The sequence below is a fragment of the Gordionus sp. m RMFG-2023 genome, chromosome 1 (assembly GCF_954871325.1).
Source record: "Gordionus sp. m RMFG-2023 chromosome 1, tfGorSpeb1-WG-v2, whole genome shotgun sequence".
Lineage (NCBI taxonomy): Eukaryota > Metazoa > Nematomorpha > Gordioida > Chordodea > Parachordodidae > Gordionus > Gordionus sp. m RMFG-2023.
The window spans coordinates 76,365,953-76,429,520 of record NC_088775.1 but is presented as its reverse complement, the minus strand read 5'-3'; the positions used below and the strand labels follow the sequence as shown (position 1 = coordinate 76,429,520).

Genomic DNA, 63,568 nt, shown 5'->3' with positions numbered 1-63,568 from the left:
AAAAATATAGCTTAGATACAAATATAAATATCTTATTAAGAATATCATAAAGAGATAACACATAATATACTTGTATATTTTACTAATTTAGTATTTTGTTTACAATGCACTTCGTTAATTATAGATTTTAGTTAAAGATAAATAGGAAAGAAAACCAACGAAACTAAATGTAAGAATCTAAGGTTAAAAGTGACTTTTGAAACTTCATAATAAAAATATCTATCTTTTTGTCTAGGAAAAGATGCAATATTCTTTAGATAATAAAGTCTCTTTGACATGGATATAACTATATTTTATAGAAAAGGATATTGTTCTTAGATAAAGGTATTTGCGGTACTACCCTACTCTGATTAGTAATAATATCCATATTTCATTATTTAAATAAAATATTTCCATTGATATTATAGTTAAACTATTTAAAATAGATCTTATATTTCACTACACCATTTTGATTTTATTAATTTCTTTTGCTCATCATCACCTGATATATGAAGTCGTAGAAATAATAATGAATATTTATACAAAATCAGAATATTGAAAAAAGTCGCTGATTTTAAGTAATTTAATTAGTATAATAATATTATTCTAAATCTTGTTGCTATCTTCCTAATTTAACATAGTAGTGAGTTTATTGTATCCTAATCAGGGCATTGAGCCCAAAAAATATCACCTGGTTTGGATTCTGTTCAACTTCCAACTCTAAATTTTGAACCTAGTATGCTTTAGGCTGGTTCAGACACTTCAATCAAATTTTTAGACTAAGTTTTTGTCTAAAAAATTGTCTCAATCTTCAAGTATACCTACAAAAATACGAATAATAAAATGATTATTCGATTCAATTCGAAAATTTTATTTAACCATAAATTAAAAAAGATAGAATATTAAATTTATTTTGTAAAATTTAACTATGGATAAAAGACAAACAATTTTTATTAGTAAGATAATATAGAAGCATATATATATATATATAGTATTTTTATATATAATGTAGTAAAATCAATATAATATTCATAACATGTAGAAGACAAATATACCAAAAACAAATTTTTTAAACAAAAAGTTTTTGCAAAAAGTAAAATTTATGATTTTTCCATCATCAAACGACGGAGAAATATCTGGTTCGCCCGCCATTCTTGTCGGGATGGCCAATAGTTTATTATGATTGTATATGTGTTATAAATTGCATATAAAAAAAAATACTTTCTTCGTCCATCATAAAACAATTTTCGGAAGTTAATTTTATATTATGAAGTTATTCGAATAAAAACAGCCGTTAACAATAATTTTTGAAATATAAAATGTTTCTTCATTATTCCACTTGAAAATTTTATTAAATAGGAATAATTGCATATAATTCCTATTAATAATATATGATTATTTTTCAATATTATTATTTTAATCGAATAATTCGATCCAATAATAGATAAAAAATTATTCGACGAATAATATATTATTCGAATTTTCGAATCGAATAATTGTGTATCGAATCGAGTCGAATAACAAATAATTCGTTTTAGGTATATCTTCAAGTCGAGACTTAATTTTTTTGGGCTAAAAGTTTAGATAAGCCATATTAGAGTTGGCTAAAGTTGAGTGATTTAACAAGACTAAATACAACTTTTCAAATTCCCATGTTTGTAACATGCTTATATGTTTATCATAATAAGCAGAGTGTTTAAAAATACTTTAAAAATGGATATAGATACAGATACAATTTTTATTATATTTATATACAGGGTTCGCCGTTGTTCTCAAATAGAAACTTTTATTATGAGAGGACAAAATACGTAAACACATTTTTATATTTTGAAAAAATGTCAATACAACTATTTTTATCGTTCTTTCGAGCAGATTTTTATTTAAAACGAGCAAAAAAATTTATTTATTAATAGCGGAATATCTATAATATTATTTTAAAAAATTCTAAATAAATTTATTTGCTAAAAGAATTTTGTGCATCAATGGTATTGTTTTTATTAATTAATAGGCGTCAAGGCTAAGCAAGGATTTATATATTCCTCTACATGATAAAAATATCCTTCACAATCTTGAAATTATGTCCATTGTTTTAAATGGGGAAAAAAATTATATATATATTTATTATATTAGTCATTTCAATAAATATTTATTTAAATTATGTACTCATGAGATAAAATGAATTTTATATTGAAATATTTTTATTTTTTAGATAAAAAGCTTTAAATAAAAGTATATCAAAATGTATCTAAAAACAGATATAGATATATCTACGATAGTATCTGGATATAGATGCCTTTTATAAAAGTGTGTCTAGATATAGAAACAGATACGACATTTTTGTATCTAGATATTTTAACAACTTTAGGGATTGATTAGTTTAAATAAGTAAAGCTCTAGACTGACATGAGGAAATAATGTAACTGAATAATTTCTTTGCTGCTATGAAATACTTAGAAAAATATAAACTCTTTAAATTGAATGTAGGATTTCATTCTGAATACATGCGCTAAGTTATGTACTTAATGCGATACAATTTTAAATTAAACTGGAAATTTTGCTTAAATTTAATTTGTTAATATATTTCTGAATAGTTTTTATAATATACAAGACTAAACTGATAGAGAATAGGAATATTTATATTTATTATTTAAATTTAATATATCAAATTAATTATACAAAAAAGATTTGCTAGTATAGAAACAACGGGACTTGGCTTATCTTACATAATGCCAAGGATGATTAGTCGAGCTCCTTAGCCAATGTCTAATTAGTTTAAGCAAATTTTTGGATTAAGCCTAATTAGGTTTAGCTACGCAAACTAACTATAAACGGTTAATTTCTCCGATTTGAGAATTGTGGAGGATCAATTACGTTACTACATAATGGTCTAAATTTAAGAATTTAATCCTTACTTTTTTCAAGTCATTCCGCCAACCTCACACTTTTACATTCGCTATAACTACGGTTAGTGCTGCTAATATTCGGTTTAGAGAATATATAAGCACAAATAAAGAACTAAATAAGGACATGTTTTAGAATCTGCTGTTATTTTTGATATTGGTAATTTGCCAATTTTTCTTCTGGTATCCGATTTGAAGATTAATTAATGGGCTACTCAATGGCATAAGTTAATTTGATCCTCATGTCGTTCTGCGAGTTTAAAATTTTACACTTTATTATTTTGCTTATAACTCACTACCTTTAATTCCGGTGATGTCTGGTTCGAATATCATTTAGGCACAAAATATTGGCATTTTCGGAATTTATCAAGTCGTTCTGCCAACATCACGGACCTTTTCCAAGGGGATATAATTATTGCTATATAGTCTAGCTAAAGAGTAGCCTTTATAAGCATATAAATATTACGTGTACGTGAATCAATGACAAGCATAAATGAAAACCACTTGGACCGTAATATAAAAACATTACTTGCATTCATAACTATTTTAAAATACTTGAGCCACTTTAAAAGAATGTTCCATAGTTAATGGCTCTAAGATTATAAAATTTTATTACAAAATATAGGATTAAGTTCTATGACATTTAAACGTATCTGATTTCTGCCCAGCTCTAGAAATTACTAGACTTTTGCTGAAAATCTAGTTAGTAAAAAGTTGTTTTACATTGACTGGTTAAAAAGAAACCAAATAGACGGATAAGAAACGGGTTTTAAAAATTAGTTGCCATAAAAAAAATTAATTTATGACGGTGGATTAGCCGATGCTTAATATTATACTAATTAGTAATAGCCGATTTTTAGGCTATGCCTAATTAGGATTAATCGATTTTTAGGCTATATTTAATTGGGCTTAGGCTAGATTTTTAGCCGATTGTGCAACATTTTATAGTTATGAGCAAAATATAAAGGTATTGGCACCCCAAACCTCAAAATTAATGAAATCATTTCCCCATTTTAACAAATACTTAGAATTTTATCCCTGTTTACCCTTTTTCGACCTTAAAGCTCTTCCCTATTTCTATCTCCGATACTTGACACTAAGAATTCAACGATCAGACCAAAAAACTCATTTTTATGCAACTATACATTTCAACAGTTGGTTTAAATTTTATAAGATTTTTTACTCGTCATATTTAATCCCAACAATCTTATCAATAGTTTTTAGAGAATTCGCACTCAACATTTTGGCCTTTTTTCTTTTCTCATTATTTTCATATAGATTTAAATTTAGTAATATTTGTTATTATATTTAAAAATTTTATTTTTTTTCACTAAAACCGATTATGTCTCCTATATTTCTCTCCCTTTCTCATTCTTTACTCCACTATCTGCCGCTACCACTAATACTCGGCAGTTATATTAAAATACATATAGTCATCTATTCCTTTCCAAACCAACCCATCCATTAAAACCCTATTTACATCTACCACTACCCATTTTTTTCAATGCTCGGTATTCACGTTCACATGCATCCGATCACTTAGATCTCTCCGTTGAGCATTTATCTTTTTTACAAGTTACCTCACAGAAAAGCCACCTTAGCCTTATTTTTTAATGATTCCCATATTAGCATAAAGTTTGTTTATAAATAAAATACCATATATTTATGCTCATTTTGTCCTATTATCTATAATTTTTAAGGCTTGATAGTGTGGGGGGGGGATAAGGCCACCTTCATAGCGCAATTATAGGGCGCCTCATACCCCTATCGAAATTAGGACAAATCCATAGTTTTGATAAAAAAATTTATATTTATAAAAAATATTATTATAATAATAGTGAGCTTTCAGTCTATCGAAATACTCTCTGGAAGACTCAAGTGTGTCCGGTTTTGTATTGAACAACTCCAAAATACGCGTGATGTTTACATCATTACTATCCTCCACCATATTGAACTGGGAGTAAGGTTCAATTTAGAATAATTTTGATTTAGAATAATTTTGAATATATTATTGAGCAATGGTGGAAAAGTTCAAATTAGAATAATTAAATATATCTTTTATTTATATAATTTACAAAAAAGGAATTACTAGTTATTTTTATACAAGCAAAAAAAATAAGTTATTTTAAATAAATATATATATATATTCTGTTGCCTTAAGATATATAACTTAACATTTAAATATAATTATTTAAATATAACTGACATTTTAAATATAAGTAATAAAATAATAGCGTACAATAGAGCACCTGCAACACTATGTAATTTAAGATTATTATTACAGCTGCTGAGAGCATATGATTGCATATTTTATAAGCAATAGTGGTCAACTGTGTAGTTGTTTATATGTCATTAAAAATGGAAGATAATCTTTTAGAAATTTAATATCTCACAATTTTTTTCTCAATTACTTATCAAGTTTCCATCGTGTCATTTAAGAGGAAGCTCTAACCACCATACAGTTTTATGATTTGGATTGGTCGTTTATTTTCTCTTCTCTAAGAATTGTTGATTTGGTTAGGCCTATAAATTTTTCCTTATTAGTCCATTCTATAAAACTTGTCAAAAATGGTAACAGAGTGTTATATTAGTTTCTTGACCTTTTGTCAATGTAAGTCGCTAATTTTATAATATGTAGTTTTTAAAAACCATTATCAATTGAGGCATATGTATGAATTAATTAACTTTTTTTATCATTAGTAATTCTTTAGACGCAAAATTTTTTTATATTTTATACTGTAATAAATAGATTTTGTATTAAAAATAATATTTTTAGAAATGTCTTATATTGTTTTAATTATTTATATGCTAGTTTATTTTGTATGCATAATATAATAAATGACAAAATATGAAATTCAGAATAATTATTCAGAGTTAGCAAATTTTAAAAAAGTATAATATATTAATATAAAACCCGACCTTGCAAATGGGGGTATGGGGGGCAAAGCCCCCATTAAATATTTTCAGTTGAGCCCCCTGAGATTGTAAAGGCTAGCGACGCCCCTGAACAATGACTTCATCTTCCATTTTTCATCTATCAAGTGGCAGGTCAACCAAAAATGGTACATTAGTAGGGCTTGACCACATGTCGGTGGTATAGTTGAATTGGCATTTTAAATTATTTATAATTATTTTAACTATTGAATTCACTCGTATATAGTTTAATTGTGGGTATTTAACAAATTTTTACGTTAGGATTTAAAGCACTAACAAATGATTATAATTCATTGTGGCAAGAATTTTAAATGGTATATTCGACTTGAGCAAAAATTTTAATAAATAATGTTTAATGTCATCAATATTTGTTGGTTAAATCATTTAAATAGTTTTCTATTGTATTATTATTTTGAATCTTTTATTATGATTAATTAGTGCAGAGGTGGTTATTTTCTTACACATTATTTCTACCTTGCATATTTTACATTTGGCAGTTTCTGCTTTAGAATCATAAAGATAATGATTCCATATTAAGGAATTTTTCCGCCTTGCATTAATGGGTCCAGCTTGATCAGATATTGATTGGATAGATGTAGAACTAGTTGAGGATTGGCTTTATCCATCACCACCTCCTTCTCCATCAAGATTTTCAAATTGATCTTTGAATATATTCAAAATTATATAAAAACTAAGTTTACCATCCTTCCTGTCCAGATCAATGATACATTAGCAGCTGAAAGAAAAAATATTTAAAACAACTTAAGAAACATAAATCAGTTAATCCTTCATAACAATAGTAATATTTTTAACCCTTCATTACACAGGTGGGGTAAATACAACATAATCTTTGTAATACAAAACCTAGTAGATATTCTGACCTGGTAGTTTAATATTTGTAACAAGGAATACAACTTCCAAATTTCATGATTATTGATTTGACGAGATATATGTAATTTGTCGAACTTGTGTTAAAATTCCCTACCTGTGTAATTACATTTTTTGTTACTAATTATGATTATATATGGCAGGTTAATATATAAATTTATTTCTATATTTTGATTGATTATGATTTAAATTGAACATATGATTTATAATTTAAATTATTCTAATGAGAGTAATTCTATAACAATTATATAGGTAATAGATTTTGAATCAAGTGATGATGATTTTTATTAGATAGCAATCACAATTCAGAGATTGAGGATTCATAGATATGTTTGATAATTTTAATGAAAACTGTCTTATAGTGTTGGACAATATGTTGCAATCGATGAAATGCTTCCATCTTTCATCCTTTCTTATTTTGACAATTTTATTTTAATTTTGTATTTGTCCATTTTGAAATTTATACCCAAAAAATCATAACTTAAAATTTTAGCTCTTAGAAAATTATATTTCTTTTTCACAAATATATAAATAAAATATAATTAAATAATTTAATTTATTGGGGCATCAAACAAAATATAACATATGATTTATAAGAGGAAAAAAATAAAGTAAAATAAAATGAAATCCACTAGGAAAATTTAATTTTATTTATTATTTACTTACGATTTACGAATATTAACGAAAAATGATGAATATTAACGAATATTTATAAATAATTTTGAATATTTACGAATAACTTCGAATCGAATAATAAAAATTTACTATTCGTCGAATACTTTTTCTAAATATTCATATTCGATTCAAATCAAATAATTGTGATATTCGTATTAGTGAAATACGAATCGAATCAAATAATTCGTTTTAGGCGTAATTGGGATAACCATATCATTAATGGAGAAAAGTTCGCCCATCCTTAAAAATCGTATATAGAAATTGTCCGCCCTACGACTAATTTTATTATGTATAATAAGCAAATTATATTGATATTTTATGCTTTAATATAAATGAAAATGTTAAATTAAATATTGCCTAAAGCTTCTTATCATCAGTTATTAGTTTTATTTAGTGCTGTAAAGTAACGTCAAAAAAGGTAAAAAGTAACTACATTCGTTACCTTTTTCTAGAGGTAACGAGTAACGGTAACGCGTTTCTTTCTTTTGAGTAACGGTAACACAAAACTTTAAATTTTTTCTTAAAAAATATTAAAAAGAAAAACATATTTATTGTACAATAGAATTACATTAATATAAAAAATTTAAACCGAGTTTTTAATGCATATCAACCTGATTTAAAAAAACTTTGTTTAAATAAATATATATTATGAATAAAACTATGAAGCTATTGTTTTAGAGAACTTAACGTAGATATTTTTCCTGATTCCTTTTAAAATGATAATTCTGAAAAAGATATGAAATTGAAAAATTATCTTTGGCAATCATAATTTCAATTTTTAATGTTTTCCTTGACAATATGCTTAGCTAGTGATTAAAAAATGTAAATAAATTTTTAAAAGATTTATCTGCAATTATTGAAAAAGCTAAGTTATTTTTTAATAAAAAATTCAGGAATTTATATTTTTATTAAAAATTATACTGTATATTCTTCAAAAATGAAAGAGATTATTGAACATTTGAATAGTAATAAAAAATATTGAAGCCAATCATCTACATCAAAGATAAAATAGCACAATCAGCCTGTTGATATATAAATTTTTAAAATTAAAAAATAAATTAGTTGGAAAATCAAATAATGTAATGTATTTATTCCTCATATTTCATTTCCTTTTGAAACAACTTGCAAAATTATTCAAAATAATGAAATTTTAAAAATATCGCTTTGATCCAAAAAATAATCGAAAATTAAAATCTCGGAATGGTCTTTTAATTTTTTTTTTAAACCTGGGTCGGGTTCAAATCCTGGCCTAAAATTTTGACCATCTGCCGATCATCTTTTTTTATATAGTGTCATACAAAAGAATCACTGGCTCTTTAATGTAGGGCTAAAAGTTGAGTTTATTTAGGTAAGTATTCATTTTTACAATACATATTTTTTTTCGCCATCTATTTGTTTTTGGTAAATTTTTATTTATTTCTGTTGACATTTAAATAATATTAGAATCATTTATTCTTAGTTGATGAAAAAATGCACCTTAGCATGCGTTGAGCCCTAAAATTTGCGTTATATGTATCATCATGAATTGGCGATAAGAAGCGCCCGATTTCAAAATTTAGGGCGTCCTACAATAGGCCTCCACACTGAAAAAATCCGTTTTAAAACAGTCCGTTTGACAGAATGCGTTCGTCTAAAATAATTAATATATCAAGACAAATTGACGTTCCTATTCATTAAACCTAAATTTATAATAAAAAATTGTAATTTTTTTCCTCAATATAAAAAAATTAGAATTTTTTAAACACCAAAATATTACCTCATAAATATTTTTTTTAAATACTTCTTTAAAATTTTTATTTTAAATTATAAAAAAGATACCAATAAGCGATTCCTTTATATTAGAATATAAATATACTATAGTATATATATATATATAAATAAAACTATATAAATTAATGATTTTTCTCACATTTATACAGAAAATGGTTAAAAATAATCATATAAAATATTACAATATTATAATAAAATATACATAACATTCCAAAGACTTATTAGAAGTCTAAAAAAGATGCAATTAAGACTAAACTTTGATAAATAATTGCAATTTAAAAGTTCCTAGTCAAATATCATGTATTTTGAAACATCGTGACTTGATGATAAAAACTGTATAAAATTAATTTTTGTAATATGGTATTTAAGGTAAATGGGTTAGGGGAAAACCTTTGCTGATAGGATTTTGATACTGAACATGACTAAAATTGAAGGTAGAATCCCATATCGCGCGATAAACTTAATTTACAAGAAAATTATTGATATTTTTTTAAATTGTTAAAAGTCATATTAAGTTTTGGGATAAATTTTTAACAATTTTTTAAAATATAAAATAATATTTTAAATTGAAATTTTAGAGATAATCGCATAAAAATTTGAAAAATGATATTTCGAAATGTTTGCAAGAGTCATAATTTCTTAATCCATGTCTTTCATTAGGATAAATCTGGACAAAAATAAGTTTATAAATAAACATTTAATAAAAATATAATAATAAAAAAATTGTTGATATTTCTTTTCTCTATTTTTAATTTAAAAAAACAAATTCTACATTGGATAAATATCAGGGTTCTAAACTCAGCAAAAATTTCTGCTTAATTCGGTATAGAAATTTTTAAAAAATGGGATTCGTTTAAATTACCTTACCATGGCCAACTAAAATTCGGCCTTAGCCAAGATTTTAGCCTTAAATGTTGAGTTACCTCTAAGTTGAGCCTTAACTTAAAGATTAAGCAAATTTGGAATTGGCTATATGATTTAAAAACACTACAGGGTATAAACAGGTCGAAAGGTCCGGTTCTGACAATTTTAAGAAAGAGTGATAATTTATTTTAGTAGATCGTTTAAAATATGTCTATTAAAAAAACTTAAGAAGAATGCAGTAAATTTAGGGCTTAAATCAATATTATTCATGGTTTTTTTAGTCACTCAAATATTTATTAAAATTATTTAGTAATATATAAAGATTCGCAAAAACAATGTGATTTATTAAATAAAAAGAAAATGAATTAATATTTATTTAAATTTTGGATTAAATGCCCCTTTTCCTATATTTGGTAGATTTCTTACAAAAAATCTAATTATGGATATCAATATAATTTATATAAAACAAAAATATAATTGGCATATTTAATATAACTAGTGTTTCTTTAGAATATTTTTGTTTTAATAATATTTTTTGATAATTCAATTACATATTTTTTTTATAAGTTCATTTCTTTTATATAAAAATCATCGTCAGCATTATTGGATCGTAGTTATTTATAAATAGTTTGTTTATAGCATATTTTTTATGTGTTTATATAGAAAAAAGATAATTTTTTTTTATAGAAGACACTTTGATTTTTTAAATTTAAAAAGAGATATTTTTTTGTTGGTTTTGAAATTAAATTTATTTTTATAATCGAATTTATTAAGAAAAAATTATATATTTCAAAGAGATATAAATGTTTTTTAGGGCTGTGCCGATCCACATATTTTTCACCGATCAGATCCAATATTGGTCCAAACCCAATCCGATATTTATATTGATTTTTCACCACCCCCCTTTGAACCAATGTAATTAAGAAATCAATATTTTTTATGCAAAAAATAGAATTATGCATTTAATTTTTTTTTTTATTGGTAGTATTAAATGAATTTTTCATTATTCCTCCCAGTTAAATTCGAATTCCGCGATAACGCATATTGCATAATTATCTTTGTCTTTTGTAAAATATTTCCATAATTCAGATACCATATTTAAAAAAATTCTATTATTTAAAGTATAAATAATAAAATTGGCGTTATTATTAAAAAGATTTAAAATAAATAAAACTTTGAGTGTTCCTTTCTATGTTTATAAAAAAACTTTTAAAATACTATAAATCTATTTAAAAAAATAATTAAAATTTAAAAGGTGTTGTGCATTTGCATTGTTTAAAAAAAAATTATGTAGAAAATTTAATTAAATATAAAATAAATATACATAAAATAACAAAAAAAAAGAAAAGTAAAAAGATCGGATCGATTTTTTTTCAAGTGGCCCGATTCGATACTTAATATGGGCACAGCCCTAGTTTTTTTTTCAAATTAATAAAATGTTTTTGTAAATATGTTTTAAAAGTATAATAAAAATTAAAAATATAAATCACGAACGCTTAGAAGTTTAGAATAAGAATCTGAAAGGACCCCAAATATTTGATTAATTTTTAAAAATAACCTTTTAATTTTCTTTCAAATAATTTGGTAGAATTTGAAATGCAAAAAAAAAAAAATTTTTAGACGTGCCCAGGAAAATCAAAATAATTATTTAGTTTTGTTTAACTTTTATATTTTACATAATATTTCCTGAACCAGGGGTTGAAGAAATAATCGGGTTTGGATTCATAGTGATTTCGGGTGCAGGTCCGAGAAAAAAGAGCTGTAAATATGGGTTCGGTCCACTTCTATATATTTTACTTTTCTACAGTTAAAAGAACATTAGGTCAAATATTTTTAATTTTGTCAAAAAGGAAAACCTTAATTGTAATTTCAGTCTCAATTAAAAATTTTTAAAAAAATTCTACACTCTTTGCGTTCGTTAGTGAAATTATTTTAAAATAACTTAGTAAACTTTAAAAAATTTAAATATTAAGTGCGAAAAAAGTCCAGGGCAGATTGGCAGAAATAACTATTAGGATAAAAATATAATTGTCTTGTTTTTCTTATACATTTTTTAATTTTCCAGAAGTTTATAGATTTGTAATTTTTACGGGTTGGTAATGGATTAGAAGTCAAGATCATAGTTGGGTAATGACTAAATGCCGACTAATTCGGCGTAAACTTCAAGCGCTTGTCGGAGAAAATTCGCTAACATGAAGTTCTAATTTATATTAGTTTTTCCAAATTTGAGCTGCTATCTTTTTAAGAAAAACTCCAAGGCCAAAATGATAATTTTCGACTAACAACTTAGCCGATGCCGGCTAAAAATTGGCTTAAACGGCTAAAATTATAGTAATTACCCAACAATAGTCAAGACAAGCAAGCGAAGTTTCAAATAATAAATTTCTGTGATGACCTAGGAAAAAATAAATCGTGATGGCCCATGCTATACTCTGGTGATAGATAGGTTTGTTCGAGAATATATATTATAATTTCCAAAAAAAATACTATAGCGAATTTAATCTTCCATCAATCCAAAAATTATTATTTAAACAATATTTAGAGTTATTTTTTATAACCAATAGTCTGTAAGGTTTGTTGTGCTTTATCAATTCCTGGATCAATAGTGCGGTATTGTGGAAATGAACATTTTCATCCATCAGTCCGTGGATTAACAACAATCTGTTTTCTCTATTTAAATTTTAAAATTATATATATTAGTAAAAAAATATAAGAATATCCTGCTCAAAATTTAGATGATAAACAATTTTGTTAAAATATTTTAATCTCGTCCCTAACTTTCCTTCAAAATTTATTTAAATTTAATTTTTTTTTAAATACCTTTTTTAAAAAAACTTTTGTTATTTTTCTTTTTTTAATGATTAATTTTTTAAATTTTATATTAATATATGTATGCTTTTAATGTAATTTAAAAGAAAGAATAATATTTTTCATGAATCCCCAAAGCCAAGAAATTGAAGATTAGTTTTAAATTATAATACGTTTTAGCCAGTATAACGGGGGATTTTTTTTCAAGATTCTGGAGCTAAAAAATTCTTTTCTTAAATACTTTTTGATATCAAGAAATAACAAAAATTTAATGAAAAATCAAGAAATATAAATAAAATTCAACTCGTCCGGAAATAAATGAGCCTTTTCAACGATGTTCGAATTAGGAAATCTTCCAGTCAAAACTCCCATGTATCTCTCCGTGTAACCAGTATCGTATTGAGACCAGGTAGTAACCGGAGCTCCTGATATAGCCATTTTGAAGGAATGGAGTTTGGTTATTAGGCCCATAAGAGATAAGTATCCGCCTATAAAGTTTTTAAAAAAAAACTTAGAATCCTTAAAAAATATATATACCGGAAAATTCAATGAAGATTTTAATGGCTAATATTTGTTAAATTTAGAAGGGGGTACATTACGTAACAATTATTAAGGAAACTTCTATCTTTTATGTTGTAGCTAATACTCTTTAAATTAATTACCTTTTGCTGCTTACAAAGATAGTCATTCGTCTAAAATAGAAAAATGAATTAGAAAGTATAAACAGATTTTTTTTGAAGCTGGAACTAGAACCCCATCTCTTACAATTTATTATGAACAGGAGCCCTAATAGAAACCAGATCTAACAAAAGTGCAAATAATTGATATAACTATATATATATATATATAGTTTAAATTGTTGCGATTCCTTTTAGAAGGGTTTATTTATTGTTTAAATATTTTTTATCTATTGCCTTTAAACCACGGATTAAATTGTTAAAATAAAATCTTTATAGAAAAACAAGTTAACGTAAAATTCATAAAAAAATAAGGGTTATTTAAATTTTTTTTAAAGTTTCTACCGTAAGACCAGCCATGTATGGCTACTCGATCCATATCAATCAAACCAGTTTTTTCGGAGATGTATTTGAGGCCCTCTATTTGGTCGTCTAATTCTATAGTACCCTTAAATACAAGTTTTTAATAAAGTAATATTTAAAAAAAAACTTGATATTGTAAAATATCGATATTAAAAACTTGAATTTTTCTCAAAATCGTTAAAAATAAGTTTGTTAAAACCTCTTTTTTCTTTATTTTCTTATATCCTACTAAAGCTTTTTGATAAATTTTTATATGATTTTGTTAAGTTACAAGTGGGGTATATAAAAAAGATATATTAAATTACCATTTTATGTTTGATGAATCCTTCGAAAGCTATACCCCTATTAAAACTTCCCCTATTGTCAATAACCACGCAAGTAAAACCCAAGGCGTTGAGATTGTACAATCTGAGATAACTTTAAAAATATAATTATCTTTATGAATTAGGTCTCAAATACACTGAGGAAATAGTTTAATTTCAATTAGGGTATTTAGAGATTACATTGAGTAATTTTCATCATTCATTCTAAATCTTTAAAAAGCTAATTTAATAATTCTAAAGTGCTAATAATAAATATGGAGGAGTCGTATAATATTCAGTCATTTTATAATCACTCCAGATTAAATGTTAAAGCATCATACAATCCAATTTTTAGGATATTTTGGAAGTTCTCACCATTACAGTTTTTTTTCTCACTCCGTTACTCTAGAATATAGCTATATCATTTTAACGACTAGCTTGGTGCTGATAACTTGGATCTAGTTTACTCATTTAGAGCCAATTATTATTTTTCTACTGGAACAAAACACATCTTAACATTCTCTCATATTATTTTCATTTTAAAACAAAAAAATCTAGTATCATATCTAAAAGGGCCAATTTACTCACCAAAATATCTAACCTTCGATTCCTATATTTTCTACCACTTCTTTCTCTGCGCAATATTAACAAAAATATGCATACCGAAAAATTCTTAAATAACAAAAGATTTCCTAGTAATAAAAATTCTCAGTAGTCCGTTGCCTAAATATAGTTTATTATAAATTTTGATTTCAGAATAGTAAAATATATAAAAGTAAGTCCTAAAAACACTCACAAATTTCCTTTGTAAGTATTGGTGACTTGTTGAACGTGAGGTCCGCCATATAGGTATAACAGAGTGGGTTTCTTTTTAGTCTTTTCGTTAACTTTTTCCATCGGTAAACTTTCTTGCGGATCAATAAAATGACCATTAGTGTTAAAGACCGTTTTAATAGGACTTATGGCGCGAGGTTCTAACCGACCGTTTTTGGACCGACCCGAGCCGTCATTTTTAATGGTGTCTGTAAGCGAATCGCTGCCTAACCCGTTAGTTTCGCTCATTTGAGGATCCAAATGACCCATTTCACAACCAGGTCCATCATTATAGGCCAAGCCGTGATCCGCATTTCGGATATTGTGGCCTAGATTCTCTTCGTCATCATAGCAATATTCGTGACGCAGTTCCTTTTCGAAGTTGGCTATATCAGTTGCCATGCTTGCCAAATTACTCAAATTAGGTTCTATTTCAATTCGAAAAGGCTTGAATATCATGCCATGCAACATCGTAGTTTTTTTACTATCAGCATCATCATCATCGTTTCTAGTTTTGGTGATCACGTTGTTTAATGATAAGCCCAAATTTTGGTAATTTATGATATCATGTTTGACCGGGAAGGTAAAGAATTGAGGAGGAGGAAGGGCGTACCTTTTAATATCTTGTATATTTTTTTTAGTGTGCATTCGTGAAATAAATATTCAGGTAAAAGAAAGGATCAAAATTTGAATTGTTTTTAAATCTCTCCAACTTGAAGATTATTTATTTCCGAAAGACGATAACAATAATAGATTCTTATAAGACAAGTTTCTATGAGAAAACTAACATTTAAAAAATTGAATTAATTTACTAAAATAAATACGATCTTTTGTTCAAAGGGCCTCTTATTTGGAGGTCTATATTCAAATTTAAAATTGATGAAAGCTTAGATAAATAGCAGAATATCAATGGTAGTATTTATAGTACATGAAAATTCATACATACATTTGATGGCTGATTATGGGTGACTTGACCAAAGCAAAAATCTAACGCCCCAAAAAGAATGTATTAATAATAATTGCTCTATCATTAGAATAATAATAAAATTTCTTGGTTATTTTCTAACCCTTTATTATATACTAATATATATATACCACTTAAAAACTACAAAAAATATGGATTCAAAAAGATTTATTAAAAAAATAGAAGCTTAATTCTACTCAATTATAGTTGATGGTTCTAAATCAGAAGCAATCGCGTTGATCATAAGATATATGGAAAAATGGTGAAAAAATTAGTTCAAAGGTTATTTATGTTGAACTGGTAACACAACTGGTGCTCATATAAAAAAAATATAATTTACAAAAATTCAATAAATCCACTCCTAGAATTCTTAGTCGGACAAAGTTATGATAATGCGTCTAAAGGATCATATAGGGAGTTCAGGCTTTTGATTAGAGCGGAGGTCTCAAAGGCGACTTTTATTTGGTGCCATTGTCATCGATTAATTTAATAATTGCTCAATTATATCATTATGCAAAGAAACTAAGAAATATTTTATATATCTTATAGGCGATTCATGTTTATTTCAATGGGATTAAAAAGAAGGCAGTGCTCCTAAACAAGCCAGAGTGAGGCATTGATAGTGTGGTTAAATAGTTAGACCCTGATTTTTAGTCGAAAAAATGAACCAGAACCAACCCAATATAAATAGGAAAAGCAATAATAAGATTTGGACATTAGCCCTAAATTAAGTTTAAAAAATTTCCTCCCTTTTTTCCAAGACTTTTAAAAATATATCTCAAAATAAATGTGCTTTTACCCAATATTCTTCTTTTGTCGAGATATTTTGGTATGATTGTTTTATATTTTTTTTAAAAACCGGACCTAAGGAAATCTATGTCCGGGATTCTTTAAGTAATTTGAAAGAAGATTAGTGGTAAAATCCATAAATAAAATTATATAAATTCGAAGCGTTATAGCAATTCGTTCTAACCCTGAGTGGGGCCACGAAACTCAAACGGTAAGGGAAGTAAAAAGATATTCATAAAAAAATCCTTTAAATTTTAGAATTTTTTTTTCAAACTAGCAAATCAAAATAAATAAATAATTTTAATGAGAAATGAGTTAATTAATTTACTATAATCATCGGGGCGATGTAGGACGGCTATGAGGGAAACTTCTAGCCGGTCCAAACTCCCGGTTTCAGCGTCGTGGATATCATAAACGTTTATATGTGTGGGAGTCTCCGCGTTGCTAAAACAATCCACAAATATTTTGCAATTCTTTTTAAAAATATCAAAAAACATTTTTTTTTAAATAAAGGGAATATCTAATAAGAAGATATATACTCTTTGATAAATACAACTAGTTCTAATTATTCTATTCGATGAATTAAGTAATATTTCGCTAATATGAGTATATCATGTTTGGACAGATACTCGCGAAATATCAAGGTTTTGCAATGTTTAATTTTAGTAAACATTAAAAGAAAATCAGAGAATAAACTATTTTTTTTAAAAAATTATTATTATGCTTCTTACCCTTCGTGAAATAAAATTTTTTATGTTTATCATGATGATAAAATCTTGATAATTAAAGGCATGTTTAAAAACAAATACGAATTATAAAATATATACTATTCCTTTTCGATTCAAATTATTAGAATAATTCGCATTTTAAAAATATTATAAAATAATTCATACAAAAATATATTGACAGAATATTTTATTTAAAATTCTCATCAATAAAATAAGGGAAACCATATTAAATATCGGTTGGAAAATTTATCCGACTAATATTTTTGGATAATTATTTTTTTGCCTACTATATCTAATGCAATTTAAGAATGTTGGAGTATATGACTTTAAATCATTATCATTTCATTTTAAAATTCTCGAATTTAACCGTTTTAAAATTATACATATTAATATTTATAAAAATGAATAATTTAATATTCCTATTCGTTTTTATTTGAATTATCCAAAACGAATAGAAAGGTTTAATTAAGAGAGAGAGAGCAAAATGACATTAATACACGATTAAAAAAATATCATTTAAGTTCCTATTTAAATTTCACGGTTCAAACTATTTGTTAATAAAAAATAGGAACTAATCAAACATTTTAGAAATTGATAAAAATAAGCTATAAGCTATCCAAAATAAAAGAAACAGAAAAAGAATAATCATTCTTAGGTGCTTTAAAAATAATAATGCCACAGAGATACCAACTTCCGATATAGTAAATAGTCTCGACTCACAAAAATATTTATCAAGAAAAGAAAATAATAATGAAGTTTATAGAATGATAATGAGGACACTCGAAAGGTATCTAAATACAAAGTATCAATATTTCTTAGGAAACATTTTAAATTTTGGAGAAATCACAATACATTTCCACATCTACTAGGAAGTATCGTGATTTTAGATGATTTTCATAAAATTCTAAGATGATCCTAAAGTCATGAATAAGTAGTCTTCTATATGGGCGTGATTTTTTTTAAATTAAAATTTTGACAAGGAAAAATTCCCAGATAATTTTGATAGTCTCTCTCTTCGATGTGAATATGTAAAAAAATGTGGAAATTAAATATGAGTGATTAACGTATTGATTTTGATTTTAACTTCATAATTTGAACACCTTATAAACTTTTCCATTCATAAATGTATAAACAGGCCTCGAAAGTATTGGACAAGTAGAATCAAACTGTATTATAATTGTACATAAACAAACCCTATTACAAATAATATCACTTTTTATGTCCTTTAAGGGATGAAAACACGTCTCTTTTCTTTTTTTCATTCATTCTATATACATATATGTAATGCAAACTTTATCCATGTGAATATTATGGGAACAACCAAGCTTGGTGAGTCTGTACGATTCTGTTGGACATGAGTAAGATGTAACGTACCTGTTTTAATCATTTATAAATTTAGACATTTTATAGATTGAAAAGGAAAAGTTAATTTTATATTTAAAAAAAATTATTTATATAAATATTCCAAAAGTTAAAGTTAACTACTATTGCCATAAGTGGGATCGCTGACTCTTATCAATTAGGTCACATTTATAATAAGCGTGATGCAACGCCATGTAGCAGCTGATCAAATTTATAGAAAAAATTTAATGAGATCAATTTTTCTTGAAGGAAAGAAAGTAAAATCTTAATAAAAAAAATTATAATTAAATATTAATAAAGGAAAATTAATCTCATTTTTTAAAAACATTATCAGCTGTTACATTGCAAAGCCCAAAAATAGATTTACAGCAAGAACTAAAATAGAAACGATATCGCTTTTCATAGCGATGTATCTGCTTTGGCATTTCTCCTCTCATCGATATGGGGAGAGAGATCGTGCTAATTTTAGCATTTGCTATAAATGCGGACTTAGGAACGTTAAACAATTCATCTTTCGTTTCGTTCATATAAAATTTAGACGACGTCACTGACTACTATTAAAATATAAGGTCTAACCACTTATTTATAGTTAGAACGAATTCGTAGCGAAGTACTGTATTTTTATATACTTCGCCGCGAATTTGCGGTAACTATGAATGCAGGGTAACGTTTTTAAAAAATAAATGATTAATTGTGGAAAAAAATTCCAAGCGATTATAAAGAATGTTTGTTTTTCAAAATTCAGTAAAATCTATGGGGTCGAAAAAAATGTTTAGTTTCTTTTTTTTCCTGAACAAAATAATAATTTATAGATAATGGGGAGGAAGTATTATTTATTACAAGTGTTTTTCCAAAGGACCATCCTTATTCGCCATAAAATGTAGCAATCCTTTCTTCTCGTTCACCCAAATCTATGCAATCAAATATTTTTTATATAAAAAATATAAATTCAAATTCAACAAATTCGCATGTTCATTAAATATTTTGGAAAGTATACTATCTGATCTAAATCTATCTACTTTTTTCTAGAGAAAAAAACGGGATTCAAAAAATCAATCATAAAAGTGTTGGTGGGATTTTAGACCTTTGATTGGCCTTTGTTATGGTTACTAGGCCTATTCAAAAACTATTCTAAATATACTATTCGTATTCATATGAATGATAATATATATTTTTATTCGAACATTATTCGATTTGTTCAAAAAAAATTCAGTACGAATAATTCACTATTCGACTCCCTAATAGTAATAGTCAGGGTTGGGCAAATTTTTTAGAAAAATAAATTCGAGCATAAATATAACTAGAGTACAAAAAAAGTATTGGAATATAAATATTTGAAGAACACTTTTTAGAAAAAGATATTTTTTTTTTACTTGGAGATATTTTATTTGATTCTATATAATCTTCTTCAAAAATTTATTGCATTAGTTTAATTTTATTTCTAGGAATGAATGAATGTTGCAGCTTTCAATAAAATAGGAAAGATGGGATCATGATTATTTTCTCCAACTTGGATCATAAAATTAATATTAAATAAATAAATTGTGAAATTTTATATTTATATTCAATTTGTAAAATATAATTTTTAAAAAAAAATTAAAAGTTCTTTGTAAAATACGAGATACCTTTTGAATATGATACAAATAATCGCTAAATTATTACAAATAAATACTAAATATAAATGTACCCAACCGGTAGCTCAATTCAGATTAATAAATAACTACTGAATTCAAATTTATTAATCAATATCCCCTAAAGTGGGAACTTAGCTAGTATTATAAAATAAAATTCAACTAAAATAATAATTTTTTCATTGATTTTCCACTTCATTTTTATCATTTTACATTTATGTTTCCTATCATCATCCGAAATGATAAAAACTTAAAAAAAATATATACTACTCTAGCTTGTTTATTAATATAAAAGATAAATTTATATTCTCCTTTTTTCCTACCTTTGTGCTTCCTTAACTCTTTCCTTTCTTGTCCGTTCTTGCATAGTATTATTTTAAAATAATTGCCTGCCATTCTTAAAATCAAAATTAGTTCTCATGTAAAATAATAAAAAAAGAAGAGAAAGAACAATATAATAATAAACAGGAAATGATATGTTTATATAGATGAAACGAGCGAATTTTCTAAGGTTTAATCTTTACTTTATCGCCACCTACACTCCATTCTCCGTGAGTTAATTGAATTTTTGACGCGATTTCGGGAGCGAAAACTAAAAATAGTAATAGGTGCCGGTTTATAAAGAGAAGTGGGATGAGGTGGGGGTCGGGTTAATATAAAAAGTATAATGCAGTATTGGCATCATTTTATCAAATAGATTTAAATCGTGACTAAAGTCAATGATTTTCTTAAAATAATAAATATTTTACCAGAACCATAAAACATTTACAATTATAAAATTTGCTTGTCAAAATTTATTTCAAATTTCATAATTAAGTTTAACTCCATAAAGTATGTATAGGATTATGAGAATTATGGTTCACCATGCCCGCTGGTATTAAAAGCGTTCGTGACGTGAGCTTCGATTCTATAAAGATGCCTAAAGCCCGATTCCTCGCTTAGAATCAAAAATGAGATGATTGGGTCGGAAATATTAGGAGAATCGCCCTGGTCCAAGAAATGCAGTATATTGCTCACCTAAGAAAAGTGATAGTCATTATATTTTTTTTAAAAACCACTTTATTTTTTTATCCATATTATATTCCATTATTTCCACTACTCATTCATATAATATTAAACAAACGGATGGTTCATGGCTTTTATCCAGGTTAGCACATGGGCAAGCCATAAATTCACATCGCATAAATATAGCTTACGTTGATCCAATATTGACTAGTTTCGAGATATAGCGGGTAAACGCAAATATTATCCTTGTTTAAACCGCTCAAATTCTGCCGAGAATCACCGGTTTTGACAAATGAATCGGTTGATATTACGAAGGTTTTCAAAGTACTTTGTTCCCTATTGAGTCCCTGTAACCATATCCTTTCATTTCAAATGTATTGAAATCCCACTTTAAAAATAATTATTTTGCTTCATTTGTCTTCTTTCTTTTTTTTCTTTTTTTTTAAAACCTTCTTTCCTTATTCATTTTAATATATAAGAATAATTGTATTAGAAATTTTTTTTAAAATTACATATTGGTATCCAGAACCCAACCGAATCTAACCAAGTACTCAAGATCCAGAACTTCTCTAAAATGATCGTCATACTGGAAAGACGGCATCGAGTTTATTACAAAATTTTGATCGACATTTTCATGTTCGAGATTCACACTGTGTCCAGAATACATATATTTTATTTAATGTTATAATATTGTTTAATAATAATTTTTTCTTCTAATAATGAGTAAAACGGTTAGTGTAATGTAAAGCTTTGTCCCTGCAAGGCCGGAGATCCCAGAAGAGTACAGGGGAATTAGGTAAGGAGCACCATACCATTTGTATCATGGGAGGGGGCCTAAACTTCTAAGATAACAGGTAATTATCACTTTATATAGGAAGTCAGTGGAGATAATATTGTTATACCTCTTGATAAACCCTCTAAACATAACACTTCAATTAGAGGTTAGAGATTAGTAGTACAACATCTCGACACTAAGTGTTTGTATATATAATTTTTGTTAAAATCGTATATTAACTTTTCTGTTCCTTTGTTATATAATTTTATTTTAATTCATTAATTCGTGTAAATATTTAATTAATTGATTATTGTAAAATTTAATTCTAAGCTATGGAAAGATAAATAAAAAAATAATAAGTATAACGGATAGAAATGTAGCTCAATGAAGGATTTCTAATTGGAATACATTTAAAATTAAACAAATACCTGAATGTGTAAGATTAAAGATTAAGTCTTGAACAACAACTAAATTTTATTCATTTACTACTCAATATGCAATAAACAATTTTCATTTTAAAAAACAAAACTAAATTGATATTTTTGAATACGATGGTAGGATAAATTAAAGGTTTGAGAGATATGGGCTAGGGTTCAAGATTAAAATGAATTTTAATAAAATTTAATCATTTTTATTAATAAGTTGTTAAATCTGACAATGTCCTGTGATTATAAACAGACGAATACAATTTTTGATAAATCAGCTGTCGTGACCACAATTTAGCTAGTGTTGAATAAGCAAAGGTTAGTATATTATTAATTAAAGGCAAAATAGGGGTAACACCATCATTATATTCTTGAAAGGATGTTATATCAGTTGTCAAAAATCCTCTGAACTGAAATGTTCTAATTATAATTCTAATAATGACAATCGTAATAAATTAGATATCTCATAAACCAAATGTGATATTTAAATATTTGTGAAAATATGTTTATTTCCATTTTTTCAGGACAAGAAAAGATTGAAGATGCGATTTTTTAAAAAAAATGAATCGCTAGATAAAATCAGCGTTAATATAAAGGTCTAATTAGAGCAATAAAGGAATTCTAAAAACAATTGATTTACGTTGGAAAGGGCAAAAATTTGAAGCTATAGGAATCGTGAATAAATTCTACCATCTTGACGACGGATTTAGAATTGATTGAACCTTGAATGAGGTATTTTTGTAAAAATTAATTATTTTTAAAAGGCATCGTAATTATTTCTTTCTTTCCTCTCTTTATTTTCCTTATTTCCTTCCATTCTTCATCCTTTTTTCCTAATTTTAGGGCATAAAAGAAAGAAAATTGATGACAAGTGACATGTAAATTATGTGTGTATACTAAGAATAGGCTAAGAATATAATGAACTTAAAAAAACGAATAGAATATGTACCGGGTCTAGGGAATTTTTGTTCCTCCATTTTGACAAGATTTTCGCATAAATCAGTAGGAATTTTGAGAGTATCCACGAGTCTTTCGTCATTTTCTTCGTATAAAATCGTATACTTGAAAATTCTATTTTCGGAATTTTGATTGGAGTCTAAAAATTAATTTCAAAAAAGTTGTAAAAATATTTAAAAAAATGAATTATGAAAATTAATTTAGTAATTTTTTAAATTCTTTTTATGAAAAAGTTATATGGTAAATTATAATCATAATTTATCATAAAGATATAATTTTATTTTTAATATAGATTCTCTACTTTCACATAAAATTAATAGCTCTATAAATAACTTAAATGGAAAATCATCCCCAATTATTACAAGAAATATAATTTATTCTTTATATTGCATATATGAGAATGAGATTCAAAATTATCCATCTATTTTAAATTATTTCAACAATAATTATTCTTCCAAGACCTAAAAGAAAATATAATTGTTGGAATAAAGAGGATTAACATGGTAATAATTTATGTCAGAGAAAGAACAAATAAAAATTAAGGACATCGCAAAATATGTTAATATGTAGAAAGCGTCTATCCGACGAGATATAGTAACATAAATTTTAGCGACCACTAAAAGAATTTAATTATGAAACAAAGGGGGGAAAAGTTCAAAAATACATCAAATATAGAACGGCAAAATATGAACCTGGTCAATAATACATTTACACTCAAAGGATAAGCGGAAAAAATTTCCCCAGAAAAAAAATCCCCAATAATAACTCTTAGAAAATAATTCCCCGGAATTGATTTTATAATTTGAGAATTTTTATTTCGTGGATATATTTATAGGGAATTATTTCTCATATTTTATTAATTTTGTAATTTTTAATATCTTAAAAAACGGGGATTATTTTCCGGGGAATTGTTTTCCAAGATTTGTACATTATCCAGTTGGACAAAAAAAATATAGAAACCATCAAAAAAAATATCAAAAATCTTTGGCAAGTCTGAAAAAAAGAACTGGTAACAGGTTGTCAGGAATATCCTAGGAGTTATCAATATTTTACAGGTGTATTGCCCAAGACTAGTAAACATTCCCAAAGAAAAATTATATTTTCTAGACGAAACAGGTATCAATTTACATGTTGAATGGTTAAGCAGAAAATAATTCCCCGGAAAATAAATACACAATAATATTTCTTAGAAAATAATTCACCAGAATTTATTTTATTTGAGAATTTCTATTTCGTGGATATATTTATAGGGAATTTTTTCTACACTTTTATTAATTTTGTAATTTTTAATTACTTTATAAAATTGGGATTTTTTTCCGGTGAATTATTTTCCTAGATTCCATTCAATTGTGAGGTCAACAATAACTATTTCACCATCGAGTAGTTTGCACTATAGGAATTGGTGGTGCTATTCATTATAAAATCAAAGGATCATATAATGGACTATTAATTCGTGATTCAATAAAAGATTATTAGTATTTTATAGGGTATTATAGTAATGGATAGTGCATCAATGACAAAAGTCATCTTATTGATGCACATAAAGGGAGGATTGAGTATTTTTTACAAAATTCATCGAAATTTACAATTGTTTCGGCGTTTTCAAAAATAAATAGAAGTCAATAATTCCATATCATATGGGAGCATATTGGCACATAATATAATACAAATAATGCATCAATTTATTCCATATAATTTTACCAATTCTTAATAATCATAGATATTATAATTTGAAAATGGGCTATCGTGGACGATAAAATCATCTAAAAGAAACTTTCCTTCTTTTTTAGTAATCTCATTTATATAAAATGAAGATTAACTTTTCATTTTTAATTAAACAGGTGTCACTCACATTATGCATTAACAATGTAATATTAACTGCAATAATTTTAAAATATTTATACGTAATATTTTATATATGTTGTATTCCATATTAAATCAACCAAAAAAAGTCGATTCTCAACCCGACCTCCTTCGATTTTTTTAAAAATTTCTATGTTGGTAGTATATACACTAACTAATAAAAATGTAAAATTTTACTTTTCAAATCGGCTTACTTCATGAGATATGGCCATCTTTAGAAACGTGAAAATTCCAAAATACAGTATATTTAATTTTAAATATCTCAAAAAGTAATTAAGCTGAAGGCATGATTTAAATTTTATTAAATAGCTCTAGAATAGCCCTTTAATATGATATAAAAATTATTTTATTAATAAAAAGTCTATTACCAAAAACCGGAAATAGCTATAAAATAAAAATTGCTCTTTTTTTTCTTTCAAATTTTTTTTTACAAATAGACATTATACATCTTAATATTTGTACAAAATTTTAGATTGGGACCATTACTCAGCCAATAGTTATTACGCTTTAAATATAAATAGTATGGCTTAAATCCTAAATTATACCAAATATATAGTAAATTACGAAACAAATAAAAAGAAAATTCCTTTATGATCGGGCCGATTATATTTTTTTTATAAATGTTTCGGGCTGTGAGCCCACTAGTAGACATTATGTCACATTTAACATATAAGTTTAGCGATTTTATTTTAGAAAGAAAATAATTGTAAAAATATTCATAACTTTATTTAGCTAATTATTTATATTACATGAATATCAAATGGAAAATTAATATTGTTATAAACATATTAAATTAAATAATATCATACATTAAATTATCTAATGAATTAGAATAACGTTTGACTTTCATTTTTCCTTCCATTGGAATAAATGAATAATATTTTTGTGTCCCGGGAATTAGTTTGGCCGTTAGTGTCTCCCCTAAAAATGGCAAAGTTTCATTTAAAGTTGAAATTGAAGTATTAAAATCTGTATAAGAGTCGGGATTATTGCATGGTTGATCAGGTTCAGAATCGCTAAATGTTTCATTAATAGTTGAGGTAGAATGTAAGTTAGAAATAGAAGGTAAAGTGATCGGAATCGTAGAAGTAAAAGGTGAGATCAGATTTGTTGAATATTTTTTTATTTTTTTCCGGCAAGAGCTACAAATTTTTTAATTAATTGATAAGCTTGAACACTTCTATCATCCATTGTAAAACATTTCTAAGATCGTAACGTACTGAATGAGATTTTATTCTAAAGGGATTACAGCACTTTACTGGAATAGAAATAACTTTTCTAGACATTTAAATTTTTTTGGTAAGGAATAAAAGATAGCTATTAATTTTATATAATTATTTTAAATTAAAAATAAATTGAATAATGAATACCGATAATTTAATTTTCTTAGAAAAATGGCTTTATAAAATTAATCAATAAAAATGACGACTGTTGCTGTTGGAATTGAATTTGATTTTTATGATAATTATTTTATTTGATAATTAATTATAAGTAGAAAATAATCTTTATGAAAATATATTTCTGACGATCACAAAGATAATTTTTTATCCGGCAAAGAAAATAATCTACATAATTCACTCATAGAATTGCCAGGTATAAAATATCGAATTTAAGGAAAAAAATTTTTTTTGGGGTCGAATATAAATCTTAAGATGGGGTTCGGATTTCAGTTTTAATACTATTATTCACAAATATTATCACTTTTGTTAAAAAAATAATTACTTATTTCGTATAATATAGAATTTAAGCCATACTATTTATATTTAAAGCGTAATAACTATTGGCCCAGTAATGGTCCCAATCTAGGATTTTGTACAAATATTAAGATATATAATGTCTATTTGTTAAAAAATTTTGAAAGAAAAAAAAGGGCAATTTTTATTTTATAACCATTTCCGGTTTTCTATTTCCGGTTTTTGGTAATAAAATTATTTTTAATATAATAAATTTTATATCATATTAAAGGGTTATTCTAGAGTTATTTAATAAAGTTTAAATTATACCTTAGCTTAATTACTTTTTGAGATATTTTAAATTAAATATGGTGTATTTTGAACTTTTTGCGTTTCTAAAGATGGCCATATCTCCAAGTAACCTGAGTTGAGAATTAAAATTTTATATTATTGCTAGTTAGTGTATATACTACCATCATGCAAATTTTAAAAAAAATCGAAGAGGGTCGGGTTGAATCTTCAGTTGATTTGATATGGAATACAACATATATTAATCATTATTTATATATCAACCATGCAATCAATATATCTTTTATTGTGTAATTTTTAATGTATATTTAATATTTATGTAATTATGTAAACTTAATAAATTTATAAATTAAATATAGACATTTCCAAAAATAAAAAAAGTGAAAAAAATTTAAATTTAAAAAAAATATCAAATAATTCCAAAAAATAAAAAAGAATTTTGACAGGTTTATGTACAGATTTAAAATTTAACATCTATGTTGAATATTTTAGGGCTAGTGTTTACTAGTGTTGTTAAAAGATATTTTTGAAAATAACTCGTTACATTATAAGTTACTTTATATATCATTCAAGAACGCATTATTTATTTAGTGAAAGCATTTATTTAATGCAAAAAAATTAGGATATACAAATTATAATAAATTATTTTAAAAAATATACAATTTATTAATATAATTAAACAGAAAAAAAAATATCGGAAAATATAATATATTTATGAATTAGAGTTCAATAAATGTTTATTTGTTTTTAACAACAAATTGATTTCAAAATTTTTATCTAAAAGACGTGCTCGTTTCTCTCCAAAAATGAACCTTCCTAGATTGAATTAACGCCCTATGGGAGAACTTGATGTAAGAACAACATAAATATTTAATAAAAAGTAATTTTAAATTTGGAAAATCGTCATATAAAGATAATGTGATTATTGGATTTAATAAAATTTTCAATAAATTCATCATTATCAAATCAATAATATTTTAACACTTTGTATCAAAAAATCCAACTACATCTAATGATGTTTGTTGCGAACATGAGCCATTTGTGTTAGATTCACCGCGAGGTATTAAAGTATTTATTAAATTTAAAATTTCCATCTTTTTTGATCTATTCTTTTCTTCCCTTAACCAAGGCCATTCATTTTTAGATAGTGGATGAAGAATAGCAGCAATTATGTTATCATTATCATAAAGATCATGAAACCTATATCATTGTATTATTAATTTATAAATAATTATTTAATTTAAGTTACCTTTTTTTAATACTACTAATATAGCATCTTTTAAAGGTTGACAATATTTTAATTCTTGAACACCTTCCAGACAGATAAGTATCTGTGTTATTGTTGGGGTTATAATAACCTAGATATATATTTTTTTCGCCTTCTAGTATATCAATAGCTTTAGCTACTGACTGCATAATCTAATTTTTTTAATTGTAAATTTTTTATAAGACATTAATTTAAATTTACAATACAATATTCTTTTATAAAATCATAATCATGTGATGTGAACACAATTTTAATTCATCATATAATAAATAAAATAGGCGCTTCATTTAAAGATAATATTAGCCAGAGATTTATAAACGGAACCCCATCGTGTTACAACGGGATACGGCAGTTGAGAATGTAATCTCATATTAATTAGTTCGGCTTGTTGCCCAGATTTGTTTTGTAAGTTCCATAAACGTTGGCATTTAGATATAGGAAAGTTATACACTTTCTAATACTTCTCATTGCTTGAAAGTATTTTATTGGTATCTTGTGTTGTAACTAAGTTTAATGTATGACAAGAACATCTTCGATGTCTGGGAAGGTAGTCGAAGTCATTTATATCAAAATTGATTAGCCCAGAAGAAGAAAATTATATTTTCTATTGAGATGTATTTAATATCTGAATCATTATCTTCCTCCAATAAAGAAAATGGGGAGCTAAATATTCTAAGAGAAATATAATATATAAAATAAATTATTTAGGCATACTGTAAGGGCTTTGAAAAATTGCTTGCATTATCTGTTATTGTGCAGATATTTTTATTTTGGATGTGGCACTACTTAAAAATATTAGTTAAGGCTTTGTTGATTACATCATATGTTTGCCTACCTTGTAATCTTTGGCAGACTAAAATAGCTGAACGCCTATTAAATCACATGAAACATTTGGTTATCTTTTGTTATATAAATAATAGCTCCTATATTGGTGTAACAGTATATTGGATTGATATCGCTAAATTGGAGAGGCGTTCAGCTATTTTAGCCTGCCAAAGACTACAAGGTAGGCATACATATCACGTCAAAGCATTAACTGCTATTTTTAAGGAATACCACATTCAAAATAAAAATATCTGTTCAATAACAGATAATGCTACCACTAATAGACTTTATTTTATTTTTTATTTTATTTTTCTTAGAATATTTAGCTGCCCATCTTCTATAATGGAGGAAGATAATGATTCAGATATTGAATACATTTCAATAGAAAATATAATGTCTTCCCCTGGGCTAACCAATTATAATATAAATGACTTCGATTACCTCTCCAGGCATCGAAGATGTTCCTGTTACACATTAAACTTAGTGGCAACACAAGATGCCAATAAAATACTTATAAACAATGTTTGTGGAATGCACAAAACAAATCTGGGCCATCAGCCGAGCAAATTTAAAAGAGATTACATTCTCAGCTGCCATATCCCATTGTAACAAGATTGGGTTCTTTTTATACATCTTTATCTAAAATATTATCACTTATAAATGAAATGCCTTTGGATCTCGATTAATTAGGTGATGAATTAGAATTGTGTAGATTTACATCACAAGATCGTGATTTTATTAAATAATATTGCAGTGTAAATTTAAATTAATGTCTTATATAAATAATTTACAATTAAAAAAATTAGATTATGCAACCAGTAGCTAAAGCTAATGATATACTAGAAGGCGAAAAATATATGTATCTAGGTTATTATACCCCAACAATAACACAGATATTTATCTGTCTGGAAGGTGTTCAAGAATTAAAATATTGTCAACCTTTAAAAAATGCTATATAAGCTAGTATTAAAAAAAGGTAACTTAAATTAAATAATTATTTATAAATTAATAATACAATGATATAGGTTTCATGATCTTTATGATAATGATAACATAATTGCTCTATTCTTTATCCACTATTTAAAACTGATTGGCCTTGGATTAGGCAAGAAAAGAATAGATCAAAAAAGATAGAAATTTTAAATTTAATAAATACTTTAATACCTCGCAGTGAATCTAACACAAATGGCCCATGTTCGAAACAAACATCATTAGATGTAGTTGGATTTTTTGATTCAAAGCGTCAAAATATTATTGATAATAATGAATTTATTAAAAATTTTATTAAATCCAATAACAGCACATTATCTTTATATGACGATTTTCCAAATTTAAAAATACTCTTTATTAAATATAATGTTGTTATTACATCAAGTGCCCCAGTAGAGCGTTTATTCAATCTTGGGAAGCTCATCTTTGGAGAGAAACGAGCGCGTCTCCTAGATGAAAATTTTGAAATCCAATTGTTGTTGAAAGCAAATATACATTTATTAAACTCAAATTTTTATGAAAAATAAATGTTTTTTTTTCAATGCAAATATATAGGATATTTTTATTCGATGTAAATCTATTTTCCGATATTTTTTTCGGTTTACCTATTTTTTTATATAAATAAATTGCATATTTTTTTAAACAAATGATTAGAATTTGTATATCATAATTCTTTTATATTAAATAAATTCGTTCAGTAAATAAATGTGTTATATGAATAATATATAAAGTAACTTATAATGTAACTAGCTACTTTTGGAAAATAACGGTAACTAATAACTAGTTACATTTTTACAAATGTAACTAGTTATATTTTTGTCAATGTAACTAGTTATATTTTTGTCAATGTAACTAGTAATTAGTTATGTTTCAAAAGTAACTTTAACAACACTAGTAATTAGTAACTGTAAATAGTTATGTTTCAAATGTAACTTAAAACAACACTGGTAACAATTTAAGAAAAGAAAATCTATATGGACGGGAAATTATGTTATTGTTGCCATATCCTTTGAGAACACACATTTAAACATAATTTAAAATTAATAAATTTAATTTATCACAACATACTAAAAATAAAATTTATTATTTAAATTTATACAAACATATTTTTTAAGCTAGTTACTTTTTGCAATTACATTTAAAAAATAATTAGTTACAGTTAATAGTTACAATTTTTAAAATATAACCAGTTACTTTAATAACACTAATGTTTACGCAACTAATTAACTGAAAAGCTAAGCATGAAAATCATTTATTTTTTTTAAAAACCCACAAAATCTTTTTTTTTACGCAAATTAACTTAGTCAAAAATTTGATTCCAATATTTTTTATATTTTTATCAGAGACCTGTAGGCCTGGCCCAAAGTTCGGCCTAGATGGACGGGCTATATCGTATTTAAATATTTTTTAATATATCTGGCAAGGGCCTAAAAAAATTTTAATATCTAGGCTAACTAAAAAAAATTTAAAAAAAATACCTAGGCCAGGCTGAATATTTTAAAACCAAATATTTTAATTCGCCATTATTAACTATAAAAATCAAAAATAAATGCAATATTTTTTAAAAAAAATTCGGAGTGAGCAGGGTGAAAATGATACCACTGCAGGTCTCTGAATTTTATTAAAAAGAAATAAATACCGCTTTAGAAATTCTTAATTAGTACCCCTATCTGACATAAAATTGAATCAGCCGATAACCAAAATTTCAGAAAAGACCAATAATCGGTCGGATCCGCTAAATATATTTATTTGTTGTGTAATATCAGACCTGCAGACCCGACCTTAAACCCGGACACACGAATCGGGCCGTATTTTAATTTTTTTAAATATACCAGGGTCTAAAAAATTTTTTTTTAAATATCCGGGCCCCAGAAATTTTTTTAAAAAAGTGTAAAAAGAAGATTTTTGAAAATAACTTCACGATTTATTATACAATAATGGGAAGCCAATATACATTTTTGACAATTGCAGAATATTCGTTTTTAAAAAGATTTTTTATAAAATTTTATTTAAATAATTTTGAAAATCGTGAGTTGAGCCAACACATTACTTTAAATTAAGATATATTTATCAATAAACTAAAGCTGAGGAATAAATATGATTTAAAATGATTTATATAAGATAATTTTTAAAAAAGGTTAGTAGAAATTTTAAAAAAATGGAAACTTTCAAAAGTTTATTAATATGAGGTCACGAGTTACTTTTTAAAAGTATCAAACGGCAAAAAAAATAACGACTATGTTACTACGAAACATAACAATGTGACGTTTTTGAATAACGTGCGCAGCTCTATTTTTAAAAGATAGTCAAACAACATGAATGATATTATTAATAGCAGAGTTGTAGACAGAAACTTTCGGGACAAAAAGCCATTTTAAAATTAGTGGAACCGGTTCCATGAAGGTGTAATTAATTTATATGTATATTGTTCAAAATTTTATTTTGATTCCTTTTAGAATGTTTATTTAGTGTTTTAAATATTTTATTTCAATGCCATTATTAACGAATCAGAAGAAGCTCTTATAAAAACCTACTGGAACTACAATCACTTATTAAAAAAACAGAGCTAGAATTTCTTCAGTGCCGACCTAAGACCTGGACTGCATTGGTCCACACGCTAAATAAATTTTATATTTTTGAGGAGGTTAAAAGAAAATATTTATTTTTAGCTATCTGTGCCGAAAGAAGCTTTTCAAGACTTTATTATAAAAAACTAAGTTCGACCAGGTCACTATGCTACAGGAAATGCTTAATAATTTATCGATTGTTTCAATAGATGAAAAATGGTATCGTAAAAATATTTGAATTATGAAAATAAAGTATTTTAAATTTATATTTTGATTTGAAATTTATGTTTTTTTCATTTATTAAAATGATATATGAATTTTATTAATTCTAAAATTTCTTAATGTGTCCAAAACTTGAATTTATCCTTGAAAAATAACTTATAAATAAATTGTAAAATTAATGCTGCCTAAGCTAAATCTTAAAATTATCTATTTCCAATTTTCGAGATATTTGAAAAAATTAATAAAATAAAAATGGCAAGTCACAAAATAAGTTTTGTGAGACCTTGTAAAAAAAATAATATCTGGCCCACGTTTCCATTCCAAACTCTTATTTTATAATGTGAATGAAAGATTATCTAATTTATTATCTTTGAACATACAATTAACGAGTTGTCTGGTAGGTTTCCAATAATACCCGGTGAATCGATCGAATTCCTCTTGAATCACGAAAGATGGTACCCCACACATTATGTCTATTTGATATTTTTTTTAAAATATATATATTTTTTAATATATCTCCATATTTATTCATTCATTTATATGATACATCCCTCTCCTTTATACTATCTCTCCTGTTTACTTCTATCCTCATTCATTCATTCTAATAACTCCTTCCTGGTATTCAAAATATAAACATGTGTATATGGAGGAAATCTAAATCATTCCATGAGTTTCAGATAATTTCGCCATTTTTGTTATTAATTTTTAAAAAAATTGTTAGAAAAATATTAAAATTGTATCAAAATTTCTGGGCATTCTTAGAGGATGTATTATCCAAATGGTGGAATACAATTCCAACAAAATGAATTTTAAAATTATTTAAATTGCCCTTTTTAAAATTAATATTATAAAATTAATTATTCTGTCAGAAGTCTCATGTTTTATAGACGTTATGTGAGTTTGTCCTTATATAGATATCTCTAATCCCTTTCACTACATGTGATGGATAGCTTTAATCAGTAAATTTATATATACCCAATAGAAAAAAACTAGATTATTATAAGGTTTTTTTTATGGAAAAATTAAAAAAAAAATTTTTTTTAAACCTTTATCTCGACTGGAAGTCAGACGCAAAAATTGGGAAGATCTGGTGTCAAAGACGAATAAATTTCTTTCGCTGACAAAAGCCAATAGGCCCGCATCGTCAGGACATATCTTGAGATCATATGGGTGAGTGGTTTGACTTAGGTTCAAGGGTGTTGGGCATGTTCCCTACGAAAATGATATAAACACGAAATAGAAATATAAATTTTGAATGAAAATTTTTTTTAAAAAATATTTTATAATTGATTTATAACCTTACACTTTGGTCTACCTTGAATGATGAAAAAACGTTAAATGATAATAATTTCATACTCATTTAAATTATGTAAGATATGATCGAGAATGTTGAAAAAATTTGTGTCAAAAACGAACATCACATTTACTATACATTTTTATTAAAAAATTTTAAAAAAAATGAAAAACAATGTATTATAGACTAAGGACATATTAGTGCGTTCAAGATATAATATTAAAATGTTAGCAGGTCAAGTTTGTTGCATATCAAAATATATTGTCTGCTGATTAGTTTTATTTATTAATACAGAATAATTTCCATATATTAAATGATAGGTGTATATTATATTTAAAATTACCCTTTATAATTTATTGCAATAAATTATTTATAATTTTTTATATTGAATTACTCAAATGTAAAAACTATGCACCTTTACACCCTCTCCCCTAAGCCAATGACCATATTACCTCTTATCAAGTGGTCTGGGGCAAAGTCTAAAATATTTTCAAACAATTCTGATATTTGGTAGATGTGATATTTCATAAAGTATAATGTTTTTAATTTAACCCCCCACCCCCCATAAAGAGTTGTAAATTTTGGTGTTCAACTACAAATATTTGAGGTTAAGTCTTATATTCAAAAAAATTGCAGATTTAAAAAATAGGTTAATAAAAAAATGAAATTGATGGACCTTAAAGAAAATTAAAATCGAACTGGCTAAAAAGAAACAATTTAAACTAGCATACCCCCAATCTCCCCTTTCTTTCACACTTTATTCAAATGAAAATGGTGCCTTCATATCTACCTACCCACCTTCCAGTTCTGCCAATCTAGTGTCATATCCTCTTGCCCAATAAATACCTAATTAGAATAATCTAGCATGGCCTTAACCATAAAATTAAATATATACGACATAAGTAAAATACCATATCATGACTAGAGCCCAGTGCCTGGACAGGAACTGTGAATATTTGAGAATGTAGGGAAAAGAGTAATCCACAATCATCCACTCTGGCCCGATTTAAACCTTCATTAAAATTCAGGTTACAATTTTGTGCACTCTGCTTGGTAAAAATTGTAGAGGAAAGGTACTCAAAATCAGTGATAGAGGTTAAGTTGGGTGATAAATCACTCTGAGTTGCGGAGGATGAAGATTGATTTTGATCTAAAGATGGCAATCTTTTGCGTTCCCTCAAGAGAATTTCTTCTTTACTAAGTGATGAGGAAGCCTTCATATAAGAAATGTGATATGCAGGAATGAACAGATTATGATAGAAAAGAATATTGAAATAAATTAATAGAATATAAATATATAAATATAATAAGTAGAATTAAATTGTAACTGAACTCATTCACCTTGTCAAGATTATTGTTAACTATTTGGGAAAAGAAATAGTTTTTGACCATCTTATCATAAAATATATATTTTTGACTGATTTTAGCATCATACACTTCAGTAGATAAAAGTGGAAAACGTGGGCATCTATTAATTGTTGTAAACATATTTTGACTTTTTGTGTTAGTATAATTATCATTATTATTTATCTTTATTAAATTTGTGAGATCATTGCTTTCTTTATCCATTCTACCAAAAATTATTGTAGAATCATTGGCATCCTGATGATATATTTTTGCACTAACAACATAATTATCACTAAATGTAGGTATTTGAATCTCAGAATATAAGATGGTAACTACATTGAGCTTGGAATTTAGGCTTAAACTATTGTTGGTATGTTCAAAATTATTGCCACAGGTATTTAAAGGTGCCAAATAGAAGATTTTATAAGCTGTGATATTGTTTTTATCATCAATTCTCATGGGATAAAATTCAAATTTGGTGGTTAGGGGGCATCCTTTGTTAAGTTCATACTGGGATAATTTGAGCCTTTCGTATATTTTAGTCAGATCTTTCCTTGTCATACTTTGAGGATCTAGTGGTGGATTAAGTTCTTCATTTGTCATTATTGAGTGCTTATTTTCAAATATATTAAATGAAGGCTTTTGCAGATGCCCATTTTGTGATATAAATGGGGAAGAGGATAGAGGAATATTTGAAGATGTGACCAAAAGCAAATTATTGGGGAGTTGTTGATTTTGAACTGTTTCTCCATTTTGCTTTGAGTCATTGTTTTTACAAGTATTATCAATCATATTGCATCAAAATCTTAAAATTGTATAATATTTTATTTAAAAAAAATATATATATTAATATGATAAAACATTTTATTAGAGGAAAGCATAGTAATAATTTTTTTTATTATAATTATATATGGATAGGATAATATTAATTGATGGTTAAAATAACATATTAAATTATAAGTACATTACAGATTATCGCTTTTTATAAATTTACAAAATAAAGACAAATAAATATTATAGAAAATTAAAAAAGTTAGATCAATAATATGTTTACTTAGAAGGAAATGCTTAAAATATAATATATGAATATAATTCAAAGGCTATTCTTAATAATAAAAATACTAGCGAAGCCTTGAAATATTTCAAAAAATAGAATTTATGAATGAATGTCTTATTTTATTCTTCAAATCGAAAATAAAATTTTAAAATATCATAATAATGGTATAAAAAGGTATTATAACCTTAATATACCATTTTATCAGGATTATCATTTTATGGCTTCGGTTAATAGAAGAAATTACCAATATAACCTTTATTTAATCATATAAGCGCATGTAATTTATTTTTAAATGATACATTATAGTAAATTGCCATTTTTTGTTTTACTCAACTATTAATAATTATGAAAGTCTAGTGTGATTTTTCTCGTGTAAATTGTATAAAAGAAATATAGGCATTTTAATAAGGTGACTATAATTTCTTTTACCGATTGATTATATTTTTGAACTCATCAATAAAATAAATAATGATGCTTTTTTCTCATTTATTATCGAGTATTTACTTGCATTCATCGAAATATAAAATTCATTTTATTACGATTCTTTTAATTTTTAAATTTTGAATAATTTTTACCAAACAGTATAATTTTTTATAATTACTAATCGCCGACTATTATGAAAATACAGAAAATTTATCTTAATCTACTTAAAAATTTTAATAGAAATAATGGTTATAACAAGACCTTATTAATTAATGAAAGTGGAGAAGAGTATGAAGAATTGATGAATGGCAGTGTCCCATGTCCCAGCTGTAAAGGGCTAGGGAAAATTCCAAAAGGTAATATGCTAATTTGTGTAATATTGATATCTCCAAATTTTATTTTAAAAAAACCATATTATGGTGTATTATTTTTTATTTAACTTAATTCTTATGCTAATATGATGTGTTATAATTACTTTTCTAAAATTATACTATACACAATTGTGAAAATTTAGAATCATATGATAACCACAAGGTTTTAGATCATTAAGATCAAATTCATATGCCAAAAAACTAATTGCCAAATAAAAAAGAGACCAATAATATATTTTATTATGATATATTATAAAATTAACCTGTTTTTTTTATCTATAAACCATTTCCTTTATATGATCCTTCTTAAATTAGAATAATTTACATTTATATAGAACAAGAAGCCAAACTAATTGCACTAATTCCTTACTCAGATGACAGATTGAAACCCAGAAGAACGTAAAAATTTTTATTACTTTATTAAACCTAATGACATGAGAAAGTTTTTAAAAAAATTGCCAAATTAAATGTACTTATATAATAGATATATGAATATAGAAGGAATATATTATGCAATCTTTACAAGCAGTGGTATAAATATAAAAAATTGTAAATTCTGAAATCACCCCAAAAAATATTTAGCCCAAGGTACCTAACTAACCCAGAAGATTTTTTATAATGACCTCTAATGTCAAACTTGGATTTTTTATCTTTTTATTATTTTATGATAGGGTTTGCGAGAATCAAGAATTTTATATAAAAGTATAAATATCAATCCTTTTTTATTAAATCATTATTTTTTTTATAAATTAAATATCTTGGAAAAAAAAATTTGTCATGAAAAATAACACATTCATTTAATTACAGTATTTGTGTTAATTGGCTAAAATGAATTTTTCTTCATATGTAATTTTCAATATTTGCCCATTTATATTAATACCTTATGAATATATAATTTATAATAAAAAAAATTTAATATAAATAATGTTGAATTTTTTAATTTAACTATTATTTTAATATATAAAAATGTTAATTATTTATTTAAATATGGGCTATTTGAATTAATTATAGATTATATCTCATTAAATTATATTTTTTTATGGGAATATATTATACCAAAATCATTTTTAATAATCAAATTTAACTAATAATTAGAACATATGCCAAATATAATCGAGATATAATAAAATATTTTTATTTAAAAATAAAATCAATAATTTGTTTTTTTCATCAATTTGATTCAGAGTTAGAAAAAAATTTGAAATTTTTAGCAAATATCTTTGAAGATCACAAAATTAAAGATCTATTCTTTTTAAAAAAATTTACTTCACCATGAAGGATTATCTATCCACATTCAAAATAGATTTAAAATTTTAAGTAAAATTTGATAAAAATCCTGTCTAATATTTTTCAAAAAAAAAATGAGCATTTCATACTCTGATTTGATTTAATCACATCAACCTTGTTTAACAACCTGGTATGGATTCTTAAATTGTCCCATTATGAAAGATTAAATTATTCATTATAATATTTCACAGTACTTGAAAAGAAAAGAAATCTACAGAGAACCGTTTTTTTAATGTACGAGCTTGAAATATTTTTAGAATTGAGCAGAACTGAATTGTATTAATCGACCTACTAAATGGCCCGCTTTATGTAATGCTGTTGCACTGAATATCTGCCACTTGGAAAAAGAATCGCTATTAAATGTGTAAAATGGTTTAAAATGTAAAATTTTTAATTAATTTTTTTTTAATATCTGATATAAATTTAGCTGAAAAATGTTAGTTTATATTTTATTATCAAATTTCAGCTATTTCATTTTCCGTTGTTTTGCCCAATTAAATAAAAATTAACTTTTTGTTAACACTTTGAAACATATTTATAGCAAATGCGAAATATTCTATATTATCTGTGTATAACTCTTCTAATATGCAAATAATGCCAGTATTGATTTTTTGTAAAATTTAACCAAATCAACAAATTAATTCTTTTAGCAATCTGTATTTGCCACATATGTTGCACAATGCAGCTTAAAAGGGGCACAATTTTTGCCGTTTGATATAAGATGGGTAACTATAAAGTTGCTAAAAATAAATTCAAAAGATTTACAATAAATTTCAGATAGATTTCGTAAAGATTCATTTTTATTGCAGTTTAATTTTTTCTTTGAATTTTCAAGCCTTTGAAATCTTTTTTATATATTAAAAAGCGCCAATTTTAAAATCATTTTTTGAAGAATAAGTTATAAATTTATTGGCCTGATCTTACTGGTTGTGTTGTGACCATTTGGATAGTTAATTGTAGATATAATTTATTAGAAGCGCTCGTTAAAAATATGAAATTCTCCCACATACTTCCCTCTTAACTTAATTTTTGAAAATTCTGCAAGACTTATAGAATATGACAGGTCTAGTGCATGGGGTGTACACTAGTGTTGTTAAACGGCTCGTTTTGAGCGATTTTTAAAAACGGATATCTCAATATTTTAGCCAGAAAAATATTGCCTAAGACTTGAGATGTCGATAATACATGTATAGACTTTGTTCCTTCTTTGAGCAAAATCATCAGGCTTGCGTAATATTTTCTGGAAGAAGTATTGAGCTAGCTCTTTTTAAAAATTGCCTCAAAACGAGCCGTTTAACAACACTAGAGTAGATTTATATGGTTAATTATCATATTCGGATATCAGATACTGATATTGGTTTAAAATTTAAGTATTGTTATCTCTGAATAAAAAGAATGATGTTTCAAACAATAGTAATTATTAAGGAATATACTTAAGATTATTCAGTCTACAATGACCATATTTAAGGTGGCATTTCTTATATTTTTTTCAACTTTTATCTTAATTAATTAAGATCTTTATACGTCACCCTATCGATTCTCATTTGCACTGTTATGAGTGGGTTACTCATTTGGTTCCTGTTCCCTCGTTCTACCACCCTCAGAAGCTCTATTTACAAGATCCAGCCTTATTACATTCACGTAAACATCACGCAAAACGTAGTTTCCCTAGCTTTCAAAGTAAATTATATTAACCCTCACCCCCATCTCCCCTGCTCTAATACCAAAATAAATTATTTACAGCTCACTTGTTTTTAAATAAATTTTGCATGAAAATAACTGCTATTTAACATAATGTAGTTAAAATTCCATTAAAAAAGATCATTACATAATATAATAGCTATACATACATACTCTATACTACCCTATACTATGCCTAAATTCATTGCAACTTATAATAAAATTTCGCCCACAACTGTATTAATGAATAATATACCATTTAATCTATGGCTTCTAACTTTATTCTTTCTTCTTCCTCTTCTCCGTTTTATGGCGATTTCCAGGTTTACCCAGGTAGGCCAGTTTTCCCTCTGATTTTCTTTTCCATTTTTGACGGTCCTGAGCATCAATACTTGTAAGATTCATGCTTCTCATATCCGCCGCTATCACATTTGTCCACGTCATCTTGGGTCTTCCTCTAGGTCTTGATCCTCCTACTTACATCATTGTGCATCTCTTTACCCAGTCATCTCTTGTCATACGTTCCACATGTCCAACCATCTTAGTCTATTTCGTCGCATTACCATACCAATCATTTCTATACCTAATCTTGCTCGAAATTCCTTGCTAGTTTTTCTCTCTCTCAGAGATACCCCACACATCCATCTAACCATCCTCATCTCTGTTCTTTCTAATTTGGTTTCGTGAGTCGCTTTCATTGCCCATGTTTCACCGCCATAAACTAAACAACTCCTCACACAGCTTACGTAAACTTTCCCCTTTAACTTCAGAGAAACTCTTTTATTTGTAAGAATAGACGACATCTCTCTGAACTTCTTCCAAGCTTGTCTGATCCTTGCAACAACGGCAGAATCTACACCACCATCTGCGTTTAGCATATCACCTAAATAACAAAGCTTATCCACTTTTTCTAGGGTTAACCCATTGCCAATAGTCAGACCACCATTTTTTAGGTTATCATTATTATGTATCCCTTTCATGCATGTTCTACAAATAAAGGTCATTCTTTCTAACATCAAACTGCCTTTTTCCCCGCTACATCTTATAGAATTTTTAGCAACTCCTTTCCCACATACACCACAAGGCCACTTACCGGATTCCTCCATCTTTAGATTTTCCCCACCATTTGTTTTTGATGCATTCATTTTCAGGCCCTTTGCTTCCATAGTCATCTTCCATTTACTAACTTTCTCCCTCACTGTTTGCCATTAATACAAGGTCATCTGCATATAATATCTCCCATGGAAGTCCTTCACGCATTTCTCTAGCCACCACATCCATTACTAAGATAAATAATAATGGACTCAGCACGAATCCTTGATGAAGTCCTACCTTCACCTCAAAACTGTCACTATCACAATAATCCGTCCGTACTGCTGTTTGTGCTCCAACATACATTGCCATCACTGAGGTAACCAACCATTCCTCCAAACCTGATTTTCTCAAGGCCCGTCTAGTAATCGCACGCGGCACCCTATCAAATGCTTTCTCCAAATCAACAAACGCATAATAGAGTTTCTTTTCCTTCGCAAGATACTTCTCCTGAATTTGTCTCACCACAAAAATTGCATCTGTCGTGCCTTTTCCCGATGTAAAACCAAACTACATTTCATCAATTTTAATTTGTTACCTTAACCGCTTCTCTAACACTCTCTCAAATACTTTCATTGCATGTTCCAAGAGTTTAATAGCTCTGTAAGACCCGCAATCTAAAGGATCACCTTTCCCCTTTTATACTGGGATAATTATACTTCTTCGCCAGTCCTCGGGAATAGTACCTTCTGTGACAATTTGATTTGCTAAATTCATTAACCATGCAATCCATAAATCATCAGAACCTTTAAACATCTCTGATACCACCATCGTTAAACCCTATGCCTTCCATTTTTTCATCTTTTTCACTGCTCTCTTTATCTCGTCCATGCCAAATTTACACCCTAGACCTTCTACCTTTGCACAACTAATATTATTATCCCATTCATTTTCTTCATTCAAAAGTCCTTTCATGTAAATCTTCCAGGTGTTCTTAATACCACTACCATCAATCGCCATTTTTCCTTCCATATTTTTTAAACACTTTACACCTATCACATCCTGCCTCTTTTTTGACATCTGTTTTGCCATTCAAACCATATTTCCAATTCCATCAGCGCATTCCATTTCTTTAGCAAACTCGTGTCTTTTTTCTTCTTGAGCCTTCGCTATTAATTTCTTAGCATTTCTTTTAGCCATCTTGTAAATATCATTATCACTATTTTCTTTGCTATTATACCATACTTTGAAACACTTCCGTTTCTCATCCACGGCTTTCGCTACCCCCGGAGTCTACCACCAAGTCTCCTTATGTCTAGGCGGCCCTTTTGTCCATCCACATACCTCCTCAGTTGTCATTACCAAGACTTTCTTCATGGCTTCCCATTTGTCATTCGCCCAGATGCTTGTGCCACCTCCGCCTCCCTAATCGCCAATGCCATATTGAATTGACGTCTAGCACTCTCCTCCTTCAATTTCCAAACCTTCAGCCTTGGGACAAACTTTCTTTTAGTGACCCTGGCACCTATACTTTATTTTTTGAAAAAGCATAATCGGTTAGTCTTTTATATATTTTGATAAATATTCAAATAAGATGAAATCTCTTAATTTTCTATACCCTGATTTTTTCTTGTAAGGTTTATTATTTGTTGTAAACATCTAAGTTTTACAGTTAAGTTTTAAAAAAATGTTCCATATCTACCACCTGAAATATAAGCATTTGGAAAAGTATATTCACCATTTATATAAGTTAGATCTCATCCCTCATTCTGATTAAAAATTATAATTTGCTTTATTATTCATCGCATGCCATTCATCACCTTCATATACTTTATTACCTCTAAAAGTTATTATTTTAAAATTGGAATAGTTTGTTTTACTTTATTAATTTTAAATTGTACTTCAGATGATAATGTATCATTAAATATTTTAAAATGTTCTTTCTTGGGTTCTGGTTCGTAGAAATTTTGAAAGAGCCAACTACGAAGTCTTGAATTTGTCTCTTATTTCGGTTCCAATCACATCTTGTATTTGCCATTATAAAATATTTTTTAAAAAATTTCCCTTTATCGTGCACCTATTTTTTAAAATAGAAGATGTCCGTTAAATTAATAAATATTCTATGCAAAAAGATTATTATACTTCTAGCTTTAGCAAGTTATCATTGACATAGTTTTTATTACATATCAAATTATTACTTTTACGTTCTCTCTTTTTTTTTATTCTTATATTGACGCTGACGTTCGACCTCCAATTACCCCCCCCCCCTTCTTTAAATTGTCTGATTATTATAATACTGGTTTACTGTTTAAATACTTTTTCAACCATGAAATAAATGAATTCCTTTTTGAATACTAGCGGCAAACCAGTTTTAAGAAAAAATTATATATAGAATTTATTATTCTCGGCAAATGCGATACTATTAGACCAATCGACTAAATAGTTGACTTCTCCTTTAAAGCAAAATGTTTGTGCCACTATATGATATCAATTATAAATTTTGACCATCTCTTCCAAATTTTTCTTTCTTTCAAATTTAAATTAAAATGATAGTTAAAGATCATCCATGGTCCAGATAGGATAGTAATTTTATTATGAATAAGATGGTGAAATTTAAAGGAGAAATGAAATAATGTAAATATCTTAAAATAGATTGTGATCAGAGTTGTTAAATGCTACTTTTAAAAGTAGCGCGCTATTAGCTACTATTTTTTAAAAGTAGCTTTAGCTACTTTATAAGCTACTTTTTATAAAAAAATTTACAAACAAATTTGTTTTATTTTTTGTTTATAATGTTATTATATAGTAAATATAAAAAATCAACATTTATAAGTATTAAAATATAGTTAGTTTTGATTATAAAAAAATTTATGTAATAAAAATAAATAGTTATAGTAATTTGTTGCATTTAATAATAAAATCAATTCTATATTATCATCCCCAAGTCTAGAGCGACGATCAGAAAGTATAAGTTTTGCCTTACTAAATAATCTCTCGACACTAGCACTTGAGTACAAGGGAGCATTTAATCTTATATAAATATTTTTAATATAAGATAGATTATCAAAAATACTCATTATTTTTGGATTTAAAGAAAGCATCTAGTGGATTTTCTATTATACTATCTTCTATTTTAAAATAATTATTAGCGGAAGTCTTCATGGTTGTAAATGGGCCATCTTTGTTTAGGGTGAGACTCTTAATATCAATGGCATCATCACCTATTTCCTCCACTTCCAATACATGTTGACTATCATGTATCTCATCTTCAGCATTATCCTCACCAAATATTCTATATTCATTTTAAATACGACAAATTATTCATCCAGTTTTTAATATAGATGTGTAGTAATATTTATCGAAAATAAAGTGGAAAAACATTTGGTAGGTATTCTAAATTTTGAAACTCAGGAATTATGATGTAACTAAGCAAAAATATTTTAACAAATGAATACATTGAATTCCCTGTACTGTATATAAATTGATGGCAATTAATCAATAAGAAATAAATATAGTAAAAATCTACTATTAGAATGTAAAAATGACAATTTACCTTTAGGTGTTACTTGAGGTTATAGCTACTGGATTGATTCGAGGAAATATTTTTTTTACATTTTAAACAAATAAATTTGAAGCCAGTTTTGGTTTTTTTATTTATTTTAATAAATTTTTCAAATCTAGGGAATGGGAAATTTGTATTATAGCTATTAAGAACATTTTCTTCCCTGGTATCTTCCATTTCATTAATATCATTGTCTGAATCACTTTTAACGATTTGGATATCATTATAATTAATTATGATATTATATTTAAATTTTCGTGTTTATACCTACCTTCATTATATTTTTTGAATTTCAAAAAAAGTAGCGCTAAAAAATTAAATAATTACAAACAAAGTAGCCGCTATTAGCTATAGCTGCCAAAAAAAATAGCGCGCTAACAACTCTGATTGTGATATCTAGCTTTGCCAATATATCAGAAAGAATTTCGATCTTCTTCGTTTCATTCATGTAATTGACATTTATTATTATTTTTATTTGAAAGAATACTTTTGACGTTTTGAATTCGAATTTTTTCCCCGTTTACATCAAAAACGCATCTATGGTCGCCATATTCGATTCCAAAAGAATGAAAACCTCGTATAATCTTACAAGCTTCAGGGTTCCTTCTAGGTAAATAATCAAATATATTAGATAATTTATTGAATATCCGCTGTTGATAATCTGGACGCATTATAATCAGCACAGATTTAATTTGAACCATAAGATGTGTTCCTCGATGTGCTTAAATTAGTGTACCCCTAAAAATTAAATAATTAACAACCCTTTATGTCTGCCAAATATGCATGTATCTAGAAATGTAGGGGATATTCCTACTAACCAGATTGGTTTATAAAAATTGCCTAATCTTAAAATCCATAATCAATTATAATTTAAATTATAAGTTTTTAATATTGTCGAATGTTTTTTTGTGATTCAAAATATTGAAATAACTAAAATAGTCTCTCAGAATTCATATCCAATACGAATGCGACGTGTCAGAGATATTAGACATGTTAATTTTTTTGTTAAATATTAGTAGAACTTATTAACTTTATGATGATTTTTTTAAATAATTATTAACCATTTTTATTTTTTGGAGTATTAAATTATTGCAACTTCGTTACTGTTCAAAAATCTAGATTGAATACATCTCTACATATGTCTAAAATTGTTTTGAAGTCTGCTTTTATGTTAAAAGATAATTTAAAAATTATAAATGATTTCAATAAAAGAATAAAATATAACCCAAAATAAAATATTTTTTTTCTTTATAGGCGATCCAAACCCCTCGACATCGCTATGAATCTAACCTTCGATCAAGACAAAGGAGGCCTAGTGGCGTAAAAAAATTTTTTTTTTATAAAATCTGGATTCTGGATGTGAATTTTCATAGAACATTTAGAACTTAAAAAATTAACAACCTAAAAAGGCATGTCAAGAATAAGGTCGACAGATATGCCAGTCCAAAATCCCGCTGGCCGACTAAAAAGTTTTTTCAGACTTGGCCGGTTAAACCTAGAATTAGGATAATTATTTATTTTCTTGCATAAAAAATTATTATGGGCCAGGCCATACATTTATGAACCTTGGTAAACTCAACAAAAATCGTATTTTTATGAAATTATTCGTGAATAATTTTTTTCATTATTCGATCTAATTATTCGTTTATAACCTTATTTCTAATCCTTTTTTCAAAAGTTAGTAATCCATCTTTATCTTTTGAAAACAATTTAATTTTTGATAAAAATACCTTTTTTTACTACTTTACTTTGTTCACTCTAATCTCGAATAATTTTTATTTGTTGATTTTTTAAAACTTTTTTAGTACATTTTGCTCATTCAATTCCTCGTGGTTTCACGCGCTTTTCGTTGAGTTTCAAACGACTGTTGTATTTAATTATCTTGTTAGACACGAAGAACAAATATCACTACCCACTTATCAATATATCAATTGTGGACCGAAGCCTTAATTTATACAATATTAATGTTATGTATATATTTTTTAATATATTAATAATTACTAAATTAATTATATACATTATAGATGTAAGCAACTGAACAATAGTTATTATTTTTTTAGCCTTTTTTGTGAATCAGGCTGAAAAATCTTATAGATTATAAATTATATAACCTTATGTTTTTGAACATGTATAATATAACTCATATCATAGTATTATTTATTACTAGTTTATTTATTAATTAATGTTAAATTTAATAGGTTAGTAATTATGTAATTATTTATTTATAAAAATTAAAATAAATTACCTAAATAAAATTTATTTTGACATTAAGTATATTTTATATATTTTTTGTTAAAAATAATATACATAATCATACTTTCTTAGGAAATAATAATAAATTTTCTACAACAATTCGACACAGAATTGTTAAAAGCATAAGGAGCACTATGCAAAACATATTCAGAAATTACTTATAATAATCAAACGATTGTTTTATTTGAAAAGGTGAGGCACAAAGTTTTCATTTATTAAATAAACTAAATCTTTATTTCTTTTAAATTATCAAAAAATAATATATATATCTTTTTTATTATAAAATTCTCAGAGACCTGCAGAGGTACCATTTGCACGGCCCAGCCCGGTTTTAAATTTTTTAGGCCCGGCCCGGATATTTTTAAAAAAAATTTTTACAGCCCGGCCCGGCCTGGATTTAAAAATTTAAGGCCCGGCCCGGATATTTTTTAAAAAAAATTTTTACGGCCCGGCCCGGATTTAAAAATTTCAGGCCCGGCTAGGAATTTTTTAAAATTATATTCTAATGGTATATACAACAATTCACCTATGAGGTATTTTACCATATTTTTCAGCGAGTATTATCGCTTATTATTTAAAAAATACATGTAAAAAGCTAATATTTTGAGAATATTATATTGAATTTATAAAAATTATAAAACAGTTATTTATAAAAATGGATATTTTGAGCATATACTATATTTTATATTGCATTTATAAAAATAAAACTAATATTCATAAAAATGGTAATAATATTTTGAGCATATACTATATTTTAAATTGCATTTAAAAATAATAAAACTAATATTTAATTTATAAAAATGGAAAATATTTTGAGAATATAATATATTGTATATAATTTACTATTTAATTTATAAAATAAAAATAAATCGCTATTTAAAAAAATGCATGTATAATCAATAGTATTTTGAAAATATAATCTAATTGCACAATATTAATATAATTTATTTTATAATATAAATTTTTAACAAAATAAGATAATTGTATTATAAAATATTGTAAAAAAAAATAATGAAAAATGTTGGATTAAAAACTTTCATGACTCAAGGTTAATATAATAAATGCAATAAATATTTGACAGTTTGCAAAGTAAAAAACCAGCATGATTGACGAAACCCTATACTCAAGAAAGATATTAAAAATTCACAAATTATCATGAAGAAAGAGAAGCATATCTACCCTTTTAGGTTGAAGATTACTTCTTCTTTCTTCAAGAATTCTCGTAGTGGAAAAATTCCGCTCACAGCTTGCACTTGAAGCAGGAATTGCCAATTTTGCTAAAATTGGAAATTCGCTTTGATGAGCCGCCCACCACTCTAACAAATTTTCCACCTTAAATGTTTCATCTATTTTTTTATTTATGTAATTATAATATTCATCATCGGGTATTGACATATACCAGAATTACCATCGCCCCATTTGTCATAAAACGATTCAGTTTGTTTAACAACAGTCGTAATTTGACTGGTCGATGGTATTTCATTTATTTCCTGAGCCTCTTGTAATTTAATATAATCTTTTATATAGTTTTCCGTCATCTTGCGATCTGTCCCTGACTATATACGTAATTGCTTGAATTTGGGACAGAGAAAAAGAGAAATAAAATGATACTTGTGTAAAACAAATTTCCAATTAAAAAATGCTTTATATTAAGTAAAATCAATTTTATTTCTCCTTTTTCACTTTGAAAGGTATTACAAACTTTAAGAAGTGATATTCCTTTATTTGATTGTTTTGGAAAAATATATTCTAAAAATTTAGATATGAATTATAAAAAAATATATTAATAATACTTGAATATTGGGGCTTATTTAAGATATTCCTTTATTTGATTGTTTTGGTAAAATATGTTGTAAAAATTTAGATATGAATTATGAAAAAATATATTAATACTTTAAATAAATTTGCAGGAAATTAATAATTAGATCGATCTGTGGGTGTTAGGTAGTGTTAACCATCACCCAATATTATATTAATCATAACTATAATATAATATAATCTTATAACCATTAACTCATAATGTAAAAATTTTTATAAAAAATAGTAAGGCCACGCCCGGGTTTAATAATCTTAAGCCCAGCCCGGTCCGGATATATTTTAAAAAAATTTTTGTAGGCCCGGCCCAGATATGTTTAAAAAAAATTTTTTTAGGCCAGGCCCGGCTCGGGTATATTAAAAAATGTAAAATACGGGCCGGGCTTAGGGTCGGGCCTGCAGGTCTCTGAGAATTCTAAATCATTATATATATATATATGCAAGGTTGGGCAAATTTTCAGAAAATTGTATTCGGATACAGATACTTTATAAAATTTTCTATTTAAGATACTAGATACTTTAGAAAAATTTCAATAAGATACAAGTTACTTAGGTCCGTGAAGTTGGCCGAACGATTGGAAGCACTAACGATGAATCATATGTCATTTTTTAGTGCTTCGTTAGTGCTTCAATCCGTATAGTAGCCGAATTTAAGGGAAAAAAGTTATAGGCAAAAATAAAAATTTGTGCCAACTTCACGCTTAAAAGTCGATTGGAAGCACAAACGATGAAACTTATATCATTCTTTAGTGCTTCGTTAGTAGAGGTTAGTGCTTCAATCCATTTTGTAGCCGAATTTATGAATAAAAAGTTATTCACGAAAAAAACAAAAATAAACAAATATTGGCGACGTGCCAAAACGAAAACTAGAATAGTACTTAACATCCGGTTTTCGCCATTATTTAGTGCTTAATTAATGTATTTAAATTCCATTATTAATTTAGTTAACCGCCATATGGAAAAAAAGTTATTAGCTAAATAAAAATTATGACGTCACGATTTAAGCGTGAAGTTGGCCGAACTTTTGGAAGCACTAACGATGAAACTTATATCATTCTTTAGTGCTTCGTTAGTAGAGGTCAGTGCTTCACTCAGTTCCGTAGCCGAATACAAGAATAAAAAGTTATTCACGAAAAAAACAAAAATAAACAAATAATGGCGACGTGCCAAAACAAAAACTATAAGAGTTCTAAACATCCGGTTTTCGCCATTATTTAGTGCTTAATTAGTGTATTTAAATTCCGTTATTAATTTACTTAACCGCCTTATAAAAAAAAAGTTATAAGCTAAATAAAAACTAAGACGTCACGATTTAGGCGTGAAGTTGGCCGAACTTTTGGAAGCACTTACGATGAAACATATATCATTCTTTAGTGCTTCGTTAGTAGAGGTTAGTGCTTCAATCAGTTTTGTAGCCGAATTTAAGAATAAAAAGTTATTTGCGAAAAAAACAAATAATGGCGACGTGCCAAAACAAAAACTATAATAGTACTAAACATCCGGTTTTCGCCATTATTTAGTGCTTAATTAGTATATTTATATTCCGTAATTTATTTTGTTAACCGTTATGAAAAAATTGTAACACGCTAAAATAATTTTTAGAGGTCAAATTTCGGCTAGAAAATTATGAAAGCACTAACGATGAAACTTATATCATTCTTTAATGCTTCGTTAGTAGAGGTTAGTGCTTCAATCAGTTTTGTAGCTGAATTTAAGAATAAATAGTTATTATCAAAATAAACAAAATACAAATTGTTCCTTTTACAAATTTTTATTTTATTCGAAAAAATTTTAATATTTTTATCAAAAATTTCAGTTATATTTAGATCTCATTATTCATAATATAATTATGCAGGAATTCAGTTAACATGATTCAATATAGCAGTGCCATATCAATACTTCAAATATTCTGACACATCTCTAGAATCTTAAGAAAAGAATATATCAAATTGATTATGTTTCTATAGATAGATATCAACATGTATTCAAACTCTTCTCTAAAAATTATCAAAAAAAGTTATTAATAAAAATGCAAGTCCAACTACACTTAGTGGTCGAAAATATAATCCTCAAGCGTTATATCTTATTATTGGAAAACTGTTACTCGATAATATAAATAGATTGTGGAATAAGAGTGTTATAGATTTATTCGAATATTATAGCTACAATATTGATGGAAGAATAAAGAAGGAAAAAATTATAAAAAATGTATGTTATAATTTTCAACGAATAAGCATATAATCAATAAAACATTCTATATAACAAATACGAATATAATAGGAATATAGTTTAAAACACCTTTATGGCATAATTATAAATATTTAATTTTTTAATGCAATATAATTTTATTTGAATTGTATAGGATAATTTTCAATTCACAATTTCTGTTGTCACAAATTCCATAATTTATTTAGGGGTCGTGTAAAATCATTTGATTTGATAAGCTCCTCCCAAGATAAAAACATTCTTCAACCTTAAAAGCATATATATTATTCATTTGATATTTTAAAATATACCTTATTGTATAGGATTAGGAAACTTCAGCAAATACCCTATAATATATAAAATCGGTAAAAATATCCTATATTTTCTAATTTAATAATTCCAGTACAACATTGAACTTTTACGACAAATTAAATTCTTTCAAAACTCTATCAGAATATGGATTTAATTTAAATATATTTTTGCATAGGAAGTGTCAAGGGCTTAATTGTAAAGGCTATGTAATGAAATGTTGAAGAATATTAATGGTTATACTTTATTTTTATTTGTACTATGATAACTAATTATAACAGTACTACCGTCAAGAAAGACGGGCGCATTGAATTTTCGCCTAAATTTTTTTACCTTTTTATTTATTATTTAAAGCCAAAATAAGTTATTATAGTAAGATGAGTGTTTTTAATACCTACCTTATTTACCCCATTAACTAATCATATTCACTCCCACCCCGTGATGGTGGGAGTTAGAATTTAAGGGAGAGAGGGGAAAATAAGATTGACTAAAAAAAGGAAGAAATAAAAAAAAGGGACAAAGGTATGAAAACAGAACTTTAAAAAAAATTAATATTTTATACTTTACGAATTGATGGTTATATTTTCAAGCAACTCACATTTGTAGGCACATTGGGTCTCCTTGGAGTTTATAATTGTCAAATCACTTAGAAGCGCAATAAAACATTGGCACATTGCAGATTCACACATCAAATTTTTAATTAGATGGAGTATTCATAGCGAATCAATGTAAATATACATTTCTGATACATTACTCAAATATTATTAAATTTTCAGTGATCATATCGTATCAAAAATAAGATACATTTCCGATTCACTCATCAAATTTTTAATTAAATTGATGAATCATAGCGAATCAATGTAAAAATACATTTCCGATACATTCATCAAATTTATTTAAAAATTCAGTAATCATATCGTATCAAATATAAGATACATTTCCGACACATTCATCAAATTTTATTAAATTTTCAGTAATATATCGTATCAAAAATAAGATACATTTCCGATTCACTCATCAAATTTTTAATTAAATTGATGAATCATAGCGAATCAATGTAAAAATACATTTCCGATACATTCATAAAAATTTATTAAATTTTCGTAATCATATCGTATCAAATATAAGATACATTTCCGACACATTTATCAAATTTTCATTGATCATATCTAATCAAAAATAAGATACATTTCCGATTCACTCATCAAATTTTTAATTAAATTCATGAATCATAGCGAATCAATGTAAAAATACATTTCCGATACATTCATTTTATATTAAATTGATGAACCATAGCTAATCAATATAAAAATACATGTCTGATTCACTCATCATATATTTTAATCCTTTTTCGAAAATTTTCTTTCTTTATATTGTATATAATAAGGCATGACATATCACATCTTCTTGGATGTCATTTCTTTTGCATACCATGGATTTTAAAAGGTCATTATAAACTTCCCAAGTTCCATCTATTCGTTTTGAATAACATATATAATGTCCTATCCCTGTGGACACAGCAGGTGGTATAAAAATAATTGCTGCTCTTAAAAAATATGTTTTAACATCCAGATTTATAAATATCGGGAAATCATTTAATTTAAACATTTCACATCCTGTTGTTTCAATAATGATTTGTTCATGAAATTCGTACTCATGCACAAGGTTCAAATTCTTGCAAGATTTACAAAAGGATTGGGCAGGCAAGGTGTCTTCAATTGCAGCTGCCAAGTTTTGGATACCTGTTGTATTTATAATGTTTATATTAATTGGTATATATAAGCCATTTTAGTGCATTTAAATTTATCCGTCATACTATATATATTTTTAAAACATTTGTCGATCACATAAAAAATAGTTGCCTCACATGACAAACGATATAAATCATTAGTATTAGTAACTGAAATCTTGGGGAACATTGTCATCGCTAATTCAGCTCTCATTATATATGTTGTTTTATTAATTCCATGTGATATTAAATATTTAATAAAATGCTGAAAAGCGTTATTTATTATTTTATCAAAATATGAGAAATAAAATTTGCTATCGCAGCAGGCCACCACCACCCCTTGAGAAAATGCATCAATAGCACATGTATTACCTATTAAAAACTGTTTTGTCCCAAATTTTTAAAGGATGTGCCATTGTAAAAAGATTTCCATTTTTTAATAATCTCAATTTAATTTTTTTGCCTTCTATTAAGTGCAAAATTTCAGGACAGTGAGCCCCATAATAGGAACGTTTTTTTCTTGCTACAGGCTTATCCGCCAACCCTTTCCAGTTTTCAAGTATTAGATTTTCATTAATTGAATCTTCATCGTCAATCAAAACTTCATTAATTTTAAATTTCTGCATTTTCAAATCAGAGGTCTCTTGTGATTTGATATCTATTTTTTCAATCTTTTCCTCCTTAATTAACTCGTTAATTTTAAATTCTGATTGTTGTACGATATCTAAATCACTATTTTCTTCTTTAATTAAATTTGTAATTCTAGCAGCTTCCGCTAGTGTAATCATACCTTTTATTTCTAAAAACTTATCCAAACGTAATGGTAATGTTTCAGATTTTAAGGTTCTATTTTTTAAGTTGTTGAAATAACTTTCAACATTAGTCGTAGAGGCAGTAGGTTGCCCATATTTATAATGTGCTTGCATAATGTTAGACCATAAGGGATATGTCCTCAAAAAATTGCATAAATGTATCATTATATCTGGGCAATAAAAATAGTTTTCTTCTTTAACAAATATTCCACACTTAGATTTGGCCCTATTTTTCAAATTTTCTATCCAATGATAGAGATTACTGGTTATATTTAAATTAATTGTCTCAATATCATCGACTTCATCATAAATATCTGTTTCAATTTTCTCAAGTCCAGATATAATAAGTTTTAGGTATTTTTTAGCATTCCAACAATTATCGGGACATATTTCAGTCCCGCTAAATTCGCTAGTGCATGTGATTATAAAGACTCAATTATCATTTCTGCCTGTTGCAAGCCACATTTAATTAACATAGCCATTGTGCGTAAATAAAACTCTAAACAAACGGGGTTTTTTATATAAACCCTGCCATCTGCTTATTAATTTAATACAGTGGGCATAATCAACTCTAATATGAATCTTGGGCATGTTTAATTTTTGTCCCATTACTATATTAAATGAATATTCAATATAAGCCTTCAGATCTATAAAATTTGCTAAAGATCTAGCTACGCCGCCTAGTAAAGTTAAAGAATGATCGGTTACAACTATTTTGGGGATTTTTGCACCACTTTGTATCCATACATTTAACCAAAGTGAAATGTGATTAATATCGTGGGCCTCAGAGAGCATTTGCACAACAGGTATTTGACCACATTTTAATTTTATTCCGATTACTCCCGCATATAAAAAAATATGGCCTGATTTTTGATTATACGGCCTATTGATTTTTGTAACCAGGGAGCCTGTAGCATCAATTTGAAGTATCGATACATCAGTATTCTGCCAATATTTATTATATATACACATTTGATCTGGCAACCAATAATGCATATAAAATTTATCAGATCCTATATTAATAATGGTTGAAATATAGGGTTCGGTATTTTTTTAAATTAATAGTGTATTAATACTATCATCCATTTTCAGATCAAAATCATTATTATTTTTAAAAGTTTGCTTACACTTTCTTAAAACATTTAAAGAATAAAGTGTAGATGGTTCTACCTGGCCAAATTCCATAGATTGGTTGGCCTTTTCAACCCGCCAATTAGAGGCAAATTCTTTTTCTAATTCATTGCCTATTTCCTTTCTTTTCAAACCACTTAATGGTCTCTTTAAAACAAGAGTATGCATATGTGATTTATAATTAAATATATAGCAAATTATTTTTTTACAAAGTTTATCTTGTATTGAACTAATTAAATTCATCCTTAATATAGCCTGGCATTGTTTACAATGCGCTCTAATTTTAAAAAATAAATGGAATTAGAGGGGAAGTCGGGAAAATGGATCTTTACCAAGAAGAAGATTTAGGAGAACCGATGATGCCCTCGCGGGATTACCAAAAGAGTCGGTGGCTAACACAATCAGGATTCCTTTGTCGGAAACAGGTGATAAAGCCTCGACAAGTGGGATAAGACAGCAAGCTCATTCAAGGACATCATCGGAAGTCCAAAGAATGGAAGAGCTCATGCTAGGGCAGAGCGATGATAAAAATAAAAATTCCGATCATCCTTTGGGAAAGGATTAGAAGTAATGATTATGATTTTTTTTTAAACCTTGTTATTATTAATTTCATGTTTGTATATTGAAAATATTTTTGGAATTGTCGATTATTATAAATTAAAAATGTTAATTAAAAAAAAATTATTAATAAAATAAAAGGAATAAGCGTGTGATCAAAGCTTGCCCAATATCAATAAGCAGTTCTCAATTTATATCATATTTATTTGATAAAACATTAAGAATTTGCGGGGATTTCGATTTTTACTTTGTATGTCATATTAAAGAACTATTATTAAGCTACATATTAAAATTTAAAATATTTCTCTAACAATTATTTCTCGAGGTAAACCTTGTAATTTTTTTTCCTAATCATTTTTTAAGATATTGCTATGCCTGATTCCCCACCATATATTTATCCCCATTATTTACAAGATGTTACCTTCCCTACCATCCTAAATATATAAAAATTACGGAAGATTATTTTAAATCATTTCTTTATTAAATGCCGATTGGCTTGATGGTCATTAAATGAATAAAAAACATTATATAATAATTAACAAAATTTTATAAATTTACTTGTTACATTTCAGAATACAAATTTTTTTTAAATTATTTTAATGGCAGTAAAAAAAATTATAAAATATTTATAATAGATTAGATTAATTAATCACATGTGTGGTTAATTATTTTAGTAATAGAATAAAAATTGTAAATACCATTTAAATTATATTTAAGAATATTTATTTGTGTTCTTTTTTTTATTTCGTGAATTTTCTAAAAAAATTGAAATACGAAATCTATATCAAAAGTGTAATAAATATGGGGAGTGAATATGATTAGTTAATGGGGTAAATAAGGTCGGTATTAAAAACTCTCATCTAACAATAATAACTTAATTTGGCTTTAAATTATAAATAAAAAGGTAAAACAATTATAAATCATTTAATAATAAACCGAAGGCCGGGGGAAAGCTGGCCTAGGTACAGCTAAGGGAGATTAGGAAAAAATTCCCCCCCTATAGGAAAATCCTTGATACGCCACTGCTTCGATATTAAATCGGTACATACGTACAATTTTACAAACTTTTATAATCATATGCATGATTTTTTGGAACTTGGTTGTCCATTAAAGTTAATATAAATTTATACCTATTAATTTAAATATATTTTTATCTTTTCTCTATTTATATAAAAATAAAAGATGCCAATTTCCGAACACTTATACTCAAAACTAAAACGAGAATACAATTTTAAAATATAATATTTTCTCACAAAATTAACATTATGTATGTTATAATTATTATTATATGTATTGTGTTTTTACTTGTCATTATAGATTATTATATACACAAAATAAAATATTCAACTATATTTGAAGAAAAAAAAATTTTAAATTTATATTTTCTAAATTTAAAAAAAAAGATATTTTATTAATTGGTTTGGGATTTGTAAACTAAATTTTTTTTATTGGGTTGTTGCTATTAAGTATTGATATGGCACTGCTATATTGAATCAGGGTAACTGAATTCCTGCATAATTATATTATGAATAATGAGATCTAAATATAACTGAAATTTTTGATAAAAATATTAAAATTTTTTCGAATAAAATAAAAATTTGTAAAAGGAACAATTTGTATTTTGTTTATTTTGATAATAACTTTTTATTCTTAAATTCGGCTACAAAAATTGAAGCACTAACCTCTACTAACGAAGCACTAAAGAATGATATATGTTTCATCGTTAGTGCTTTCATAATTTTCTAGCCGAAATTTGACCTCTAAAAATTTCTTTTGCGTGTTACAATTTTTTCATATAACGGTTAATAAATAAATTACGGAATATAAATATACTAATTAAGCACTAAATAATGGCGAAAACCGGATGTTTAGTACTCCTATAGTTTTTGTTTTGGCACGTCGCCATTATTTGTTTATTTTTGTTTATTTCGTGAATAACTTTTTATTCTTAAATTCGGCTACGGAACTGATTGAAGCACTAACCTCTACTAACGAAGCACTAAAGAATGATATAAGTTTCATCGTTAGTGCTTCCAAATGTTTGGCCAACTTCACGCCTAAATCATGACGTCATAGTTTTTATTTAGTTATAACTTTTTTTATAAGGCGGTTAAGTAAATTAATAACGGAATTTAAATACACTAATTAAGCACTAAATACTGGCGAAAACCGGATGTTTAGAACTCCTATAGTTTTTGTTTTGGCACGTCGCCATTATTTGTTTATTTTTGTTTTTTTCGTGAATAACTTTTTATTCTTAAATTCGGCTACAAAATGGATTGAAGCACTAACCTCTACTAACGAAGCACTAAAGAATGATATAAGTTTCATCGTTAGTGCTTCCAATCGACTTTTAAGCGTGAAGTTGGCACAAATTTTTATTTTTGCTTATAACTTTTTTTTCTTAAATTCGGCTACTATACGGATTGAAGCACTAACAAGCACTAACGAAGCACTAAAAAATGATACATGTTTCATCGTTAGTGCTTTCATAATTTTCTAGCCGAAATTTGACCTCTAAAAATTTCTTTAGCGTGTTACAATTTTTTCATATGACGGTTAATAAAATAAATTACGGAATTTAAATATACTAAATAAGCACTAAATAATGGCGAAAACCGGATGTTTAGTACTATTATAGTTTTTGTTTTGGCACGTCCCCATTATTTGTTTATTTTGTTTTTTTCGTGAATAACTTTTTATTCTTAAATTCGGCTACGGAACTGATTGAAGCACTAACCTATACTAACGAAGCACTAAAGAATGATATAAGTTTCATCGTTAGTGCTTCCAAAAGTTCGGCCAACTTCACGTCTAAATCGTGACGTCATAGTTTTTATTTAGCTTATAACTTTTTTTTTATAAAGCGGTTAAGTAAATTAATAACGGAATTTAAATACACTAATTAAGCACTAAATAATGGCGAAAACCGGATGTTAAGTACTACTCTAGTTTTTGTTTTGGCACGTCGCCAATATTTGTTTATTTTTGTTTTTTTCGTGAATAACTTTTTATTCATAAATTCAGCTACAAAATGGATTGAAGCACTAACCTCTACTAACGAAGCACTAAAGAATGATATAAGTTTCATCGTTAGTGCTTCCAATCGATTTTTAAGCGTGAAGTTGGCACAAACTAACCTCTACTAACAAAGCACTAAAGAATGATATAAGTTTCATTGTTAGTGCTTCCAATCGACTCTTAAGCGTGAATTGGCACAAATTTTTATTTTTGCCTATAACTTTTTTTCCTTAAATTCGGCTACTATACGGATTGAAGCACTAACAAGCACTAAAAAATGACATATGATTCATCGTTAGTGCTTCCAATCGTTCGGCCAACTTCACGGAGCTGTATTTTTTTTGAAAAAAGTATCTAAGATACAAGATACTTTTTTAAAAAACTTTAAATAGTCAAAATCAAAATGTATAAAGCTTTATTTCTTATCTATAATATAAATTTATAAAAAAATATTTAAAATAAATTGTAGAAAATAACAAATTTATTATAAAAGATAATGCGATATTCCATTTAATAATTATATAATTAGTAAATAATAATAAATCAGCATCATAAATCAGCATTATTTTTTAATATTATTATTTTTCAAATGATTTATCGTTCAATCTTTGACGATTTGGTCTATTAACCATATTAGCAAAGCTAAATAATCTTTCAACGGGGGCTGAGGAGGGTAATATTGTGTTATATTTAATAAATATTTCTTTTATATAATTATAACTATTTAACATATTTATACTCCGCATGTCATCTTTCATATAATTTAGTACCTCTATTTCAATATCATTTATTGAATTATTAGAATTGGATGTGGTACTTTTAAGGCAAAAGTAATCATCATCTTCATCAATTGAAGATTTTGTTGAAGTATTAATTTCAATATTATTTTTAAAAACAATTAAAACTTCATGTAATAACAAATCCTGAAGGTATTTTTTTTCTTTTTCACCATCAATCCAATGATTTTTAAAAAAGGGATGAGAAATAGTTGCCAAAAATGCACTTTTAACATTGTTATCAAAATCATATATACTTTTAAATCTTTTATTTAAATAATTTTCTATGGCAACAGCTAATGGTTTGCAAAATTGTAGATTGGTTTGAATTAAATTTGTAATTTTTTTTTAACGACATTTAAAATTTGAGCTGATTCTCCATAATAGCAGTTGATTTCACTTTGTATTTTGTCAATCGCTATAGCCAATGGGGCCATTATATTGCAATATTCTTCTAAATATTGAATTTCAATATCTCTTAATTTAGGAAATTCTAATTTTTGACATAATTTAGGAAGTTCGCCTTTAAATTTTAATAAACTATGAAGACTATCATACAAACTATTCCATCTAGTGCAACAAGGTGTAACTAATTGTTTTCCTAAAACTGCTTTGATAAGTTCTGCAGTTTTAGGCCTATTATTTGCATTCCATAGCTTAGTACATTTAGCTATTGCAGGATGATGAATTTTAGAAATGTTAGGAGAATCCTTAATAACTCTCTCGACATCTGTTGTGGCAATTTTATCGTATGGCACAAACAATGAATGTGTTGAGGCAATGTTATTGAGGCTTCTTTAGACCCTTAAATAAACAAATAAATAATTTTATTTGAATAAAATTTTTTACAAAATTTACAATATCATAATAAATTTTAAAGAAGTATTAAATAATACTTTCAATGATTTCGAATTCTATACATTCATCATCATCGATGTCAAAGTCATTCTCTACAGCCCATAGAATATCTAAACTCCTTTAAAGCTTTCTTAAAGTTAGAGCCGTTATCTGTAACAATTGCTATAACTTTTTCGTCAATACCGAAGTCACGATGAGTTTCTTTATTATGATCATCTTGAAGTACTTCAAAAAATTTGCCATTAAGTATGCTTAGTTTAAATTTATTGTTATAATTTTCGGTTGAAGAATCATCTGAAGACGAAGATAAATATATTATTCTATTTTTTTCTTCCATAATTTTAAAATAGACAGATATAAAACGATTCAAATATGGTAGTTCTAATTGTTAGCAAATTGCTATATGACGACCAACGTCATATATCAAAAATTATCTTAAAATATCTAAATCTTGATTAAATTTTTCATTTAAATCTTAAAACAATATCATTTTAAATTTTAATACTATTTAAATTAACCAATATAAATTTTTTTTAAAGTATCTGTATCTTTTTGAATACAAAGTTGGTTAAGATACAAATACGTTTAAATAATATGTATCTTAGATACTGGATACAAGATACTTTCCAAAATTTTAAAAAAGATGTATCTTGTATCTTAGATACAAATATCCGCGATACTGCCCAACCCTGTATATATGTATATATGCAAAGTTTCTAATTAAAAATTAACAAGAATCATGTAAATCACAATGTAATATCATATGATAAATTGAACTTGATTTAATGATAATATTATTAAAATGTAGAATAAAATGTATTTTTAAATATCAATCTAAGAAAAAGATTAAGATAATTTTATGGCAAATTAGTCTCAAGCAACACTTTTTATCTATATTATTTATCAGAAATCTCATCTTTAAAAAAATAAATGGTGTTGCTCAAACCCTCGATTTAAACAATTTTTTTAAAAAACGCTTAAATTAAAATTTAAGCCAGAGATATATATGCGAAATTAGAGATGTAAAGCTAGGGAAAATTTCCCGAATTTTCCCGAAAATAAATATCTTTTATTGCAAAAATTATGATTTAATATATAATATTTTATTTCAAAAATTATGATTTATAATTTATTTTATTATATCATATATTTTAAAATAATTTTTATTTTCCTCACTTCTTAAATTGGATGTGCCGCACATGGCTTGAATCTGCTTATTAAAGATCTATGCCAAATGTTTTTTTATAAAGATCATCAAAAAAATCAAACAAATAATTAAATATATAAAATTTAATGTTTTTCTATTGGCAACTTAAAGAAAGTCAAATTTTCTCAAAAATTCCAACTCCAAGATGGAGAGGTTTTATTATAATGTTGCAAAGTATTTAGAAAATAAGGAAGTTTTGCTAGAAATTGCAATTTCAAGTTTATTTATAGACAAACAAAGAAGGCGTATTATATTGTACAAAGAACTGTACTGACCTTTTTTGAATTTATAACGAAATTATAACTGTAGAATCGGAGAATCTCTATTAAAATTAGGAGTATATTCGGTTGCATTATCTGTCGCACCAATATTTTGAGATATATAAGATAAACTCAATTCATCAACTCTTATTTTTAATGAAAATGATTTGAAAAGTGTTAAGATGCATATTATAAACGAAAGAAATTTTGTTGCCAAGAATATCATTAAGCAAAAAATCTTCTGGATTTTAGATATTAAGGTGTGAAATTAACAGTAGCTTTAAATTTAATAAATTCTAAGGCCAAATTAATTGCGATTTTGGAAAAATTATGGGTAATCTATAAAGGAGCTGGCATATGGGAGAGCTCAATCTATACCAAACCACTCAGGTGGAAATGGTTGTGTTCAAATTAATCCCTTTGTCAAGTGGCATTAAGATGTCTTTTGATACCACCCTCAAGTGCCTCGTCATAAAGAGTCGGATCAACATTTGGAAAAATTCATTCAAAAACGAGAAATAGAATAAAGAATGTAAGAGTCAAAAAATTAATATCAATCAGGCATAGCATACATTTAAAGGATCACACAAATACATCATGTTCGGGATATCATCAAAAGAGTTCAGATTCCGATTTATCAGTATAAAGTGATAATAATGATATTTCAATTGCATCTCAAAAAGATGTTGGTGCTATCATTAGCATCCCGTGAATTTTAAATGTATTTTATAATACATACTTCTTGTAATTAATATACTCAAAAAAAATTGTCTTTATTTTTTAATTATTTTATTTTTCCATAGTTGCCCAAATTTAATAAAGTTATTCAATAAAAAAAATTGAAAGGTTTAAAGTGTATTTTTAGGTAATTTTTTTATTTTCTGTCTTTTCTTTTTTCCCCAATTTTCCCGTTTAGAATTTCCCCTGAACCAATTTTAGGAAATTTACATCTCTATGCGAAATGTCTAAGCATAAGTATTATTTTTACTACATCAGTTTTATAAAAATAGCATAAATCGAATTTTTAATAGTTTATAAATAGAGAAAGTTGACATCAATTTTTTATTATAAATTAAAAAAACATCTCATATAAAAGGCTGGGAACATTGGTTCCACCACACTCATGAAAAAAATTACAAATAATATTTTGTAGAACTCCAGATTTCTAATGTGGAATCATTTTACATTTTCTTTGCATTTTTCAAAATTTTCTGCTTTTTGCCTTAATTTTTATATAAAATTTTGTAAATGATAAT

The 63,568-nt window shown here is 26.5% G+C and overlaps 2 protein-coding genes and 1 long non-coding RNA gene across 3 annotated transcripts; 1 reads left to right on the top strand and 2 right to left on the bottom strand.

Moving 5' to 3' along the window:
* Nucleotides 1-9,286: 9,286 nt before the first annotated feature.
* Nucleotides 9,287-37,107, bottom strand: LOC135931540 (dipeptidyl peptidase 9-like). The gene is made up of 20 exons (XM_065468733.1): nt 37,021-37,107; nt 35,961-36,771; nt 35,531-35,833; nt 34,372-34,537; nt 33,706-33,798; nt 23,602-23,748; nt 23,293-23,374; nt 21,965-22,102; nt 21,644-21,812; nt 21,311-21,464; nt 20,972-21,039; nt 19,657-19,727; nt 18,747-18,828; nt 17,055-17,199; nt 14,957-15,596; nt 14,164-14,275; nt 13,841-13,943; nt 13,123-13,306; nt 12,569-12,680; nt 9,287-9,813 (listed from the first exon to the last, which is right to left on the bottom strand). Exons 2-20 carry the CDS (start codon nt 36,756-36,758, stop codon nt 9,721-9,723), a joined length of 3,660 nt encoding a protein of 1,219 aa, XP_065324805.1. The 5' UTR covers nt 36,759-36,771; nt 37,021-37,107; the 3' UTR covers nt 9,287-9,720.
* A 500-nt stretch (nt 37,108-37,607) lies between these two features.
* Nucleotides 37,608-47,503, top strand: LOC135931877 (transmembrane protein 106B-like). The gene is made up of 6 exons (XM_065469183.1): nt 37,608-37,802; nt 38,153-38,216; nt 40,619-40,784; nt 45,861-45,988; nt 46,633-46,698; nt 47,184-47,503. Exons 1-6 carry the CDS (start codon nt 37,640-37,642, stop codon nt 47,326-47,328), a joined length of 732 nt encoding a protein of 243 aa, XP_065325255.1. The 5' UTR covers nt 37,608-37,639; the 3' UTR covers nt 47,329-47,503.
* Nucleotides 47,504-51,628: 4,125 nt separating this feature from the next.
* LOC135931572 (uncharacterized) lies at nt 51,629-56,803 on the bottom strand. Its single transcript, XR_010573089.1, has 3 exons — nt 56,749-56,803; nt 51,963-51,998; nt 51,629-51,919 (listed from the first exon to the last, which is right to left on the bottom strand). It is a non-coding gene; the product is annotated as an uncharacterized LOC135931572 (long non-coding RNA).
* Between the last annotated feature and the right edge of the window lie 6,765 nt (nt 56,804-63,568).

What these genes read in the sequence shown, in the direction of transcription:
- LOC135931540 (XM_065468733.1), bottom strand. Translation starts at nt 36,758, where the DNA reads ATGATTGATAATACTTGTAAAAACAATGACTCAAAGCAAAATGGAGAA. An exon ending in TGGGCTCTAGTCATGATATG is followed by an intron (nt 34,538 to 35,530) that starts GTATTTTACTTA and finishes TCATTTTCGTAG; the next exon opens with GGAACATGCCCAACACCCTT. An exon ending in TTTTAATACCAGCGGGCATG is followed by an intron (nt 21,040 to 21,310) that starts GTGAACCATAAT and finishes TACTATTTTTAG; the next exon opens with TTTTCGCTCCCGAAATCGCG.
- LOC135931877 (XM_065469183.1), top strand. Translation starts at nt 37,640, where the DNA reads ATGAAAATACAGAAAATTTATCTTAATCTACTTAAAAATTTTAATAGA. An exon ending in GCTAGGGAAAATTCCAAAAG is followed by an intron (nt 37,803 to 38,152) that starts GTAATATGCTAA and finishes ACATTTATATAG; the next exon opens with AACAAGAAGCCAAACTAATT. An exon ending in TAGTTTCCCTAGCTTTCAAA is followed by an intron (nt 40,785 to 45,860) that starts GTAAATTATATT and finishes TTTATTTGAAAG; the next exon opens with AATACTTTTGACGTTTTGAA.